This window comes from Erinaceus europaeus, chromosome 15, assembly GCF_950295315.1.
Source record: "Erinaceus europaeus chromosome 15, mEriEur2.1, whole genome shotgun sequence".
NCBI classification, from domain to species: domain Eukaryota; kingdom Metazoa; phylum Chordata; class Mammalia; order Eulipotyphla; family Erinaceidae; genus Erinaceus; species Erinaceus europaeus.
Window position 1 is genome coordinate 1,572,581 of NC_080176.1, and position 71,149 is coordinate 1,643,729.

At 49.2% G+C, this 71,149-nt stretch overlaps 2 long non-coding RNA genes across 2 annotated transcripts; both read left to right on the forward strand.

Moving 5' to 3' along the window:
- Positions 1 to 11,200: 11,200 nt before the first annotated feature.
- Positions 11,201 to 38,067, forward strand: LOC132532960 (uncharacterized). Its single transcript, XR_009544863.1, has 3 exons — positions 11,201 to 11,367; positions 29,598 to 29,744; positions 37,966 to 38,067. It is a non-coding gene; the product is annotated as an uncharacterized LOC132532960 (long non-coding RNA).
- Positions 38,068 to 46,232: 8,165 nt separating this feature from the next.
- On the forward strand, positions 46,233 to 49,463 carry LOC132532961 (uncharacterized). The gene is made up of 2 exons (XR_009544864.1): positions 46,233 to 46,660; positions 48,677 to 49,463. It is a non-coding gene; the product is annotated as an uncharacterized LOC132532961 (long non-coding RNA).
- The last annotated feature ends 21,686 nt before the right edge of the window (positions 49,464 to 71,149 follow it).

Here is a 71,149-nt window from a genome sequence, read left to right on the forward strand (position 1 = left end):
AATCTTTCACATGTGTTTCTCCTGCCCGGCCCCTTTGCAGTCAATTTCTCCCCCCCCCCCTCTCTCTCACACACACACACACACACACATTATAGCTTGATAACAAAACAACTACATTGCCCAACACTTGTGTGAGCATTTTTTTTTTTTTTGCATGTCACCTTACCAAGAGCAGGGCAAATATATAGACAGAAGCGATGCAATCATACAAACGTACACATCCCCACTCATGCCCAGCTGCCTCTATCCTTTGATTGGAAGCTCCCTACAGGAGCAGCAAGCCATCTGTCCTGCCACCAAACAGCCCACCCTGAGCAGCCTCGGGGTGGGATCCACTCAGCTGTCTGGAAACCATCCCTGTCGTAAGTGCTTTAGTTGGGGCCTGGTGACGGTCAGCCGTGCTTCTCCTCCCTCTCTGAGGTTCCTGGGCTCCTGCTGCAGAGACAGTCTCTCTGCCTGCAGTGTGGGCAGCTAAGGGGCTTCCAGGATGGATGGAAAAGGCAGAGGACTCACACATTCCGTGTGGCTGCGCTTCCACATTCACCCACTGAATCCGCACTGGGCTCCCCAGTGCAATTAGGGCCTGGCCCAGGGAGCAAAGACCACACACGGCTGTTTTGCCTCCCAGCAGAGGGAACCTGGGTCTGCAACCCTAAGGAACACTCCGTCCTTCTGATGGGGGATGACTGGTTTTCTCTGTCTCTGTCTCCGGGCTTCTCACGCTCTGAGGCGAATTGTCTTTTTGTAGGAGGGGCCTTCCCTGTGTCTTCAGACTGCAGGCAGCTGCACCACTCTCCTGACCCTAGACCAGCTCCCTGCCCTGTTCTGACCAGAACACAAAGTGAATGGAGAAGTGGCTCAACTGGGCAGGGCCTCAGCACCCCTGCAGCAGGGAAATAGCCACGTGCCTTATTGCAAAGGACTTATCATCATCATCATCATCATCATCATCATCATCATTATTATTATTATTATTATTATTAGTGATTTAATAATAGTTGACAAGATTGTGGGATATGAGGAGTACAATTCCTCACAATTCCCACCACGAGAGTCCCCTGTCCCATCCCCTCCATTGGAAGCTTCCCTGTTCTTTATCCCTCTGGGAGTCTGGACCCAAGATCTTTATGGGGAGCAGAAGGTGGGAGTTCTGGCTTCTGTCATTGCTTCTCCACTGGACATGGGTATTGGCAGGTGGATCCACACCCCCAGCCTGTTTCTATGCTGAGAAAGTTGTGATACGTATACACAATGGAATACTACTTAGCTACTCAGGGCCCTCTTGGATGGAGCTTGAAGGACTTATGTTAAGTGAAATAACCCAGAAAGAGGGTGAGTGTGGGATGATCCCACTCATAAACGGAAGTTAAGAAAAAGCTCAGAAAGGGAAAGGCAAAATGGAATCGGACTGAGTTTGGAGGACTGCACCAAAGTAAAAACTCTAGGGGGAAGGAGGGGAGGGGAGGTAGAGAGGTGGGGGTAGGGACACAGAACTTTTGTGGCAGGAATGGGGTTAATATGGACACCTATTAGCTTATAGTCTTATAAATCACTATTTAATCAATATCAAGGGGGAAGACAGATTGAATGTCTCAAGCTTTTTAATGCATAATTTCAGCTCTGAGTGTATATTCCTTCAACCTAAGCATTTAAGGTTTCAAATTAGTAACTTGATTGAATTTTAACACTGGGTTCAGATTGTTAGTACATTTGTAATAATAACTTTTTTTGAAGTATTAAATCATCTATAATCTTAGACCAGGGAGACCAAGCAACTGATCTTGTCAGTATATAAGAAATAATTATTTGTGGGGGCCAGGCTGTAGTAGCTGGTTAAGCACAAATGGTGTGAAGCCCAAGGACCCACAAGAGGATCCCAGTTCGAGCCCCCGGCTCCCCACCTGCAGGGGGGTCGCTACACAGGTGGTGAAGCAAGTCTGCATGTGACTATTTTTCTCTCCTCCTCTGTATCTTCCCCTCCTCTCTCGATTTCTCTCTGTCCTATCCAACAACTAGACAGCAATGGCAACAGTATAAGGATCCCGGTTCGAACCCCGGCTCCCCACCTGCAGGGGAGTCGCTTCACAAGCGGTGAAGCAGGTCTGCAGGTGTCTATCTTTCTCTCCTCCTCTCTGTCTTCCCCTCCTCTCTCCATTTCTCTCTGTCCTATCCAACAAGGACAACAGCAATAATAATAACTACAACAATAAAACAACAAGGGCAACAAAAGGGAATAAATAAAAAAAAAAAAGCAATGGCAACAGTAACAACAACAACAAAGACAACAAAATGGGAAAAATGGCCTCCAGGAGCAGTGGGTTCTTAGCGCAGGCTCCCAGCCCTAGCGAAAACCCTTGAGGCAAAAATAAATAAATAAATAAAAAGACATAGTTCTTTTCTTTTCTTTTTTTTAATATTTATTTATTTATTTTACCTTTTGTTGCCCTTGTTGTTTTTTATTGTTGTAGTTATTATTGTCATCGTTGTTGGATAGGACATAGAGAAATGGAGACAGGAGGGGAAGACAGAGGGGGAGAGAAAGATAGACACCTGCAGACCTGCTTCACCACCTGTGAAGCGACTCCCCTGCAGGTGGGGAGCCGGGGGCTCGAACTGGGATCCTTATGCTGGTCCTTGTGCTTCACGCCACATGTGCTTAAGCTGCTGCGCTGCCGCCCGACACCCAGTTACTTTCATATAGCTTTCAATGACAAAAACTCATGGTGAGTTCTTGAATGGTACAGTATGTCCTAACCATGAGATTTGCAAAGGGTTCTTGGTGGGGTTGTTCCTGTTTCAAACCACCTTCCCGAGGGCCTGGGGCCGGAGGGCAGGGACCCCGTGTGTCTGCCTCCTAGCCCAGCCTTCAGAGCCCTGCCTGTCAAGTGTCTTGTTTTTACAAACAGAAGCAAATTCCAAAGTCGATCAAGTCCTCTAGATTCGAGGCTGGATGTAAGTGGCAGGCCTTCTCCACTGATGCCAGTCTCAGACCCCCTTCCTGTGTCCCGCCCTGAGCCATCACGTCTGTTATTTCCTGGGTGCACCCCCACCCCAATTCCCTGTATCTGCCCAGACGTAGCCTCCTTCCCCAGCCTGCACCCTTCACTGCCGTGCCCAGAAAGCTTTCTCCGAGAACCTCCCTGAAGCCTACTTGTCCAGAGCACGCTTGCCACACTCTGCGTCTGGATTCCTGTGAGAGTCCTGGTCACAGCCCCATCTCGACGACCTCTCCTGTATTCCAGGCTAACCCCCATGCACACAAGGACAAGGGCTGCATCTGCTTCATTTCTGTTTTTTTTTTTTTTTCCTCTTGCACTTAGCACCCATCATTCCCCTACAACTGACACTGGAAAGCATTTGCTGAGTGGAATTGGTTGTGCAAAGAGGCTCTTCCCTGAAAAGACACTGACGAACAAGAGCAGTGGCAGCTCTGCCCTGGTGAGTGCGGTGTGCTCAAAAGCCACCCACTTGGATCAGAACCCTGGCCAGGCGTTCTCCAGATGCTCAGCCATGGCTCCCTGGTGCCTGCAGGCTCCCAGAGCAGACCAAGTGATGGGGTGGTGGAGGGGAGAAAGGGAGGCACGGCTTGAGCCCTGGCAGGGCCATGTGTGAAAGGGGGAAAATGTGGACACATGAGGGGGTGTGTGCACATGTGGATTCCGTGCTTTACAGGGCTTGAAGTCCCGATGCCTGCCCCCCCACAAAAAAAAGTCCTTCGTGCTAGCTAGACCGTAGAGAAGGTGAGGGGACCGGCATTCTCGGTGACTCGAGGAGCAGGGAGTGAGGACGGGGAGGTGGGAGCTGTCCAGTCAACCCCTGGACCTGTGCAAATGTCCAACGGCGTCTTGGCCTAGCTGCCCTTCTCCCCGCTGTCTTGGCCTGCTCCTTTCTGCCTTGGTGCCTGCTGTGGTTACGATTGCCAAAGAAATTGAGCCCAAGGGGGCCAGGCGGTGGCGCACCTGATTAAGCACACACATTATAATGTGCAAAGACCTGGGTTCAAGCCACCAGTCCCCACCTGCAGGGGGAAAGCTTCACCAGTAGTGAAGCAGGGCTGCAGGTGTCTGTCTGCCTCTGTCTCTCCATCTCCTCTCTCAATTATCTGTCTCTATCAAATAATAAAATCCACAAAGATATTTAAAACAAGAAAGTGAGCCCATTCTCAGTACTTTAGACATATTGTCGTCTTTTTATTATTGTTTGATCAGGGCACTGCTCAGCTCTGGCTATGGGTGTTTCCGGGGATTGAACCTGAGTCCTCTCACATGAAAGTCCAGGGAGCTTCCACTGTACTGTGTCTGCAGCCCAGCTCAAATGTGTGGCCTCAAACGCAGCAGGAAGTATCCTGGTGTGTGTGTTTCAGGCCAAGGGGGCAGCATTCCTCTCAGGTTGCTTAAGCTGTGTCATGGTTGCTCTGTCCTCCCTGCACTAGTTCTCTCTTTCTCTTTCTCTCTCTCTTCTAACTTTATTTATTCAATTTGATAGGACCAAATTGAGAGGGAAGGGGGAGAGACAGAGAGAGAGAGACGCCCGCAGTACTGTTTGGCCACCTGTGAAGGCTCTGAGTGCCTCTCTTTCAGGCCACAGGTCCTCTCCCCACTTGGATGGAACACAAGATGCCTCCCCGCAGACCTCTACTCAGAGCTGGGTCCCCCACTTCTGCTGGCTGCTGCCCACCCGAGTGCTGCCCAGAGAGATAGAGCCCAGGGCTGTGGGCTCCAGTGCTTCTTAGAGCTTCTTTCCTCGGCCTTTGGGGGCAGCTGTCTGCAGAGCTTCCCAGAGGGAAACCTTTCTGCTAATTCAGCACGCAAGTAAGGTGGGCATGTGTGCGTGTGTGTGTGTGTGTGTGTGTGTGTGTGTGTGTGTGCACGTGTGCGCTGGCATGATGCCTGTTTGGGAATTAACCCTCTTGTCCCTAAAGGTTATGAAATGCATCAGAGAAAGAGAGAGGGGAAGAAGGGAAAGGAAAAGGAAGGATGGAGGAAGGAGGAAGGAAGAAGGAAGAAAGGGGGAAGGTTAGCCAGGGAGACGGGCAGGAGGAACCTCCTTTTCAGCATCTCTCCTGCCTACAAGAGCCTCTGGGATGCTTGTCCATCTTAGCAAGTCAGTGCTGCTCCCAACGCCCTGTCCTCAGAGGAGCATGGCTGCTCTGTAGGTGGGACATGGGACATAGGAGCTGAGTCTGGCTAAGGACACCAAGATAGCAAGCTGTCATCCTGGTCCCTGAAGGGCCCAGTCTGAGCGACTGAGGACTGAGGGGACCTATCCTGACACTCTACTTAATACCCATTAAAAAAAAATTTGACTTTTACTTTTTCTGAGTTTGTAAAATTATTATTTTATTGGATAGAGACAGCCAGAAACCGAGAGGGAAGGGGGAGATAGAGAGCAAGAGAGACAGAGAGACACCTGCAGCCCTGCTTCACCGCTCGCAAAGCTTCCCCCCTGCAGGTGGGGACCTGGGACTCAATCCCGGGTCCTTGTGATTTGTAACATGTGCAGTCAACCAGGTGTGTCCCCAGCCAACCCCGGATTTTGCTTTCAACAGAGAATTATTAGAGAATTCCCAGTCTAACCCCCATGGAATGTGTCACCATCTTTGCACAATTCCAGTTCCCGTGTGAGCCCCATCTCACTGAAGGAGGCTTTGGTGCTGATCCCTCCCTCCGCTTCCCTCTTTCTCCCTTTCCTGCTCCCTCTCCCTCTCCCTCTCTCTGCTTCTCTGCCTTTCATGCATATATCTTTTTTTAAAAAGCCCCCTCCAAATATATATTTATATCTCACCATCAAATACCTCCTGTGCAGGTAATGATCCTTCAGCTCCACATTTAATTTGCTCTTTGGTAGCTGGAAACAGAGCTCAGCTAGCAGAGTGCAGGACTTGCATACCTGAGGTTCCCAGTTTGATTCTCAGCACCATATATACCGGGTGGTATTCTAGCTTCCTCTCTCTCTCTTTCTGGTGAAATTAATTAATTTTTATTTTACCTCCAAGGTTATTGCTAGGGCTCAGTGCCTGCATTACAAATCCATTGCTCCTGGCAACCATTAAAAAAAAATTATTAGTTAGGGCAGAGAGAAATGGAGAGAGGAGGGGAGACAGAGAGGGGGAGAGAAAGACAGTCACCTGCAGACCTGCTTCACCGCCTGTGAAGCAACTCCCCTGCAGGTGGGGAGCCGGGGCTTGAACCGGGATCTTTGTGTGAGTCCTTACACTTTGTACTATGTGTGCTTAACCTGGTGTGCTACCGTCCGGCTCCCAAATCAATTCATCTTTAAAAAAATAATTTCTCCTTTGGAATTGCAAAACTGGAAGATTAGGAGAGAGTTAATGAAATGAAAGGGAAAAAAAATGGCAATGAATGTCAAATTCAAAGTTGCCAAAGGGTGGAGAGAGAGTGTTCCTTTAATCTGGTGTAAGTTAAGAAGATGCTTATGGAATCCAAAATCAACCTCGCTCCAGAGCAACTGGATGCCAGTTGAGACATTTGTGTCCCTGGATGGTGAGGTCAGCCATCTTTCCCGGGTCCCCTCAGGTCCTCTCCGTGTTCTCTGCAGGCCTGAGTGCTGGCTGGTGGGCGCTGCCTGGGCTCCGAGAGCTACTCATCACCGCTGTGGCTGATGCTGTTTCTGGAGCCCACTCCAAAGGCGCTTCATGACAGGTGCTGCTTTCTGCCTCACGGCAGGGCAGTGCCCTCACTGTCGCCTCCCAGCTGCCACCATCAAGGACAGGGGTGGGGGGCGATTCCCCACTCTCTCACCTCCCTGTGAAGCCTTCCGGTCCCCTTCCTGACTCATTCCAGGCAGAGATGGGGCTCTCGGGGTATTGTCCTGAGCCACATCCGGCAGACAGATTCCTTGGGAATTCCCTGCCCTTTCTGGAAAACTTCTAGAAGGATAGGTGCGAAGGGGGAGCCCTGTGTGGGTGAAGGTGGCTCCTCAGTGAGGTGGAAGCAGAAGGGAGTGGGAAAGACAGAAGGGAGTGGGAAAGGCAGGTAGAAGGGAGTGGGAAAGGCAGAGGACAGTGGCCGAGAGAGCACTTCTGACTGTGGATGTGTGAACTGGACTGACTGATGGCACGTGGAAGAAAGAAACAACCAGAAAGAGAGCCTCTGGCCTCCCACAGGGCCCGTGTCAGCCCCAGACAAGGCAGATCCACTTCTCTGTGCAGAGTCATTCAGGGGTTTCAGTGGTGTGGTCCCACCGTGCGTCCTGTGGGATGGAGAAGAGTCACTTTAACAGACTCCTCCACAGACCTGCTCCCGCACACGCTGCCCCAGAGGCCCAGATGGCGTGTGCTGGTTAACTCTGCAGCTTTGTCGTTCACGACAATGGCTTAGGCCTAAGAAGAGTGAGCAGAACACCACAGAGAATCCACGCTTTTTTTTTTTTTTCACCATTAACAGTTTTTATCTTCCTCCACCTGGCTTATTTCACTTAACAGTATGTCTCCCAGGCCTATCCATTGTGGTCGCAAATGGCAGGGTTTTGTTCTCCCTACCTCAGCTACTGCCGCTTCCAGCTTTAAAAAAGAGAGAGAGAGACAGGAAGGAAGGAAGAGAAAAACAAAGAGAGAAAGGTACTATAGCTAGACCCAGAATACTCCGCTTCCAGGAATGCCCCCACGTGAAGTGAACAGTTATGATCTCACAAAAATCTCTTACTGAAATTTTCTGTATAAATGTCCAGCTCTGAACAGAATCTTTCACGGAGAGAAGGGATGACACACTGAAGCCCTTCATCCAGGGGAAGGCTTCAACAAGGACACTCAGCGGGTGAATATACCTAGTCGCACAGAACCCCCACATCTAGCGAGAGAACTCACCAGTGCCCATTATTCCACGACAGTAGACATGTCCGGAAGGAGGTCTCTCCTGAGACGTTGGCTGCTATGTCCCCACTCATTGGGAGCAGTGTCCTTCTGCCTCCTCTGCTGAGTCCTCGCCCCAGAGTGGCACCAAGGCCACTCTGCTGTGGCTGAGACTGGCGTGTCTGCCCCCTTGGCGCACCCATCGATTTGGGCATCTTTCCGTCTTTCTTCTGATTTTCCTTTTAAAAAGTGGTTGGGGAGGGGGCTTTCGGTAATGAGGTCTTCTCCATGTTTCCACTTCATGATCTTGACTGGATCAAACACTTGGGGATTATGCTTAGAGCTCGGATCACAGGGAGCCAAAATGAGTTAGAGATAATTCCAGGGAACGTGTGGGCCACCGTCACGCAAGGTGTGATGGCCCTGTGGCAGCCTGGCAGAGAGAAAGTTACAGGCAGTCCTGCCTTAATGCAAAAAAAAAAGAAATAGAGAAGACGGGGCAGGGGCGGAGGTTCATTGTGGAAGCTCAAGACGCTTGTGATTTATTGAATGAGACACTGGTGAAAAGAAATGGTCCGAGAAAACCTCTCCCTGTTCCACATGAAATTACACTGAACACGGTAAAGTCAATCCCTGTTCCGAGGAGAGAAGACTTGGACTCAACACTTAGACTTAGGGGCTCAAAGAATAAATACAAAGTGTATCTGGGGGAGGGGAGCGGCACACCCTGTGTAGTACACGCCTCCTTATACAAGAGCCTGGTTTAAGCCCCTGCTCCCCACCTGCAGGGGGGGGTGCCTCACGAGTGGTGAAGCAGGCCTGATGCTACCTTTCTCTTTCCCTCTCTTTTATATTTTGTTGACTTACTGCATATAGAGAGAAACTGACAGTGAAGGGGCGAGATAGAGAGGAAAAGAGACAGAGAGACGCACAGCACTGACTCTTCCTTGTGAAGCTTCCTTCTTGCAGCTGGGGACAGGGGTTTTGAACCCAGATCCTTGCACTCAACAAAGTCCATCACCACCATGTCCTCTTGCTCCTTCTCTATCTCCTCCTCCCCTCTCAATTTCTCTCTGTTCTATCAAATAAAGCAGGAAGAAGAAAGGAAAAAAAAAAAAGGACAGAGTATCTATCTGGGTTCTAGAGTCTGCTCCATGCATAGAAAGAGGTAGGTAGACTCAGTATCTGGAAGAAAGGAAGGGAACAAAGATTCTGTTGGTGTACAAAATGGAATGAACACACAGCTAAAGGCTCCTTCCCGTTGTTGTGCTCTGAAGTTTCCAAGCGCAGAGAACAGCTGGGAGGCCGGCACGGAGAGTATCCTCATTACCTGGAGCCCCAGGCATCAAACTGTGGCCACATCTGGTCTTTGCTGGCCTGGTGGAGAGTGAGCTGCAAGCTCGTTCCTAAATTCCTCCGCACATACTCCTCAACATCAGGACATTCTTCTACCCAACTTAAATAGGCTCTTAAAGTCAGGGCCCATCAATCCCTCTGATCATAAAACCAAAGGAAACATATCCATTTCTCTGTCTGTGAATTGCCTTTGGTCTAGAATGACTTTGGGCAAAATCCATCTTGGCTTGGGTTTTGTCATCTCACTGGATCTATTCAGTGTGATTTATCCCACAGAGGAGACAGAATGGAGAGCCAACACTGCCATCTCCACCCTTGGAGGAGTTGCAGAATGAGGTCCCCCTGAGTGGGTTCAGATGCAGCCTTCATGCCCAAAACCCCCCTGAGCACAGAGCACAGTTCTTGGCCGAGACAGCAGAACGCTGGTGAGGTCTTCAAGGTTGAGCTTGCTCTGCTGATTTATTTAGTTTTGTTTTGCTTTCTTCACTTTTTTTTTTTTTTTAATTTGTGAGTAATAGTGGGTTAGAAGATTGTAAGACGGGAGTCGGGTGGTGGCGCAGCGGGTTAAACGCACGTGGCACAAAGCGCAAGGACCGGCGTAAGGATCCTGGTTCAAGCCCCCGGCTCTCCACCTGCAGGGGAGTCACTTCACAGGTGGTGAAGCAGGTCTGCAGGTGTCTGTCTTTCTCTCCCCCTCTCTGTCTTCCCCTCCTCTCTCCATTTCTCTCTGTCCTACCCAATAACAACGACATCAATAATCACAACAATGTTAAACAACAAGGGCAACAAAAGGGAAAATAAAAATAACTAAATATTTAAACAAAATTAAAAAAAAGAAGATTGTAAGATGACACGGTCTGGTTCCCCACCACACCCACTGCCAAAGCTGTATGTCGAAACCCTCCCACCTCCCAAAGAGAACTGCCAGGCTCTCACAAAGTCTGAGAAACCGCTGGCTTGCTTTTGCTTTGATTCCTCATATGATTGTCTCTCCTCTCTTTTCTGATTTTTCTAAGCAGTGTCTCCAGTTCCATCCATTTTGTCCCAATGAACTTGTTTTAAACGTGCCCAGATACACCCAAGTTCTTCCAAAGGGGTGACTGATGAGAGAGTCACAGACCTACGTGCTAGTGTCCAGCAGTGGGAGGGAATGACCCAGTCAACCTCAGGAACTGGGCATCTGGGCTCACTGACCCCAGCCAGCCATGGCGGGAGATGGATCTTCCTGCCGCAGATTGCAGGGAGGGAAGCAGTCAGTTAAAACAATGCAAAACTGAGACTCTCCTTTGCCTTCCTGAGAAACCCCACCTCCCACATCACATCAGAATATCACTTGGCATCACCTCAAACTTCCCAAGCCAGGCTGAGAGAACTCTCCTAAACTCTCCTAAACTCACAGCTGATTCATGAACTGGTCTTGGATGTTATCATCACTGACCCTCTTGTTTATTCATTCCTCCACTTGTTCAGCAGAAAAACCCGCCCACCCCCCATTATGTCCCTGGCTGTGTTGGTGACTCACCACCACCATCATCATTCCAGCTCATTGACAGAAGAAACATCCACCAGTGTTGGCATTATTCTGAGTGGTTTGTGCAGAAGTCCCCCCTTCCCGTCATTCCCCAACGGGAACCTCTTCCAAGCTGCCCACTCACAGGTCCGCCTTTCACAGGCCTGGGAATTAAGGTCAGAGAGTGAGATTCAGTCTCTGAGCTCAGGCTGAATCAAGATTGCCAAGGTTTGCCCTCTATCTAAGGAGGAAAACAAAAAAAAGAAACCTTGCATAACTCAATAGTCCCTGCATTTTCAGGACAGAAACTTCCACTCTGGGCTGTGGCCAAAATAAACTCCCTGTAAGTGGAATTCAGAGCCGGCTGGTCAAGTCTGTCCAGCAAAGATGCCTGCATCAAGGCATGCTTTAATTAAGGCTACTGCCCTCCCTTCCTCCCCTCCCTCCCTCCTTCCTCTTTCTTTTCCTTTCCTTTTTTTTTTTTTTTTTTTTTCAGAACACTCCTAAGTTCTACTGGCGATCAAACATGGACCTTTTGGTCACAAGTCCCTTGTGTGTCCCCAGGCTCCTGTCTGAAATATGTTTGTGAACCCGGGGCCATGGGGCATACAGCTTTCAAGGGTGAGGCCCTTGGTTTGAGTCCCAGCACTGTGTGAAAACAAAAAAAGTCAAAAGAAGTCGACAAAAACAAGTAAACATCATTACTGGTGGGTCAATATTTTGCTCTCTCTCCCCTTGGTCTTGCTCTCTTTCTCTCAGTAAACAAACTAATACATAAATCTGGGATTTGTGTGTGGAGTAAAACAGTATTGAATTTCAATGACATCCAGTCTGGTTCAACCAGGCTTGGTCATTATTTTAATACTGAGAATAATACAGTCAAGGGCTCACATGAATGTCCAGGTGGGGTGAGAGGTGATCTTTGAACTTAACTAGCTGTTGATGTAAGCAATTAACAGGATCACAGACGCAATGATAGAGGGAAATGAGTTTAGGAGAATCTCGGCTACGGGGGCCAGGCGGCGGTGCACCTGGTGGGCATACACAGCGCCAAGTGTGAGGAAGGAAGGATCTGGGTTCGAGCCCCTACTCCCCACCTGCAAGGAGTCCACTTCACAAGTGGTAAAGCAGGACTTCAGGTCTTTCTCTCCATCTCCCTCTTCTCTCAATTTCTCTCTGTCCTATCCAATAAGATAGATAGGACAGAGGAGCCATGGATTTATAGTGCCATCACTGAACCCCAGTGATAATCCTGGTGGCAAGAAACTATTTAAAAAAAAAAGAAAAAAAAAAAGAAGAATAGAAAGAAAGAAGGTCTCTGATAATTCTCAGGAAAGGAAGCTTGAAAGACACCCCCTATCCCCAGTGTGGAGACTCCTCTAGCTCATTTGATTCCCGGGGCATGTTTGGGAAAAATAAACGCATTTCGGTCACATCACAGATCCATAGACCTCGGGGAAACATGAAGAGAGTCATCAGATCCTGGTGTGAGCCCCTCCCGCCAGCCCTGCCCCCACCTCCCTTCTGGTGACCGCGGGTCCAGCACGTGTTCCTGTCTCCCTCACTGCTTGGCTCCCGTGGGCCTCCTCCATAGGCTGCGTCTCAGGAAGTCAGGACTCATAAAAACTGCAGCAAAGGTGGGCGCGAGGAATCACATCATTGCAAGACTGGCCAGCTCCTCTTGGGGCGCGAGCGCTTCCACACTGCGATCATCATCTCTGGCATTATGCTATTCCACTGCAGAATACTGTGCCCAGTATGGTTCCGTAGCCCCCATGTCCACTTGGTCGATTCCAAATTATATTCCTCCATGAGGATAATTTCTGGAACCATCCGTTCCACCCCGGTTCCATGGCTGCCAGTTCTTAGCAACATCGCCCCGCCAGATATTTGTCGGGATGCGGCATCATCTAAGTTCATTTCCCACGTCTACGCTCGACCGGACCTGCCAATATACGCAGATATCTTCGCCCACCCTGTCCAACGCTTGACGTCTCGTCACCCAATCTGGTCCCCTACGCCTACACTGAACTTCTCTGTTCCAGTCTCTTGGAAACAGAGTTGGCAGTCAGCTGAGGTCAAGAACAAACACCTCATCACAGACCCCTGCAAGCGTCCACCCGGCTTTGACCTAGCACGTTATGATCGGGCCCTCCTCAATCGCTATCGAACAGGCCATGGCCGGTGCGCCGCTATGTTCCATCGCTGGGGAGCCAGAGACGACCCGAACTGCCCCTGCGGCTCCAGACAGACTATGACCCACATAGTCAACGACTGCCACCTCTCCAGATTCAAAGGAGGTCTCGAAACTTTACATCAGGCTCAACCTGACGCTGTTGACTGGCTGCGGAAGAAGGGCAAACGCTAGAAGAAGAAGAAAAAGGACTCATGAAAAAGGACTCAAGAAAAAGACTCGTCTTGCGGTCTGTCTTGAGGAGGGCCTGTGACCACTCCCTCCAGGTGTGGCTGCCAGAAGCAGCTTTCCCGGTGGGCTCACAGGGCAGATCAGTGTGAGGTCCCTCCGGCCAGGCCTGAGGCCAGGTGGGCAGGTGGGCAGGTGGGCAGGTGGGCCTGAGCGAGACCTCAGCTCTGCCCTCTCTCCCCCTTCCCCCTCCCTCAGCTCCTTTGGCTTCTGGCTGCAGTGTCTTCCCCTGACAGCAGGCCCTCCCTGGGCAGCTCACCGTAGGGCTTTCTGGAAGGCTAAAGGGGCAGCCTGGAGGGGCTGCAGCCCTAGCGCACTGAGCTTGCAGGCAGAAGGTCCTGAGTTTGGTTCCCGGAAGTGCCTGTCCCAGGGTGATGCTCTGATTCTCTCTCTCATGCATGAAATAAACGGGTTTGGCTGAGAGCCCCTGCAGCCGCTGCTCCTGAGGCCACCACCTCACTTCCAGCTGGCTTCCCTCCTCCTGAAACCAGAAAATGCAGGGAAAGAAGACACCAGAGGGGCTCTGCTGGCTCTTCAAGCATGCGGCAGTGGAGGGCAGGAAGGAGAGGGGAGAGAGGGAGGGAGGGAGGAGGCAGGTGGTGGTACACTGGGTTAGGTGCACAAGGATCTGGGTTCGAACCCCTGGTTCCCTACCTGCTGGGAGGGACACTTCATAAGCAGTGAAGCTGTTCTCCAGGCATCTCTCTTTCTCTCTCCTTCCCCTCTCAGTTTCCCTCTGTCCTATCCAATAAAACAGAAGAAATGGCCACCAGGAACAGTGAATCTGTAGTGCCAGCGCTAAGTGATAACTCTGGAGAAGAGAGAGAGAGAGAGAGAGCTAGAAGGGAAGGAGGCAGATGAAGCTACCCTTCCCCACCAGCAGCTAAATTATAGCCATTAGCATTTTGTGGAGGCAGGTAGTTTTTTTTTGTTTGTTTGTTTGTTTTTCATTTTGTGCCCAGCTTGTCATGAATGGCAGCTCTGTCAACATAAGGGCCCATGGTAGGTGTCAGGGGGAAGCAGAGCTCTGGAGCTCAGGACTCCACAGAAGCTGACTTTTTGCTCAGTAGCTTTGAGGAGGGGCTGAGGATGCCAGAGTCCTCCAGGAGGGTCAAGAGCCTTGTCTGCCTCTGGAGAATTCCTCTGGAGGATGGTGCCTAGGGAACCTGGATAAAGACGGAGATGGGGAGTCAGGCGGTAGCGCAGCGGGTTAAGCACACGTGATGCAAAGCGCAAGGACTGGCCTGAGGATCCCGGTTTGAGCCCCCGGCTCCCCACCTGCAGGGGAGTCACTTCACAGGTGATGAAGCAGGTCTGCTGGTGTCTTTCTCTCCCCCCTCTCTGTCTTCCCCTCCTCTCTCCATTTCTCTCTGTCCTAGCCAACAATAACGACATCAATAACCACAACAATGTTAAACAAGGACAACAAAAGGGAAAATAAATCAATTAGCTTTAAAAGAAAACCTCACATTAAAAAAAAAGACAGAGGTGAGTGAAAGGGGTCCCCTGCGACCCCACATCAGCCAGACAGCTTTACAGAGAGAGGGAAGCTGGAGTTTCTACAGCTCTGAAGATTTGGAAAGTGACATTTTCTCCTCTGGTGCAGCCTGTGGTTTGAACAGACGCTGGAACGCAGAGACAATAGCCGTCAGGCGCGGCAGACACATCTGAGAGCTGAGCCCAGCCCCGGGAAAAGCTGGCCTCTCCCCCTCCGCTCCCACCACATGACAAGGACCTCTGTCTTTGTGTCACCCTTGACGATGGGGGGGTTCAGCTCCACCCACAGAGACCCCCTCACACTCCCTGATAGTCCCATGACCTTTATCTCTGGAGAGGGGTTTTGTGCCACGAAGGATGTAAAATATGGTCCAGCGACTGTCCTCGGGCACAGCAGATTAAAGCACTCGGTGATTGTCACAGAGGGAAAAAAGGCTGCTGATGGGTAGAGCCGTCCACTGGCTCAGTGTTGGATGCCCTGGCCCTGCACCAGCCTCTGGGGAGCTGGGGAGAGGAGAGCTGCTGCATCTGTCAGAGCTCCAGGCACTCCCCACCCCATGCAGACACTACTCCCTCTCTTCCTGCTAAGGAAGAAAAACCAGCTCGTATGAGGCAGGTCTTTTCAAAAGCTTTATTTATTTGGCATAGAGATAGAAAATGAGATTGTTCAAACCAAGAATTCAGGAGTGGAGAGAATATGGTCCAAACTGGAGTTGAACTGAACCAAAGTAAAAGACTCCTGGGGGGGTGGGTCAGGTCCTGGAACATGGCGGAGTAAGACCTAGTGGGCGGTTAGTGTTACGTGGAAACTGAGACATGTTACACCTGTACCAACTGCTGTATTTTACTGTCAACTGTAAACCATGAATCCCCCAATAAAGAAAAAAAAAGGGTGGTCCGGGAGGTGGTGCAATGGATGATGTGCTAGACTCTGAAGCATGAGGTCCTGAATTCAATCAGGGCAGCACATGTACCAGAGTGATGTCTGGTTCTTTCTCTCTCCTCCTATCCCTCTCATTAATAAATTAAAAAAATATATTTAAAAAAAGAAAAAGGGGAAAATGTATGGTCCAAAGACTCTATCCTTGCCATTTTATTTTTATTTATTGATTCCATTTTGTTAAAGCCCTTGTTGTTTTATTGTTGTAGTTATTATTGTTGTCATCGGTGTTGGATAGGACAGAGAGGGAAATAGAGAGAGGAAGGAAAGACAGAGAGGGGAAGAGAAAGACAGACACCTGCAGGTGATGAGCCGGGGGCTTGAACCGGGATCCTTACGCCAGTCCTTGCTCTTTGTGCCACGTGTGCTTAACCCACTGTGTTAGCACCCAACTCGCTAAACTTGCCATTTTAATACGTTACGAATACTGGCTGATCCAAGCATCGTGGCTACAGGGCAAAATCAGATGTTCATCTTCAGCATTGTCAGGATGAGTCCTGACAGGACACAGAACATGAAAGCCAGAGAAGTGGGGGGGGGGTGGCAAGAGATGGCACTGTTCTTTGTTTCTGTGTTTTAATTCTGAATGGGATTCTTCTCAGAAAATATACGCATGCTGAAAATCTGTGCTTTTTCTTGAAGGTGTGTTTCTGCATAGAACGTCTTTGGTGTGATATCTGCCTAGAGTTCGTGATGTCTGGTCAGGATGGTGAGGCATAGAATTGAGTGGATGCACAGATCTACTAAGGGCAGATGTCTAGTGTGTTTAAAACAGGCAGGCATATCTTTTGTAAAATCAATAAGGCACCAGTAGAATGCATGACTTGCTATGCCTGGCTCCTAGGTTCAAACCCCAGTGCCACAGGGGGAGATCATGGACGGTGGAGCATTACTATGGCATCTCACCTCTCTATTTTCTCTATCTATCTTTCAAAAATAAAATAAAATGAAGAAAGGAAGGAAGGAAGAATAGGAGGGGGCTGGCAGTGGCACACCTGGTAAGTGCACATAATACTATGAACAAGAACTGGGGTTCTAGCTTCTGAGCCCTGCCTGCAGGGAGGATGCTTCATGAGTGCCGAAGCAGGGCTTCAGGCATCTTCCTTTCTCTCTCCCTCTATCACCTGCTCCCCCTCTCAATTTCTCTCTGTCCTACTGAATGAAATAATACACATGAATATATATGAATTATGAATAGAAATCAGATGGGGAAGGATGTTCAACAGAATTACTCATGCTCTAGGCCCCAGTCTTCATTTCCAGCACCATGTTAAAAATAACAATAGGGGAGTCGGGCTGTAGCGCAGCGGGTTAAGCGCAGGTGGCGCAAAGCACAAGGACCGGCATAAGGATCCCAGTTCGAACCCCGGCTTCCCACCTGCAGGGGAGTCGCTTCACAGGCAGTGAAGCAGGTCTGCAGGTGTCTGTCTTTCTCTCCCCCTCTCTGTCTTCCCCTCCTCTCTCCATTTCTCTCTGTCCTATCCAACAACGACGACAACAAAAATAATAACTACAACAATAAAACAACAAGGGCAACAAAAGGGAATAAATAAATAAAATTAAAAAAATAACAATAATGAGGGGTTGGGCGGTAGCGCAGTGGGTTAAGCTCAGGTGGTGCAAAGCGCAGGGACCGGCATAAGGATCCCGGTTCAAGCCCCCAGCTCCCCACCTGCAGGGGAGTCGCTTCGCAAGCAGTGAAGCAGGTCTGCAGGTGTCTGTCTTTCTCTCTCCCTCTCTGTCTTCCCCTCCTCTCTCCATTTCTCTCTGTCCTATCCAACAATGACGACATCAACAAAAAAAACAATAACTACAATAAAAACAAGGACAACAAAAAGGAAATAAATAAATATTTAAAACATAACAATAATGGGAGCCAGGTGGTGGCACACCTGGTTGAGTGCACACATTACAGGGCACAAGGACCCAGGTTCAAGTCCCTGGTCTCCACCTGCAGAGGGGAAGCTTCATGAGTGGTGAAGCAGGGCTGCAGCTCTCTCTCTCTTTCTCCTCCTGCCTCTCAATTTCTCTGTCTCTATTCAATAATAAATAAATTAATTAAAAATAATAATGATGATGTGATGCAATCCTAAATGATCTGTCAGGGACGGGTCTGCACACACAGCCCATTTTGATACAAATGCTGTTTCCGCGGCTGCAAGTTCTCTTCTCTGAGGATTCCAGGTGACTGTGCTTAGCCCCTCCTGCCTCCTGAGGCCTCAGTGAAAACACTGTTCTGGAGGCAACAATTAGAGTGTTTTTCCTGTGTGTTTAACACAGGAGGTAGGAAAGACTGAATCACTTATGCTGAACGAATGAATGAATGAATGAATGAATGAAGGATCCCCACTTCTTCGGGGAATGCGGCAGGATAAACCAAGTCTCCTGTGGGAACTTAGACCACCACCGTGGCTCTGGCCCCTTGAATCTTAAGTAACTGAAGAACGGGGAAATCTGTGACCTTTTCTGAATGAGAGCCGGGATGTGGCTGAGACCAAGCCGACCGTCAGCAGTTGTACAGCTGATCCTCAAGGTTTGTCTGAACATGACTCCGTCGTGTTTGAATCTGGCTTAATTAAGTGAAATGTCTCGTGTGAGGATTCAAATCCCCGTGTAGATTAAACGAGTCTATTTAGGATCCTCTAAGACTCTGAAGTCTTCCTTGTACTGGAGCAGATACCCACACCACAGGGGAATCAAGAGAAAAGTTCAGAGAGGGAGAGAGAGAGAGAGAGAGAGAGAGAGGTAAGCTGTGTGGGACCTCACAGATTATCAGGACAGCCTCACATTTTATGGACAGAACTGATGCAATGTCATGTGGAGGGCCGTCCCTGGCTCCTCCCTCCCCGTTCCAAAGTGGGGGGCTGCACCCCAGAAACGTGGAGGGAGTGTGGGCTGCGGCCAGGAAGTGCTCAGGGCTGAGCTCCAGCTCTCCTCCAAGCAGCAGGCCCCTGGGTCCAGTCTACTTCCCTTTTGGGCTCAAGTCCATTCCTTTGGAAATAACAGACTTGGGTTAGACACATGCTCGACCGAATGATCAGGGAGGTGGGAAATTAGCAAAGCAAAAGGGGCCGAGAGTCGGTGTACCCAGCTGAGCGTACATGGTACTAAGCGCAAGGACCTGAGCAAGGATCCAGGTTCAAGTCCCTGGCTCCCCACCTGCGGCAAGCTTCATGAGTGGTGAAGCAAGCCTGCAGGTGTCTCTCTTTCTCTCTCCCTCTCTATCTCTCTCTCCTCAATATTTCTCTGTCCCATCCAATAAAATGGTGGGGAATGGCCAACAGGGTGGATTTGTAGTGCTGGCACTGAGCCCCCATGATAGCCCTGGAGAAGAGAAAGAAAGAAAGAGAAATAAAGAGAGAAAGAGAGAGAGAGAAAGGAAGGAGAGAGGGAAGGAAGGAAGGAAGGAAGGAGAGAGAGAGGGAGGGAGGGAGGGAAGGAAGGAAGGGAGGATGGAAGGAGGGGAGAGGAAGGAAGGAGGAAAAACAACAAAGCAATACAGTCCATTTCCTTAAAGGACAGTGGAGATCTCTGGGGTGGATCAGGGCAGAGACTACTGACCATGGACCACTTGTTTCCTCCATGTTTAAACAAAGCCCCTTGTGGCAGGACCAGCCCCTCAGCGCCACCATAAGCCAGAGCTGAGCAGGCTCAGTGGGGACGCAGCACCTCTCACGAAGCTTCCCTCCTGCCAGTGAAGACTGGGGACTTGAACCTGGGTCCTTGTGCACGGTAGCATGTATGTTGTACCAGATATGCCATGGCCAGCCCCTTCAATGCAGGATTTTGAGGAGCTTTATGGCCGTTGCCCAGGGACATGGTGATGGGAGAAGAACAAACACTGGGGTGAGAGGAGCTGGGACACTCCAGAGATGAGGTTGTAGCCGGAGTGTCACCCCGGCAGCAGTGATGGGAGCTGAGCAGTGTCTCACCCCGTTGGCCCTGGATGAGTTTGTTCCCAGTCCCTATTCTTGGCTTTCTAATAACTGAGGACTCTCCAGTTGGGCCTGTCTTTCCAGCCTCACCCACCCCAACCAGATGAACCCTTAGCTTCGTTTTATTTTTGCAACACTATTTATTAAAAAATAAATAAATAACCCCAACAAACAAGTAAAATCATAAGGCTAAAACATGGCAGAAGGTCTGTAGAGTAACAGTTGTTCTAAAATTGTGACCCCTCCTCCCCTTGAGTTGGCTGATGGAAGAGAGCATGAATCTTTGAGGTCGACGTCTGAATATTGGATCAGCTGCGTATTATCCACAGTACAAAGCACAAGGACCCACGATGGACCTGGGTTCGAGCCCCGGCTCCCCACCTGCAGGGGGGAAGCTTCCCAAGTGGTGAAGCAGGTGTCTCTCTCTCCCTTTCTGTCTCCTCCTCTCTCAATTTCTCTCTGTCCTGTCCAATAACATGGAAAAAAATGGCCTCTGGGAGCAGTGGATTCCTAATTTCACACCGAGCCCCAGCAATCATCCTGGAGGCAAAATAAAACATGATAAAAACCAAAATAAAATCAATGAAATTAAATATGCTGATTAGAAGGGGTCTAAATGTCACTAAAACATTCAGAACTGGTTTAGGTGAGAAGTCATAAGGGCCAAGATGCCTCGGCATGTTAATAGCTCAGAGGTTGGAATGAGCAGATGTCCGGCATTTTCTGTTCCGCCCACACTTTTCCGTGGCGGGTTAATCACAGAAGCTGCCTGTGTAACTGTCCCAGTTTAGAGTGTGGTGGTGGTGACGCTCAGTAGTATTTTTATTTGTATTTTTATTTGCTGGCTTAATGCCTATCTTCCCCGTCTTGCTGTTCAGCACTTTAGAAGCACAGGCATTGTGGACGTATTCCTTAAAACTTTTCCGATAGAAAACACTTGACACCTATTTTGTTAAATCAATTAATGGGATGAAAGTGTACCTGGGAGCTCTCTAGAAGGGACCACGAATAAATTCTCCTGCTATGAAATCGTAGCGCTATTTTTCTCCGAGTGGGTAATGTGATGTCATTGTGGAATTCTCTGCGAAGTGTCCACAGAGAGCCGTTTCCAAGCCTTTAGTTACACTTTCTGGGGAAGGAGAGTGACGCCTCCTCGCTGGTGACTGCAGATGGTGTCTTCCATGGGAAAGGTGTCTCTGTCCTCCTCCCCCCTGCTAGGCCATTTGCTACAATTAAGTACGGCAGCAGAACGTCCCACAGGCTGCTTTATGTTGTGTTTAAAAAGTTAATTAAATTGCCAAGTTGTTAAGTTGTTAAATTTAAAGTTAAAAAAAATCTATTAGCAAGTTTCCTCCTGATTAAAGTCGTGAGACCCATGTGTTTGATTTCCAACTTGGTCCTCTCCAGCAATAAACATTAAAAATGAAACAATTCCATTTTATGACCAAACCCTCTACAGTGCCTTGTGCATGTGCATTAGGAAGGGAAACAGCAGTCAGATGACAATTCATCTCCCCACAAAACTTCCAAAGGACACGTTTCTCTTGGCAAAAGGGGGGTAGGACACACTAAAACTAAGCATCTGTCCAAAGCCAGTGTGCGCCATTTTGGATTCTGTAATTTGGTCTTGTGAAACAGCAGAAAATAAGAGTCTCTTCCAGTTCTTAGGCTGCCAGACCTCTGGCGAGAAGGGGCCTGGCGGTGGTCCACCTAGAGTCCTGGCATTCATCTGGCCATAGACCAGCTGGGTCTCTGTCTTCTCACTGGCTCATTGAGATTAGAATACACAATTCACAGAACTGTAGAGAGTTTATCAAATAATGACAGGACACAGAAGATAGCATAATGGCTTTGCAAAAAGACTTCCATGCCTGTGGTTGTGAAGGCCCAGGTTCAATCTCCAGCACCTCCTTAAACAGAGCTGAATAGGGCTCTAGTCTCTTACTCTCTCATTAAAATAGAATATCTTGGATGGACCTTGAAAAATTCATGTTAAGTGAAATAAGTCAGAAACAGAAGGATGAATATGGGATGATCTCACTCTCAGGCAGAAGTTGAAAAACAAGATCAGAAAAAAAAAAAAAACCAAGTAGAACCTGAACTGGAATTGGCGTATTGTACCAAAGTAAAATACGGGTCCAAGAAGGATGACAGAGGACCTAGTGGGGGTTGTATTGTTATATGGGAAACTGGGGAATGTTATGCATGTACAAACTATTGTATTTACTGTTTTAAAAAAATTAAAAATCCCAACAAACAAGTAAAATCATAAGGCTAAAACATGGCAGAAGGTCTGTAGAGTAACAGTTGTTCTAAAATTGTGACCCCTCCCCCCCTTGAGTTGGCTGATGGAAGAGAGCATGAATCTTTGAGGTCGACATCTGAATATTGGATCAGCTGCGTATTATCCACAGTACAAAGCACAAGGACCCACGATGGACCTGGGTTCGAGCCCCGGCTCCCCACCTGCAGGGGGGAAGCTTCCCAAGTGGTGAAGCAGGTGTCTGTCTCCCTTTCTGTCTCCTCCTCTCTCAGTTTCTCTCTGTCCTGTCCAATAACATGGAAAAAATAAATAAAATAAAATATATTCAAAAGGAATAATAGCAGATGATAGCCATCACTGAAGAAAAAGCAGCTCTGTCGTGAGCGACTATACAGCTTAGGCTTTCATAGAGTCCAACCTCTTGGTGTCCAAGTCCAGCGCCAACGTGATCAACAGTGTGGACATGGACATGTTATTCTGCTTCTCAGCCACAGGTGTCAGGGCCAGTGAACTGGGTCTGTTCATAGCATGCAACACCCAGAGTTCATGTGAAAGTTAGATGGCGTCAGACTTAACAATACCTGCAGACTAGTGTGGCCACAAGGTAGGCTGTTTAATCAGTGGGGATTGTTAGTTCTTCTGGTTATGCAGGAAGAGGATCCTGATCTGTAGAGAGATGAAGAGGTGGATGCAGAGAGAGAGATAACGGAGGGAATGGTTGGATGAATGGAGGTAGTTAGGTAGAAATAATTGATCAATAAGTGGGTGTAGATGGTTCTGTGTGGGGGATGTGACTGTCGATGAATGTTCTGTGTAGACATTGCTGTGTAACTGTATTCTCTACGATGATAAGCCTGCATATCTGCACTGAGAATATAGCTGTACCATTTTTTTAAATATTTATTTTATTTACTTATTCCCTTTTGCTGCCCTTGATGTTTCATTGTTGTAGTTCTTATTGTTGTTGTTATTGATGTCATCATTGTTAGATAGGATAGAAAGAAATGGAGAGAAGAGGGGAAGACAGAGAGGGAGAGAGAAAGACAGACACCTGCAGACCTGCTTCACCGCTTGTGAAGCGACTCCCCTGCAGGTGGGGAGCCGGGGACTCGAACCGGGATCCTTACGCTGGTCCTTGTGCTTTGCGCCACCTGCGCTTAACCCGCTGCACTACCACCCGAGTCCCAGTCATACTGTTTTATAGACATGCCTATACATCTACAGAGAGAATAGGATCGCATTTCCCATACAGATGCATCACACTTTATATTGACTCATAGAATACATGCAAGACCCAATTTCCAGGGAAACAGGACACTGCCCTTGAGTCTTCAGAGACAATGTAATCTGAGACACCACCTCACAACTTCAGGAAGGGCTCACATCAGCAAACAGGTGTCTCGAGGTTGTGGGAAGAGGAACTCTACCATATTGCTGGTGGGAAAGCACACTGGGGCAGCCCCCGGGGAAGGCTGTGTGGACAGTCCTTAGACAAGTAAAATAGAATTTCCTTATGGCCCAGCAATACACTGGAGCATTTATCCAGTGGACGCTCAAACACTAATTCACAGCTGCATTACTCACAATAGCCAGAGAGTGGAAGCAGACTAAATATCCGTCATCCGATGACTGGCTGAAAGAACTTATAGGTTATAGACTCTATGGAATGCTACTCTGCCATCAAAAAGATGATACTGTCCTTTGGGATAAAATGAATGTAACTGGAGGTTACAATGCTTAGTGAAATAAGAGATGAAAGACAGCTATCAGATGGTTTCACTTATATGTGGAGTTTAGAGAACTGACACACAGGGACTTAAAAAAAAAAAAAAACAAACACACAAACAAAAAACCAGAAGCAAGCAAGCTGTTTCTAAGACTCTGGTGGTTATCTATGGGAGGCAGGCAGGTGAGGACACAGAATTGGGTGGTGGGTGTGGAGCTCTGCACTGTCATCTTACAGTCTTACAACATGCCGTGAATAACAAATACAGAAATTCAAAGAGAGATATAAAGAGCGAGAGAAGGGGGTCTGGCGGTAGCACAGCGGGTTAAGCGCACGTGGCGCAAAGCGCAAGGACTGGCAGAAGGATCCTGGATCGAGCCCCCGGCTCCCCACCAGCAGGGGAGTCGCTTCACAGGCGGTGAAGCAGGTCTGCAGGTGTCTGTCTTTCTCTCCCCGTCTCTGTCTTCCCCTCCTCTCTCCATTTCTCTCTGCCCTGTCCAACGACATCAACATCAATAACTACTACAATAAAACAACAAGGGCAACAAAAGGGAATAAATAAATAAATATTTGAAAAAAAACAAACAGAGAGAGAGAGAGAGAGTAAGGGAACCACAGTGAAAAAAACTGAATCTCCAAGTTGGGTGAGTTCTTAGAACTCACCCCCCACCCCCCGCCCAAGTGCAGCATGAATCTCCTCAGGCTCCTGATGGCTTGTCTCGGGGATGTGACAGGGACTCTCTGTTTTCTGACAGGCGTGCTGGTGTGGGACAGCTCTAATTCTGAGCAATCTTGCTCTCTATTGATCTCAAGTCTGTCTCCCTTCTATGCTGGGGGCAGGGTGATGTCTGCTCAGTCTTCTCCAGAATAACTCTTGAAGGACTAGAAGCCAACCATCTCACATCCCTGAGCGGCCCTGCCTCAGGGATGAAAAGCCTCCTCCATCCTTAGCAAACACACACTCCACTTGAGTTCCCTCCATGTCCCAGCCACTCTGCCAAGCCGAGCTTTCTCTAAAGGCCGCCACGTGGCCCCTCTCCAGGCCTGCTGTGCTCTCCCGGACAGTCCTGGTCTCCCCAGCCCACCTGATACCAGCAGGGTCCTGACAGGTAGGCCCATAGGATGCACAAAAATAAGGTAGACTTCCGCCCTCAAAATGAATAAAGTAGCATTTCTTTCTCTTTTTTTAAAAAAACTGTTAGTAATTTAATTTTTAAAAAATTTTAAAAAATCATTTGTATTTATTTGATAGTGACAGCCAGAAATTAAGAGGGAAGGGGAAATTCAGAGAGGGAGAGAGACAGAGAGACACCTGCAGCCCTGCTTCACCACTTGTGAAGCTTTCTCCCTGCAGGTGGGGACTGGGGGCCTCAAACCCAGGTCCTTGCACACTGTAACATGTGCCCTCAGCCAGGTGTGCCACCACCCGGCCCTATGATTTAATACTGATTTACAAAATTACCAGGTAACGGGTATAATTTTCTGCACCGTTCCCACCACCGAGTTCTGAATCCCCAGTCTCTCCACGGGAAGGTACAACACTTCTTCCAAGATTTCAGAAAAGGGTTTCATTAGGGACAGAGAACTCTGGTGGTGGGAACGGTGTGGAGTTACACCCCTGTTGACATGTAATTTTGTGTATATATTAACAGTAATAAAATTTAAAAAAAGATTTGGGGGAAGCATCGCTTGTGCAAATGAACAAGAACAAAACACAAGCATCGATGGCTTATGCCTTGATAAACTGAGGTCCATGGCCCTCCCCCTCCTCACATCTGTCCGGACAGAGTCTCATGAACTCTTGGGGTTCCGTGGGGAAGGGCTCGCTCCATCCTTGGGATGGGACATTTCTCTGCCTGGTGGCCTTTCTTCTGTAGAATCTCTCCTTCCTGCACCTCGCGGAAGCCAGGTTTGCGAGATGCACACATTCTCCCAAATGCCACTGGGGCATGCTGAGGGCCGGGAGCAAAATCCTCCAGGGGTAGGGGTACACCAGGACGCCTCTTCCCTGGACCAGGGTTTCACTGTGGCAGTGACGCTGAGGATGACTAGTGGCTCCAGAGCCCGTTAGAGAGCCCCTAAGCCTTTACGTTTTCTTGTTTGCTTCCTAATAACAACAGCCTGGCATCTGATCTAAGAAACTGGGGCAGAGAAATGTTCCCCACTTCTCAGTGGAAGCAAAGGGTTATCACAGAGGTCCCTGTGTCCCTTAACCATGAGAACTACCCTCCTCGGGGGCCAACTGGTGATGCACCCACTTAAGTGCACAAGGATCCAGGTTCAAGTCCCCAGTCCCCATCTGCAGAGGGGAAGCTCCATGAGCGGTGGAGCAGGGCTGTGGTTGTCTGTCTCTTTCCTTCTCTATCTTCCCTTCCCCTCTTTGTTTCTCTCTCCCTTATCCGCAAAATAAATTTGAAAACTAAATTAAAAAATGAAAGATCCACCCTAGTTGGGACTCAGGAGGAGTATAACACCTTGGCTCTGAGACCAGGCATGAGAACAGATGCTGGGACAACACTCTGGTCACCTCTCATTAAGATACGTAAAGAAATATTTTTTTATTGGATGGAGACAGAGAGAATTTGAGAGAGAGGAGGGAGGCAGAGAAGGAGAGAAACAGAGAGAGATGCCTGTAGCCCAGCCTCACCACTTGTGAAGCTTTCCCCTGCCGGTGGGGTCCTGGGGTTTGAACCTGGATCTTTGCGCTTTGTAATGTGTGCACTCAACCACCACCCATCCCCTCTTGTTGGGCTGGGGAGATAGCATAATGGTTCTGCAAAAGGCTTTCATGCCTGGGACTCAGGCTCCAGGTTCAATCCCCAGCACCATCATAAGCCAGAGCTGAGCAGTGCTCTGGATTCTCTTTCTCTCTCTCTCTCCCTCTCTCTCTCTCTCTCTCTCTCTCTCTCTAAAATAAAATGAAAAGACGCCCTGGATTTAGACCTCTGCTGTGTCCTCACTAGCTGAGTGACTTTGAAGCAAGTCCCTTTGTCCTTCCAAGCTTACAGTGTCTTGCCTCCCAGTAGGGAGATCTGTCTCTCTACTTGTTTTGCAAAAGCTCTAGGGTTAGACCCCAGGCAGCACCAGCTGCCAGACCAGAGCAGAGTGACGCCCTGATCAAACCAGGGCGTGAGCAGCCCGAGGAAGGCACTCACAGCTGGCATCCACCCTCTTGCTCAGAGTTAGACACAGAGGCAGCTGCCCGGCACCTGGATGTTTCTGTCATCCTCTCTGAATGCCTGTCCTTCATCTGTGCCGCAGTTTCAGAGGCCAGGCTTTATCCAAGTCACACCGAGACTCCGGAGCAATGGGAGTTTAACTTCTTTTCTGAGAGTTGAGGATGGCTCTTAAAAACAAAGGACTCACTCTTCTTTGCTCTCTCTCTTTACTTGTGCTTCTTTGATTATGATTTTATTATCTCTATTTATTGTATAGAAACAGCCAGAAATGGAGAGAGAAGGGAGAGACAGACAGAGAGATACCTGCAGCCCTGCTTCACCACTCGTGGAGCTTCCCCCCTGAAGGTGGGGACTGGGGGACTGGAACCCAGGCCCTTGTGCACGGTGACGTGTGCTCTCAGTCAGCTGTGCCACCACCCGGCTCCTCATTTTCCTCCTCCTCCTCCCTCCTCCTCCTTCCTCCTCTTCCTCCTTCTTCCTCCTTCTTCCTCTTCCTCTTTCTTCCTCCTTCTTCCTCTTCCTCCTTCTTCCTCTTCCTCTTCTTCCTCCCCTCCCTCTTCTTTCACCTAAAGTGGAATATTTCGTTGCTGGTGCACCCCTGATGTCATCTTTAATATTTAAGCCCCCCTTCAGAGGTCTGCTGGCCTCTTAGATTCATGATGTCTGTCGGAGCCGTGATACACCTGCAGGCAGCTATGACCGTGATTACTGCCCAGGAGAGGACGTCCCTGGGCTTCCTTGATGGGGGGGAGTGGATACTGCCTTTGAAAGATGCAGGGGTGGGGGGGGATGGACAGCTCACACCCTGTGCTGTAAGATTCTTTGGTTGACTTTCTGTTTTCCAACACGGCAAATCCTGGCCCTACCAGCAACATTTCCAGGGAGATCTTCCTGTTCTTCTCTCTCTCTCTCTCTCTCTTTCTTTCATTCTTTTATTGCCACCAAGGCTATCAATGGTGCTCAGTGCTTGCAAGACAAGTCCACCACTTCCAGCGGCCATCCCCCCCCCCAATTTTCTTTTTGTTAGATAGGACAGAGAGAAATTGAGAGGAGAAGGAGAGGGAGAGAGAGAGAGAGAGAGAGAGAGAGAGAGAGGCATCTGCAGACCTGCTTCACCGCTTGTGAGCCTCCTCCTCCCTACAGATGCAGGGACTGGAGTACGGGACTGAACTTGAACTCAAACTCAAACCTGGGAACCTTACACATGACAACATGTGAGCTAAACAGGGTGCACTAACGCCTGGTCCCTGGAAATATTCCTTTCCTCTCCTTTTTAAAAAAAAGATTTAGTTTATTTATTAATGAGAAAAATAAGAGGAAAGAGAACCAGATATCACTCTGGTACATGTGCTGCTGGGGATAGAACTCAGGCCCTCATGCTTGAGAGTTTAATGCTTAATCCACTGTGCCACCTCCTGGAGCTCTATTTGTTCCTAGCTGAGATAGTGATTGGGTCGTTCTGCACAGGAGAGACTGGGGAGCAGAGTCAGACTCCAACATTGGGGGAGGGAGAAAGCTGCCTCTAGGTTGCGTGCTCTTTTAGAAGTCATTTTATTTTGTTTTGTTGTATTTTATTTTATTTTGTTTTGTTGTATTTTATTTCATTTTGTTTTATTATTTTGAGTGATCCCAGGGACTTCGGCATACTTGATTCCGTGGCTGCAGGTCTACTGTCTTGTTTCTGTTTTCCTTCAGAGGCAGAGGGAAACAGAGAGAGAGAGAGAGAGAGAGAGAGAGAGAGAGAGGGAGAGGGAGAGAGAGAGAGAGACCCACCTGGTGCTAGGCCATTCCCAGGTGGTTCCAGGGCGTCCTGCATAGACCGGGGTGCTTTACTGAGCGAACTACCTTCTGGCTTCAGAAACTCCTCTTTGAAGGCTGGGAGGTGACACTCCTGGCAGCCTGCAGTGAGTCAGGACCAGGAGACTGGGGGCGCCTCACCCAGAGGTGACGTCCCCTCGGCCCGTGGCCAAGCAACGCAGCCAGTGTGGCAGACGCCCTCCAGGTCCATCGCAGCTGGCCGGGGGACACCGGACTCAGCTCACAGCCTCCTCTGGGCTCCTATTCCTTGCAGATCGCTTTGAGCCCTCCAGCGGATGGATGTACAAGCCCTCCGGCTTGCTGCCATGGAGGCGGGCAGTGGATAAAGCACTGCTCCCTCAAGTATGAGTTCCTGAGTTTGATTCCTGGCACCGTCTATGCTGAGATGGGCTCTAGTTTCCTCTCCCTCTCTTTCTCATCAACCAGTCATCAATCTTTGTAAATACGTTAAAAAGAAAAAAAGACATTCCTTTCCTCCCTGAACTCAGGGCACCTTGCTTTTCAAAGCGCCAAGGAAAACTGAGTGGCTGACAGTCCTGCTTGAAGTTAACAACACCTCCCCATATTCTAGGCACCAGGAAGGCAAAAACCCTCCGGTTCCTTCTTCCGAGAGCCCATTAATAGAAAGCTTTAAGAAGACAGTTTCTTAGCGCTGGAAATATTAAGCTGTTATTATGGCAAATGAGCTTATTTTTACTTTCAAATGAAAACATAAATAAGTAATAAGTAAATATTAGCAGTTTCAGTCCCGTAATGAATAAGGACAGAATTTGGAGCCGAGAGAGAGAGAGAGAGAGAGAGAGGGGGAACACCCATTCGAGAGGCTGGGAAATTAACATTTGTTGACATTTGACTGTTTTTAGCTTTAATGTAAACTGGAGGCAATTAAGTTCTGATCAACACATTTCCCTGGTAAATATTTCTCAGCTCTCAAGATGTCTCGCAAGGTGGTGCATTAGCAGCCCCAAACACGGAGAGGTTTACCTGATCTCTGCCACAGGAAAAATAGAACATCAAACCCCATGAATAATTCAGTGTTTCTCTCCTGTACTGTGCAGCCACGTTATGACTGTACCGTTCCCCATTCAGGGTGATTTTCAGGGTTTGTTATTGTTTGTGTGTGTGTGTTTGTTTTCTTAAGGGTTGGTCCCTGGGAATATCATCTATGAATCCCTACTCAGAAGTGCATGGATAACTCCACACCCCAGTGAAATAAAGACAAAAGCAAAAAGCTTGAATATTCAAACTTGCAGTCAGCACCTTGGTGATGGATCCTTTCAAACTCCAAGTCAGTTTTCCCTTTCTCATATAACATTACAATTTATGGTGTAACCAGCTTGTGTACTGACTATAAACCCTCCATCAATGCCACCATAAAGGGTTTATGGTCCATAAATAGAGGAAAAGGCTGCCCAGCCTCTGTGTTTTGCTGACGACACAGCACTTCAGATGTGTCAGCCTGGCTGTTCGTTTTACACGCCAGGAGAGGCACGGAGAGATGGGCGGATGTGCTATCCGGCCCCTCTGAATGCAGAGACAGGTCAGGGCTATGGGGAAAGATTCACTAGGGGATGCTGGCCGGGGGAGGCGAGGGGACCGGCCTCTTCTCACGACATCATTTATCCATAGGTGAAAAGAAAAGTCTTGGAACACAATAAATAGAAGCTCAGTTGCCAGGCTCCAGAGTCCCTGCTCCCTGTCCATCTGTCTGTCTGCAGAGAGCTTGGGCATCTAGCCCGCGGGAGAAAGGCACCCTGCCACAGTCTGCAGACCTGGTGTACGTGTATGGTGCGGCCTCCTTGGGGCAGGGCTTTCCCCATCTGGAAAGTAGACCTGGTGATGGTGCCAGCTGGAATATTTTTAGTAGTTCTTTCTTTTTTTATTATACTTTTTTTTTTAGTGATTTCATATTGGTTTACAAAATTACAAGGTAACAGGGGTACAATTCCACATAGTTCCCACCACCAGGGCTCCGAATCCCTGTCCCTCAACTAAAGATGGCGGTGCTTCTCCCAAGGTCACAGATACGGGCTGACTATTATTTCTATATTTTTTTCTATGGTCCTGCCTTCTCTTCCTTTCTGTTTTTAGTTATTGATGTTTTTATTTATTTACTAGGTAAAGACAGAGAGAAATTGAGAAGGGAGGGAGAGGCAGAGAAGGAGAGAGATTCCTGCAGCCCTGCTTCACCACTTACAAAGTTTTTCCCCTGCAGGTGGGGACCGGGGCCTGAACCCAGGCCCTTGCTCACTGTGGTGTGAGCACTTCCCCAGGTGCATCACTGCCTGGCTCCTCCTTCTCTCCCTTTCTAAGTCACACCTACACCTGTTATTACTTCCAAACGTCCTTACTTTTTGCCTCTTCTCTCTCTGGGTCCAGATGGAATTGGAGTTCAGAGCCCTCTGGTCATCTTCCCCTGACATATCTCCCCCTCAGGGGGTATGGGACAAAGTTCTCTTTGAAGAACAGAAGGTGGGAGTTCTGGCTTCTGTCATTGCTTCTCTGGCCACCTTGAATTTTATTACTTCTGTTTTCATCATTCTGCAGGAACTTTTTCTAAAAAAATGAGAGAGAAAAACAGAGGGAGAGAGAGAAAGACCAAAGCTTTGCTCAACTCTGGCTGATGGTGGTGCTGGGGATGGAACCCGGGACCTCAGAGCCTCAGGCATGAGAGCCCTTTGCAGAAACAGTATATTGTCTCCCTGGCCCTCAGCAGTGACTATCACTGGTGATGGTGGCTGTGACCGCGGCGATGGTGATGGTGTTGGTGGTGAGATGGAGGTATTAGAGGGCTGAGTCTCAGGAATAGAATGGCCTGGGCACACACAGCTGTGACACCTCACACACGTGTCTCATTTAGGCCAGTTACCTGTGAGGACAGTCACACTGTGAACAACTGAACGGGTTACTAACTAGCTTGAGTTGTGAACTCAACACCCAAAGTCTACAGTCCTCAGTCTTTCAAAGACATTTACATGTATATTTTTCCCACCAGGGCTGCTGCTGGGACTTAGAGTCTGCATGACAAATCTACCACTCCTGGCAGCTCTCCTGGTGTTTCTTTTTTTATAAAAATTTTATTTATAAAAAGTAAACATTGACAAAACCATAGCATAAGAGGGGTACAACTCCACACAATTCCCACCACCAGAACTCTGTATCCCATCCCTTCCCCTGACAGCTTTCCTATTCTTTATCCCTCTGGGAGTATGGACCCAGGGTCATTGTGGGATGCAGAAGATGGGAGGTCTGGCTTCTGTCATTGCTTCCCCGCTGAACATGGGTGTTGACATGTTCAGTAGATCCCTACTCCCAGTCTGCCTCTCTCTTTCCCTAGTGAGGTGGGGCTCTGGGGAGGCGGAGCTCCAGGACACACTTTTGGGGTCGTCTGCCACTTTTCTTTTTTGTTTGACAGAAATAAATTGAGAGAGGAGAAGGAGAGAGAAAGAGAGACACCTGTAGACCTGCTTCACTGCTTGTGAAGCATCTCCATTGCAGGTGGGGGCCAGGGGCTTGAACCTGTATCCTTGTGCATGTTGACCTGTGTGCTCAACCAGATGTGCCACTTCCCCCTGCCCCTCCCATTTCTTTTCTTTTCTTTTCTTTTTTTTGAGAGACAGCAAAGCCTGGCTCAATCACACACAGCTCTGGAGGTAGGACCCAGGGCCTTCCCCACTCCAGGCACAAGCTCTAACCACTGAACCACCTCCCTCCCCAACAGTGGTCTTCCCCTGCTTGCATTACAGAGCCTCCAACCACCCCCAGAATCTTCCTAAGATTGTTCTAGAAGCCCCAGAGAGAGGCCTTTCTCCTTCCCATTCCTTCCTGTTTTACCCTGCTGCCCACACAGCCAGGCACTCTGAGTGTCTTATCCTGGTGCTGATGCCGTCTTCTCTCTGACAACTGCAGGGACCCCAGTGTCACCCCTGCAGCCAGGTCTCTGAGGCTCCAAAGCCAAGCTGTCCTGCGTCCATGTGCAAAGCTGGCGTCTGGCCCTAAGGCCAAGGGAAGTGCTGGTGTGGTCTCCCGGGCCCCCCGTTAATCCTGCTTGCGTGTCTCAGCCTCACAATTCCTTCTCCTGACAGCTTCACTGCTTCATAGTCCTCAGCGCACACAAGGAAGCAGCCGGGTCAAGGCCAGCCTTCCGTCAGACTCAGCCGCCTGGGCAGGAGTGAGCAGGGGTGGGGGGGGGTGGGCAGAGACTGCCCTTCTGTGGCCCAGGGTAGTGAGTGAGACCCTCTCCAGCTCTGCAGGGATCTCCATTCTGGAGGGACTATCCCAGAATTAATTGGATTAAGACCGGGGTGGGGGTGGGGGTGGGGGGTGTTCTGGCAAATGGAGAGGCCCAATGGAATGTGTGCCCTGGCTCCCCGGGATGCCCACGGAGGGAGCAAGAAGGTTTAAATTATGGACTCCTTGGAATATCTTCATCCTGCACCTGATGACTGGGGGGCCCAGGTGAGGCCTGGGGGATTTCTGGCCCAGAGCTGCCTGATCTCCAGCTAAGCAGGGCCATTATCTCCGGCTCCCCAGGAGAAAGACAAGAGAACTAATTTGATTAACAGCAGATTAACCTCCTAACACAGCCATCCTGGGTCTTACACCTGTCACTTTAGGATGACAATTTATATTTATTCAAAAAGCCATGAGACAGTAAATTAAACATTGCCCTAATTAGAGAAGTGTCTAATATTATAGTGGGGGAGGCATTTGGTCTAATTTTCAACACCCTCCCCCAGCCAAACAACAGCAACTCTCCAGTGCGAAAGAAGCCCAGGTTGCTGGGGCCACACCTCTGTGCTGGGGTGAGGCAGGATTCAGGATGCAGCTCGGAGGGCGCAGTCCTTGGGGGCTTTGGAGATTCGCCTTCTAGTGACTGCAGACCCTCCGACACAGTTTGAGGACACGGGAGAGGGAGATCGTCCTGGAACGGGGGTTTGGAGGGGGCCGAACCGTGGCACACCAGGTCAAGCATACATAGTACTAAATGCAAGGACCTGAGCAAAGATCCGGGTTCGAGCCCCCGGTCCCCACCTGCGGGGAGGGGCTCATGTCACAAGTGGTGAAGCAGGTCAGCAGGTGTCTGTCTCTTTTCCTCTCTATTTGCCCTTCCTCTCTCAATTTCTCTCTGTCCAAGCCAATAAAATGGAGAAAATGGCTGCCAGGAGCAGTGGATTCCTAGTGCTGGCACCAAGCCCCAGAGATAACACTGGAGGTGATTTAAAAAAATAAAAGAAAGAAAGAAAGAAAGTAAAGAAGGAAGAAAGAAATAAAGGAAGGAAGGAAGGAAGGAAGGAGAAAGAGGGTTTTGAGATGAGATAGACGGGAGGCCCCTGAGAAGAAAGGAGCAAAGAGGAGGAAGCACGGTGTGCAGGACTCTCACAGGCGGGCATCTCACCCCTGGGAACACAGACTCCTTGGCCCTCGGCCCCGGCAGAGCCCAGTGGTCGAGAAGTTTGAGGCTTAAGCCCGAGAGCTCATTCAGAGACAGCCGGGGTGACACTCCAAGAAGCACACATTTGATTAAAACAACATACTGGGGCCAAGTGCTGATGCAGTCGGTTGAGCACAGAGATGACAGTGAGCAAGGACCCAGGTTCAAGCCCCTGGTCCCCACCTGCAGAAGGGGAAGCTTCACAAGTGGTGAAGCAGGTCTGCAGGTGCTTCTCTCTCTCTCTCTCCCTCTCTCCCTCTCTGTGTGTGTGTGTCTCTCTCATATCTCCTTCTCCACCTCTCAATTCCTCTCTGTATCTAAGAAATGAATCAATATTTTTTTTAGTTATGAAAATAAAATACAATATCGAACTATAACCTGGTAAAGCCGCCAAGTCTCTTGATGGGCCTGCAGCCCATCTGTCCGTGGAAACAGCACTTGAGTCAATGTATGGAACAGAATTGGCTATTGATCCTTGACGCATAGTGCTCAGTACCCCCGAGAGGCTAGGTCTTTGATTTCTGGCACTAAATGTCATGTCTGCCCACCTTTCAACTCCGGGCAGGTTGATACAGGTGGAAAACATGGCTTCCGGTTGTTCAGACCTGTCTCTGGGAAGGCACTCCCGCACCTCCTTTTCCTGTCTGTCTGCCACACCTTGTTTTCTGGAGGCCCCTGGGACTCTGTTCTCAGAAACACCTGTTGGCATGCTCTCTGTCTGTATGGGGGGCGGGCTCTTGGGAATAAGTCCTTCTCTGCCTTTTATTTACATCAGATTTTCCCCTCTTTATTGGGGTGGATTAGTGTCTTATAGTCGACAGTAAAACTCAGTCATCGGCACATGTGTAACATGTTTCAGTTTTCCGCATAGCATGCTAACCCCTCACCTGGGTCTCCCTCCAGGATCTGAACCCTCCTCCCCCTACCTCAGAGCCCTTTGCTTTGTGCAGTACACCAAACCCAGTCCAGGTTCTGCTTTGTGTTTTTTTTTTCTTTCTTTTTTTTTTTTTTTTATTTAAGAAAGGATTAATTAACAAAACCATAGGGTAGGAGGGGTACAACTCCACACAATTCCCACCGCCCAATCTCCATATCCCACCCCCTCCCCTGATAGCTTTCCCATTCTCTATCCCTCTGGGAGCATGGACCCAGGGTCATTGAGGGTTGCAGAAGGTAGAAGGTCTGGCTTCTGTAATTGCTTCCCCGCTGAACATGGGCGTTGACTGGTCGGTCCATACTCCCAGTCTGCCTCTCTCTTTCCCTAGTAGGGTGGGTCTCTGGGGAAGCTGAGCTCCAGGACATATTGGTGGGGTCTTCAATCCAGGGAAGCCTGGCCAGCATCCTGATGACACCTGGAACCTGGTGACTGAAAAGAGAGTTAACATACAAAGCCAAACAAATTGTTGAGCAATCATGGACCCAAAGCTTGGAAAAGTGGAGAGGAAGTATTAGGGAGGGTACTCACTGCAAACTCTAGTGTACTTCTGCTTTCTTACTTTGGTGCCATACTCCAAACTCAGTCAATTTCTGCTTTGCGTTTCTACTTCTTTTTTTTTTTTTTTTTTACATGCATAACATTCCCCAGATTCCCATTTAACAATACAACCCCCACTATTTCATTCATCATTTTTCATGGACCTGTATTCTCCCCACCCACCCACTCACCCCAGAGTCTTTTATTTTGGTGTAATACTCCAATTCCATTTCAAGTTCAACTTGTGTTTTCTTTTCTAATCTTGTTTTTCAACTTCGGCCTGAGAGTGAGATCATCCCATATTCATCCTTCTGTTTCTGACTTATTTCACTCAACATGATTTTTTCAAGGTCCATCCAAGATCGGCTGAACACGGTGAAGTCACCATTTTTTACAGCTGAGTAGTATTCCATTGTGTATATAGACCACAACTTGCTCAGCCACTCATCTGTTGTTGGACACCTGGGTTGCTTCCAGGTTTTGGCTATTACAAATTGTGCTGCCAAGAACATATGTGTACACAGATCTTTTTGGATGGATGTGTTGGGTTCCTTAGGATATATCCCCAGGAGGGGAATTGTAGGGTCATAGGGTAGGTCCATTTCCAGCCTTCTGAGAGTTCTCCAGACTGTTCTCCACAGAGGTTGGACCCATTGACATTCCCACCAGCAGTGCAGGAGGGTTCCTTTGACCCCACACCCTCTCCAGCATTTGCTGCTGTTACCTATTCTGATGTGTGACATTCTCACAGGAGTGAAGTGATATCTCATTGTTGTCTTGATTTGCATTTCTCTGACAATCAGAGACTTGGAGCATTTTTTCATGTGTTTCTCAGCCTTTTGGATCTCTTCTGTGGTGAATATTCTGTCCAAGTCCTCCCCCCATTTTTGGATGGGGTTATTTGTTGTCTTGTTGTTGAGTCTGGAAAGCTCTTTATATATGTTGGTTATTAAACTCTTATCTGATGTATGGCATGTAAAGATCTTCTCCCATTCTACAAATTTAATGCTGTCCCCATCAAGATCCCAAGCACATTTTTTAGGAGAATAGAAAAAATGCTACAAATGTTTATCTGGAACCAGAAAAGACCTAGAATTGCCAAAACAATCTTGAGAAAAAAGAACAGAACCGGAGGCATCACACTGCCAGATCTCAAACTGTATTATAGGGCCATTGTCATCAAAACTGCTTGGTACTGGAACATGAACAGACACACTGACCAGTGGAATAGAATTGAGAGCCCGGAAATGAGGCCCCACACCTATGGACATCTAATCTTTGACAAAGGGGCCCAGACTATTATATGGGGGAAGCAGAGTCTCTTCAACAAATGGTGTTGGAAACAATGGGTTGAAACATGCAGAAGAATGAAACTGAATCACTGTATTTCACCAAATACAAAAGTAAATTCCAAGTGGATCAAGGACTTGGATGTTAGACCAGAAACTATCAGATACTTAGAGGAAAATATTGGAAGAACTTTTTTCCGCATAAATTTTAAAGACATTTTCAATGAAACGAATCCAATTACAAGGAAGACTAAGGCAAGTATAAACCTATGGGACTACATCAAATTAAAAAGCTTCTTCACAGCAAAAGAAACCACTACCCAAATCAAGAGACCCCTCACAGAATGCTTTGTGTTTTTTTAAAGTTCTTTCCTTTTTATTTTAATAATTTTTAAAATGTTTATTCCCTTTTGTTGCCCTTGTTGTTTATCGTTGTTGTTGTTATTGCTGTCATTGTTGTTGAATAGGACAGAGAGAAATGGAGAGAGGAGGGGAAGACAGAGAGGAGGAGAGAAAGACAGACACCTGCAGATGTGTTTCATCGCCTGTGAAGCGACTCCCCTGCAGGTGGGGAGCCAGGGGCTCAAACCGGGATCCTTACGCCGGTCCTTGCACTTGGCCCCATGTGCGCTTAACCCGCTGCACTACCACCCAGCTCCCTTCTCTTCTGTTCTTATTTCTCAACTTCTGTCTGTGAGTGGGATCATCCCACCTTCCTCCTTCTCTTTGTGGCTTGTTTAGATCAGATTTTGTTGTTGCTGCTGTTTATTTCTGGAACTTCAGAGAGAGAGAGAGAGAGAGGGAGAGAGCGCTGCACGAAAGTCTCCCTTAATGTGATGGGATCCGGGCTCGAACCCAGATCATGTCCATGTAGCAAGTGTATTATCCAAGTAAGCTGCCTTGCCCAGGTTGATTTTCACAGCCCACATCTGGTCTAACTGCAGGTACCCTCCACCCCTCTGCCTCCTCCAAACTCTTCCTCTCCTCTTGCATCCCTGGAGCCACAGCCACTCCAATATCAATCCCATCCCCTACGTCTCTAGGAAACCAGGGAACAATATTTAGTTGAATTCCATATATAAAGTTTTTGTTTGTTTGTTTTACCAGAATGGAATAAAAGGGCCAAGTGACAGAGAGCAGATCGTCTCTTTGCATCTTTTCATCATCTAATTTGGCTCTGACCCTTGACCAAATAGATTTTCCAGTAACTAGATTCTGGTCTTGTTAAACTCAAGTGGAAACAGATGACTTCCTCACCAGCCTTAAGAGCTCTAAACCAACCAAAAAGCCTCCCTTTCTTCTCCTTCCTCAGATCTGCCCAGACCCACAAGCGCCAGCCTTAGCCTGCTGTCTCCATGTTTACACCATAGTACCCAAGATGGCGGACACCGTGGACTGTGAGTCAGAACAGAGACAAGATGGCGGACACCGTGGACTGTGACTAGAACAGAGACAAGATGGCGGACACCGTGGACTGTGAGTCAGAACAGAGACAAGATGGCGGACACCGTGGACTGTGACTCAGAACAGAGACAAGATGGCGGACACCGTGGACTGTGAGTCAGAACAGAGACAAGATGGCGGACACCGTGGACTGTGACTTAGAACAGAGACAAGATGGCGGACACCGTGGACTGTGACTCAGAACAGAGACAAGATGGCGGACACCGTGGACTGTGACTCAGAACAGAGACAAGATGGCGGGCACCGTGGACTGTGAGTCAGAACAGAGACAAGATGGCGGACACCGTGGACTGTGAGTCAGAATAGAGACAAGGTGGTTGCCATGAGGCCAGTGATGTGAGCCAATGTCCACCTGCCTTCTTTCCTGTAAAAAAAACCTCTTTTTTATTTGAAGATTGACGTTATTCACTTTGTGTGGCATTCACACTTTGTGTGGTTGCAAGTTGAAAGGACCAGAGCACCAGGATGGCGCATTGCTGGCAGGGATTCAGGCTTGTACTCCACCGTCAAGCTACCTCTCCCCCTGTGTAAAGCACAGGGGCTAAATCAGACTACCTGAATTATGAATTGGCCACTGAGGCGGGAGGAGATAGACGGAAAGGGGCTTGACTGAGATGTTTTACCAGTGCAAAAGCCCTGAGACTCAAGGCAGACTTACTTTCTGCCCATCTTCCCTTCTTCAGGCCCAGTATACCTGAACTTTCTACACAAACCCTTATTCTTCACCTGCTTCTCCTTAGCTACACCTGGCCTTCTATCCCTCCTGGAGCTTAGTGTCTGGTCTGTTCTCATATCCCAAAATCACGTCTTTAGCTGTTGCCTTTTTCTAAAGAGATCTCCCTGACTTACCCAAACCTGGAGTGTTCTGCGGAGTCCTTCTTGGCTTGACCCAAGAACGCTCTCAGGCTAGCTGGTGACTGTGCCAGATACTCTGTTAACCATTCCGTCTGATGTTATCTCACTGAACCTCTCCACAGCACTAGCAGTCATGCCCTGCCATCCACTGGAGAAGGCACGGGTCTGGGGAAGTGACGTGGCCCCCGGAGGCAGATGCAGAGCCAAGTTCAAGATGTGGAATCTGCCTTATTCCAGAGTCTGTGTTGCGTTGACTCTAATACAGCAGCACCATCCATATCTGGATCCCCGGGAGGCCTGGCGGGAACTCACCAGCTTAGAAATCAGAAGAGAGAGCAAGATCAGTGCAGTTCCTGCTAGGACTGGGATGGCCTCCAGAGATGGTGTGCAAATGTGAAACTGATGAGAATGGGAACTACTGGGGTCCCAGCTGATTAGGCAGTGGGGCTTCTTCCTGGAAAGCCATTCATCAGTGTAAAATGCACCCAGGCCGGAGCTCGGGACTCAATACTAATGGAACTGAGGCGCCAGTGTTGACAGCTGCACACTGTGTGCAGAGAGAGTGACTGTCCCCTGGTCACAGGGGAGTGTGGCTCCTTACAGTTTTAACTTCCTGGGTGCTGTTTTCTGAAATTGGTCCCCCCCCCTTGTTGCCACCCCTCTCCTTTCAAGCACTCCAGCCTTCCCCCACCCAAAGGGAAGATGGATGGTGCCGGAGAGCAGATGGGGGTGTGATTCCAGACGTGGCCAGCTGAATTTTCTCCTGCTGGTTCTCCCTAGCTGGACACAGTGAGAGACAGGAAGGGACAGGAACAGATTTCTGCTCAACTTCTACCCTGCATGAAGTGAAGTCTAAATGCAAAGCATCTATTTAAAGTGAAATACATAAAGGAAACAAGTGCCCTGGCCAAGGAAATGTGGACATCGAACGGTGGATGGAATCCACACTGCACGGCAGCTTGGAATAGCAGGATGGAGTGGAGGAAGAATGATGGACGAAGGAAGGAGAGAATGTGTGGATGGATGGATATGTGAATGCATTTATGGCTGACTGGATGGGTGGATGGATGGGAAAGGGAGGATGGATGGATGGATGGATGGATGGATGGATGGGAAAGGGAGGATGGGTGGATGGATGGATGGATGGATGGATGGGAGAATGGATTGATGAATGAAGAGAGAACTTTAGAGGGTGTATGATAATGTGGCCAGAATGGAGGGGAGAGCTCTTCCTGATCTTCTATGAAGTTCTCTAAAGGAGAAGGAAGCAGATCAAGTGAGAATTAGAGGCTGCTTGGAGATTCCCAGTCCAGAGCCCACACTTCCTCACCTTCCCTGCCTCTACCCCTCACTCCTGGGAGTGGAAACTCAGGCAGGGCTGGGAGCTGAGGCCACTGTGAACTGTGTGTTACTTCCTGGGGTTCAGAGAGGCAGCCACCCTCACAGGGTTGACTTCAGTTGCCATTAGCAGTGTGGGAAGAGGACTCCCTCAGCTGGGCAGGTAGGCAGGAAGCCTGAATGAAACTCACCAGGTTGCTGTGGTCCCCAGGAGCACAGAGATGAGGGGGCATGAATGGATGCCCAGGCCTTAGAGTCAGAAGTTGGGAACTAGTCATCCATCTCCACGTGGGGAATACTTTTACATCCTGTCTTTAAACAGGCAAGACAGAACAACACTACTGCCTAGGTCCACTCACTGGGGCTGCTGGGGATCGGACCTGAGACCTGACACAGGCAGGCCCTGCCCACCGGGAACAGCCTAAGAAAAAAACAAAACCACTGCATTGGAGATTCCCTCCCTTCAAGTGATCTGGACTGAGTATTTGTTCACAAGGCAGTTTGGAGGCTTTTCATAAAAATTAAGTTCTATGATTAACAAGAGAAGGATCTGAGGGGCTGGGTGGTAGTGCACCTGGTTGAGCACACACGTTACCATGCTCAAAGACCCAGGTTCAAGCCCCCAGTCCCCACCTGCAGGAGGAAAGCTTCACAAATGGTGAAGCAGGGCTGCAGATGTCTCTCTGTCTTTCTGTCACCCCCTTACCTCTTAATTTCTGGCTGTCTCTATGCAATAAATAAATAAAGATGGGAAAAAGAGAGGGAGAGGGAGAAAGGGAGGGAGGGAGAGAGGGACAGAGGGACAGAGAGAGAGAGAGAGAAGCTCTGCCCATTTCCCGCTGGGTCCACTAGCCTGCTGTTTTCTTTCAGATGAAGGACCATCTGTCCTTGGAGGGACCTGGATGGATGGGCCAGTGAACGCACACCTGGCTGAAATGTGTCCTGTCACAAAGCAGCTTGGGGACAGGGGCAGGTAGACGCCATCTGTTCTGAAGACTTGCCATCCCCCTACTCCCACCCCCTGCCATCCATCCTGGGGGAACAGCAGGGTTTTTTTTTGTTTTTCTTCTGTCATCTTTCCACTTCTACAGTCACAGACAAATGGACCAGGGCCACGGTTTAGACATCAGGATTTTTCTCCTCGGATCTTTGCTTCTCACTCTTGTGTATGGGGAGGGTAAATAATGTCAGAACCTAATAAAAATGTTTCCAGTCCCCCGAAGCTAAGAAAGCATTTGAATGTAGTGAGTGATGTTATAACACCTTCTTCATCAGGGCTGTGTGCTTCTCAGACACGGAGCTGACTACAGACAGGGAGCCACCGTGCTCCCTGGAGTAACCTCCTCGGAGAAGGTCCGCAGGGGCTGGCTGGGAATGGGGGCCTCCCTTCTCTTTGCAGCCAGGGGTTCAGGCCTGAGGGGGTCCAGCTGGCTCTCTTGGCAGTGGAGTTTACCCTCAGGCTGGTTAATGGAATCCATGGTCACCCACAACCATAGCTGGCCGCCTCTTCCAGACCCTTTGTCCGAGTGGCCTCTGTGCCCTGGGTTCCTCTCTTCGCCTCCTCTGCCTGCAGACTCATCTGAGATGTGCTCTCCTGGAGAACGCATTCTCTGAGCCCTCAGCCTGAGCGATGCCACCTTTATATTTATTTAATTTCTTTTATTATTTTATTTTTTTAATGCTTTAAAAAAATTTATTTATTTATTCCCTTTTGTTGCCCTTGTTGTTTTATTGTTGTAGTTAGTCTTGTTGTTGTCGTTGTTGTATAGGACAGAGAGACATGGAGAGAGGAGGGGAAGACAGAGAGGGGGAGAGAAAGACAGACACCTGCAGACCTGCTTCACCGCTTGTGAAGTGGCTCCCCTGCAGGTGGGGAGCCGGGGGCTCGAACCGGGATCCTTAACACCGGTCCTTGTGCTTTGCGCCACACGTGCTTAACCCGCTGCACTACCGGAATACTGACACCCCCCCCCCCAGGTGACAATAAAAAAGAAAAGAAAAGTTTCTAACTTAAACCCATTGTTTTTCCACTAGGTTCAGTCTCCTGCTGTGGCTGTTCTCAGAATGTGGAACATCAACACGGACAGACGAGGCCCAGGAGGGGTGCAGGGAACTGGACTCTCATGCACGAGGTCTAGAGTTCAATCCCTGGCATCTCTTGTGCCAGAATGAACCTCTGATTCTCTTCCCCTCCTCTCACAAATGAATAAATAAATAAATACATCGGAAAGAGGATGAGGGTTTTTTTTTTTTTAAGATTTATTTATTTATGAGAGAGGTAGAAGGAGAGGAAAGAAAGAAAGAACCAGACATCACTTCAGTACATGTGCTGGCAGGGGGATTGAACTCAGGGCCTCATGCTTGAAAGTCCAAAGCCTCATCACCTGCGCCAATCACCTCCCGGACCACAAGAGGACGAGTCTTGCGTTCAGCATGCTGACTGCAGGGCCAGGCCATTAAGACGAGTTGGAAGCAGGAGCCAAAATGCAGAACACGAGTGTGTACATGTGGTGCAGGTGTTTCTTCGGTGAGGTGGATGAGGAGGGGGAATGAGGCAATGCAGGAGATGTTTAGAGCTGGGGTTTGGGGCACATTTGCCAGGCTAGCATCGCGGGCAAGAGAGAGGGGGGGAGGGGGAGGGGGAGGGGGAGGGGGAGGGGGAGAGGGAAGAGGGAGAGGGAGAGGGAGAGGAGAGGGAGAGGGAGAGGGAGAGGGAGAGGGAGAGGGAGAGGGAGAGGGAGAGGAGAGGGAGAGGGAGAGGAGAGGGAGAGGGAGAGGGAGAGGAGAGGGAGAGGGAGAGGGAGAGGAGAGGAGAGGGAGAGGGAGAGGGAGAGGGAGAGGGAGAGGGAGAGGGAGAGGGAGAGGGAGAGGGAGAGGAGAGGAGAGGGAGAGGGAGAGGGAGAGGGAGAGGGAGAGGGAGAGGGAGAGGGAGAAGGAGAGAGATGGCCCAGGAACCAAGCTCATGGCGGTGGCAATACAAATCTTTATTCATGCGGGAGCCCCAGAGTTGGGCGTGAGTGCCGCGGGTTAAGCCACGTGGAGCCAAAAACCGCAGTGGTCAGCGTCCGCCTCCCCCCCGCACACCTGCCCTCCTCTAGGTTGGGACGTGGAAGAGAGGAAGAGAGAGAAACCAGAAACAGAAGTGACTTTTATAGGATAAAACCAGAAGCAGCAAGTCGGAAACGGAAATGGCTAGGAAAAGGGGATGGAGAAAGGAAAAAGGCCCTCTGGAAAACTTCCCTAGCAACTGTTGCGATGGTTTGAACTGGTGGGCTTAATGTTACCCTGCAGGCAGGGCGGGTCTCGAGGTAGAAAGAAGATAGATCAAAGGAATGGATGAGGAATCTTTCAGGCAAAGCAATGATTATGTAAATAGGCCCTAGTGTCAGCCATGGAGGATGGAGCAGGGGCTGCCCCACACACATTCATGGTGCTGTCGGTCTTGCCCTCTGCGTCAGCACCAAGCCTCAGGCTGGGTGGATGAAAGCCCTCATTAGGACCCTGGGATGGAGACTAATTTCTTCTTTTGCTATTTAGAGCTTAGCCCAAAGTTCTATTGACAAAGTGACTCCAGTGTAATGAGAATAATAAACACGAAAAAGATAATGAGCTCAGAATATCCCTCCTCCCATCCCCAACAAAGCTAATTGTCTGCTGGATTCTTGCAAATTGTTCATGAATTCCTAGAGATGAGGAATCAGGTTGCCGAGTGCAGTGCTGTGTCTGTAGGTGGGTCCACCCAGCACCTGATATTTCACAGGTGAGCACACCTGACACCTGCCAAGTCACCAGGCACATGCACTGTCCAGGTGAGTCCTGACTGGCCTGAGTTTGTGTGGGACCCAGGTCCAAGCCCAGTGAACTTGGATGTGATATTTCTCCCTCTCTCCCTTTGCCTCTGTTTCTTTTAGAAAACCTTGGTCCAGAATGGTGAAGTCACCCCTTCCCTCAATTCTTCCCCCCCCCCCAATTTTTTAAAAATGACAAATTATTTCTTTTTTATAATTTATTTTAATTTTTATTTATTAGATAGAGACAGAAAGACATTGAGAAGGGAGGGGAGGTAAGGAGAGAGAGAGAGAGAGACAGAGGGACACCTGCAGCCCTGCTTCACCACTCGGGAAGCTTTCCCCCTGCAGGTGGGGACTAGGGGCTTGAACCCGGGTCCTTGCACATTTCAACATGTGCCAGCTTGACTGGGTTTTTTTTTTTTTGCCTTTTAACTGATAGTTTTTCATACAGAAGACACAGCCACATTTTTTTCTTCTTTATTTAAAGATTTATTATTTTTTATAATGGGAGATACAGAGAAAGGGATTGTGAGAGAAGAGCGTCAGTCTTTGTTGGCACAGGATAACGGCCAGGAACGGGACCTTCCACTGAACATTTTGTTTCCATTCTAATTCTGATGCTGGGCTCCCTGAAAACACAAAGGCCCATCACCATGCCTAAAACATTCATTCTGAATTACATTCTCAAGTTTTGCCTTCTAACATGTATCCTGTGAATACTTCAGAAACTCTTTTGATGAAAAAGAAAGGCGATCTGAAGAATGCAGGTCTTGGCGATTGTCCTTTGCTACTGATCTAGGTAATGCCAAAATCTGAGCAGACGACAGCAGCGTAAGTCACTCTAGGAGAGAGAACTGCGTGGGAATGACACAGGCTAAGGGCCTGTGTGAGGGTGAGCCCTGGCACCGGCCACTGGCGCACCTGGCTGAGCACACTTGTTACAATTCACAAGGACCCGGGTTCAAGCCCCCAGTCCCCACCTGCAGGGGGAAAGCTTCGTGAGTGGTAAAGCAGTGCTGCAGGTGTCTTTCTGCCTTGTCCTTCCCCCTTGACTTCTCTGTCTCTATTAATTAAATAAATAAGGTATTTTTAAAAAGAAGAATGAGCCCTGATAGCTTAACGAGGGCAGGAAACACATTGCTTGCCATGACCTGGCCCATCATTCTCACATTTACAGGAAAGCAGATTCTTCCCCCCCCACACACACACACACCCCTCTTGGGGTCTCCTGAGGCTCAGTGCCAGCACTATGAGTCCACTGCTCCTGGCAGCCATTTGTTCCCAATTTATTGGATTGAACAGAGAGAACTTGAGAGGGGAGGGGGAGGCGAGAAGAAGGGAGACAGAGAGACACCTGCAGATCTGCTTCACCACTTGTGAAGCGACCCTTCTGCAGGTGGGGAGCCTGGGACTAGAACCTGGATCCTTGCACTTCCTATTATGTACGCTTAACCCACTGCGCTACCACCAGGCCCCTGGAAAGAAGATTCCTTAACAATGAATCAGTCGATTTACTTTATATAGGAGAATGAGAGCAGAGCAGTGCTGGGGATTGAACCTGGGGCCTCAGGCTTGCAGGTCCTGTTCTCCAACGCTCAAGTGTTTCTCCTGCAAGGGGGGCCGAGGGCACCCGCCTTCTCTGTTGCTTTGCCCTGAGCCTTCACTGCTTCACCATCCTGTTTTTCTTTCTCACTGTCTGTGCAGTTTTGCAGCTCTCAGGCGACCTGTCAGGCTTTTACTGCAGACAGAGAGAGATGGAGAGAGACTACATTACAGTACCGCTCCACCATCCAGGACGCTTCCTTCCCCATGCCAACCTGAGCTCTAGCCCTGGCACTGTCTGTGCCAGACTGGCTTGCCCTCTCTCTGTCCCCCCTACTCTCTCAGCTTCTCTTTGTCTCTACCCAAAATAAGTATAGAAAAGTATTATAAAAAAATCAAAAACAAGGTTATAGAGGCTTAAATTTTCTGTTCAATGTCCTATCTCCTTTCTCCCTTCTTTTTTTTTTTTTTGGTTCTTTGAAAGAGAAAATTTCCAGAACATCACTCTGGCTCCTGCAGCACCAGAGATCAAATTCAAGACCTCCCGCTTGTCAGTCCAATGGCCTAGTGGAGAGAATCACCCCCAAACCTCATTCCCATTTCCCCAGCAGAGGTTGACTTTATTTACTTTCTATGAGATAGAGTTTTGAATGAGAGAGAGAGAGAGCAGAGCACCCTTCCAGCACGTGTTGGCACCACCAGCCCCAGCGCCTCCACCCACCGCGGGAGCCGTGTCCCTGGCCACTCCGTGCCCCATTTTCATGGCACATCCTAATTAAAAATGAATGTTAGAATGTAGAAGATAAAAGGCATAGTGACTCTGCCTCCTAATTAATCTGTGGTGTGTGCAGCTTTGCTTTCAAGTTGTGTGGTGACGGGGATGAGGTTTGGTCTATATGAGACGCTCTCCACGGGGACCTTGGGAGAGGCACAGCCGTGTCACCAGGAGAAGCGCCTTTCTGTGTGACTTCTCCCTGCCTGGTGTGAGACAGAATCCCAGCAAGAATCTACAGAGAGGTGAGCAGACACCCACTCCTAAGTAGGGGCAGGGGAGAGACAGACAGAGAAAGAGAGAGACAGACAGAGAAAGAGAGAGACAGAGAAAGATAGGAAGAACTGGCGAGAAGGAAAGAGAAGGAGAGGGAGATAGGAAGAGGGAAAGAGGGAGATAGGGAGAGAGAGGGATAGGGAGAGGTATGGAGAGGGAAAGAGGGAGAGGAAGAGGGATATCAGAAGATAGAGGGACAGGGAGAGACAGAGAGACACACAGAGACAGAGAGAGAGAGAGAGAGAGAGGAGGAAAGAGAGGGGCAGAGAGACAGACAGAGAGATGGGGAACTAGACTGGGGGATCCCTCTCAGCCTTCAAGGTGGGAACTTGGCTCCTTAAAGGACAAGTAACTTGACAGCAGTAGAGTTCAGCTCCCAGGACATTTCACCAGCACGAGGTGTCATATTGATCTGAACTTCCATTAAAATGGCCCTGGTTGTTCTTAGAGGAGAAAATTAAAAAGTCACAACATGAGCCTGCTGTTTAGTTAGGAGCTGTCTGTCCCTCTGGATGTGCTGTAGGGAGCAGCCCTGGGGTCCAGCTACTCACTGGCCTTGCACATTGAGGCCCTCGACCTGCCATGAAGTCTCCCCTTCCTTGTCCCTCTCCCTCTGCCTCTCCCATCCTGCTGGGGCTCCGTTGGTAGCACTATGAATCCACTGATCCTGGTGGCTTTCTTTTTTCTTTTTGCATTTTTATTGGACAGGATGGAGAGAGACTGAGAGAGGAGGAGGGAGACAGAGAGAAAGAGATACCCACGGCCCTGCTTCACCACTCTTAAAACTTTCCTCCTAACCTGCCAGTGGATTCCAAGCTTGACGGCTCAAAGGCCAAGGGCAGGTGACCGGTGCAGTTCACATCTGTGAGCAAAGCCGGCAGAAAAGTCCACAGGGCAAAGCGTGAGATACCTCGAGCAGTCCTAGTGTGTGACCGTGGCGTCAGGAGCACCGAGCTCGACGTCTGTGTCCCAACACAGCCCAGGGCTTAGTCTCCCAGCAGCTGTACTGGGAACCTGCATTAGCTTCCTGGCAGGGTCACCTGAGGAAGCAGAAAGACCACCAGAAATGTCATCTATTGTTTCCTGCCCCAACTGCCTTGAAGGCAACAGCTTTCTTTTAAAAATCATATTTATTTTTCTTTCTCTTTTATTCAATAGGACAGAAATTGAGGAGCGAGGGAGAGAGAAAGGTAGACACCTGCATCCCTGCTTCACCACTCATGGAACTTCCCCCTCTCATGCCCCTAGTAAGTGGGGATGGGGGCTCGAACCCAGGCCTTTGAGCATGGTAATGTGTGTACTTAACTAGGTGTGTCACTGCCCCAACCTTGACGGCTTCTTCTTCTATTGGGAAAAGTCCACTCAGAGTTTCAGAGTGGTGAAACATCAGCAGTGACAACAGAAAAAAATTCATTTCATGTGAGAGACAGAGACAGACAGTGCCAGGCGGCACACCCAGTCAGATGCATCCAGCACTAAAGCCAAAAGCCATGCGAGGAGCCCAGGTTGAACTCTGCATCCCCACTGGGTGGGCGGGCGCTTCACAAGTGAAGCAGGTCTGCTGGTGTCTCTCTTTCTCCCTCTCTATCTTCCCCTCCTCTCTCAATTTCTCTCTGTCCTGTCCAATAAAAGGGAAAAAAATGGCCACCAGGAGCAGTGGATTCATATTTATGGCACCGAGCCCCAGTGATAACCCTGGAGATGAGACAGAGAGAGAGAGAGAGAGAGAGAGAGAGAGAGGGAGAAAGGAAGAGAGAGAAAAGAAGAGAGAGAGAAAGAAAGAGAGAGAGAGAGAAAGAGAGAGAGAGAGAAAGAAAGAGAGAGAGAGAAAGAGAGAGAGCAAGAGAAAGAGAGAGCCTTAGGGCTGCTCCACTTTTCATGAAGATCCCCTTGCAGGGGGTCCCACATGGTGTTTCCAGAACCAGGTGCTCCTGCTAGGCGTAGTGAGCATTCTGCCAGCTGAATGCCCTCATTTTTTCATGCAGAAGCCGTTTTGCAGATTTTCAGGTGGCTTAAAGGCCTGAAGAGTCACACCAGCCCTCCTTCCTGCTTACCACCCGCTGGAGGCAGAGCCCTGACTCCCAGCCGCCAGCCACCAGCCCCCAGCACACACACTGCTATCCACCTTCTTCTCAACAAAGTGACGGGCAGGCCCACTGGAGTGAGTGAACTTGATCTTACAGTTGTGGGTTCCAGTTGTGGGTTCTCTCTTTCTGCCAAAGCTGGGGGGCAGGGGTGAATGCTGAGTTCTAAGTGGCTGGAGGAGGCCAGCTTGGAGCCAGAGGTCCTGGGCCAGGCCGGCTGAAGAGACTTGCCAGGGGACAGGACCATCCCCTGGGACGGCAGAAGCCTGGAGGGCCTGGGCTCGCTGAGCAGGAGCAGAAAGCCCGGCTCCCAACTAATGAGAGATTCTCCACAAGCAGCAGAAGCAGTACCGCAGCCCTAATAGAATTTCAATGAGCTCAATGCCTCTTTCCGCCCAAGTTCAGCCACTCAGGGAAGAGACAATTACCTTGTGAAAATGGAACACTCTCTCTATATTATCCCTTCATTAAAATATTCAAATCAAGGTAACAACACCGGTTCCAAGCTCATTTATAAAGAAAAATAACATTAATGCATTTTAACACTAATGCATTTAGCTCTGAGCACTCACTTCCCAGAGATGTTAAAATGTGAAGTTTGTAAAATGCTCAGCGATGTTGAACTTGGATTGCAACCTAATGCTTGAATTGCTACATTTAACATTAAAAGCATGTTATTAATCTTCAATTTAGGGGAGAATAATTTTCACTCACTGTGCAAGGGGGGGGAGCCTAGTTATGATGGGATTTCATTCAGATCAAATTTGCTTTAATTGCAATTCTATTAAATTAGAAACAGACATTTTATCCCGATATGATTCTTTGATGTCTTTAGTTTTAATGCTAATAAAAGCATTATCGCCACAGGTGTGAACTACATTATGTAGAATAATTATGGCTTAAATTAAAGATGTGTCAAGCTCCTGGAAAAGTAATTTGGAAAACACAGGCAGATAAAACAGGTGAAACTCAGGAGGTAGTGTGGCTTCCCACATTTGTGCCAACACCACTTTCTCATTACATTTGTACAGACAGCAATATTACCATCAAGAATCAAACCTCCAAGACGTGGTTCAACAACATGCTGCCAAGAAATCGAGTGGAACACTTTGCAGACAGAGAAAGAAAGACATTGTAGCAGAACGCCTAATACAAATGAAAAAAATAATAAACTAAAGATTGGTAGCCATGCAGACAAGTGAGGGAAACACAGTGTCGAATTAGTATGTAGAGTGTGAGTGCACCGTGTTGATTGAATATGCACAGAAAAGTCTGGGAGGGAGTCACAACCAACACTTAATTAGTTGTTATTAATCTTTAAGTGTGGGATGACTGGGGGATTCTTCCTGGAATGTTTTGAGTCTGTACTTTATAATCGTTTTTATAATGAGCGATAATATTTTGTATTAGGGGAATCATACAAAAGAAATGTTTAGTCTGACGGCGCTTGTCAACATCAGAGGCTGTGCTGTGTCTGTCAGATCTTTTAACAAATAAACGCTGAGGCAAGTTCCAGCAGATAAGACCTTGTAGGGAATGAATGAAGAAAGAATGAACATATAAATTCTCAGCAGTTGGAATTCACTCTGTAGCCAACAGGAAGGCCACCAGAAATTACAGCTTTTCCTGGAAAGGCCCCTTTAATCTCTCAATTAATGTCGGGCTGAGCTTCACTGACAGGAGACAGACGACCCAGGGACTCATGGTTGAGCTGTAGGCAGTATCTCTTTATTCATGCGGAATGCAGCACAATCTAAGCCGAGCTAAACTAAACTAAAACTAAAACTAAAACTCACAATGCTGTCTTTATATATGCTTGCCGAGTAGGGTGGGAACAGGATATGACATAGAGAGGGTGGAGAGAAAAATGACTGGTGAAATCAGGGTGTGACAAGGAGAGAGGGCAGAGCAAAAAGACATCGTGAACCAGTGGGGATTAAACCAATGCCCTGCAGTGGTTATGTAAATAGAATGCAGTGGTTATGTAAATAGAATGCAGTGGTTATGTAAATAGAATGCAGTGGTTATGTAAATAGAATGCAGTGGTTATGTAAATAGAATGCAGTGGTTATGTAAATAGAATGCAGTGGTTATGTAAATAGAATGCAGTGGTTATGTAAATAGAATGCAGTGGCTATGTAAATAGAATGCAGTGGCTATGTAAATAGAATGCAGTGGCTATGTAAATAGAATGCAGTGGCTATGTAAATAGAATACAGTGGCTATGTAAATAGAATGCAGTGGCTATGTAAATAGAATGCAGTGGTTATGTAAATAGAATACAGTGGTTATGTAAATAGAATGCAGTGGTTATGTAAATAGAATACAGTGGTTATGTAAATAGAATGCAGTGGTTATGTAAATAGAATGCAGTGGTTATGTAAATAGAATACAGTGGTTATGTAAATAGAATACAGTGGTTATGTAAATAGAATGCAGTGTTAAGCAGGGGGGATTAAACCAAATGAAACAGAAGGGGTTTTTAGAAGCAGAATTAGAAGCATACCAACAAATTAGTGATTTAATATTGGTTTACAAAATGACAAGCCAACAGGGGCACAACTCTGCACCGTTCCCATCACCAGAGTTTTGGGTCCTCACTCCCTCCACTGGAAGCTACAGCAGTTCCCCAAGGCTGCAGATACGGGCTCGCTATTATTTCTACAACTCTGTCTATATTTGCCTTTTTTTTTTTCCCTAGGGCCCCATCTTCTCTTCCTGTCCAAGTCACATCTACACCTGTTATACATCCAAATGTCCCTCCCTTTTTCCTCCTCTCTCCAGGTCCTGAAGGAGTTGGAGTTCAGAGTCCTCTGGTCTTTTTCCTCTCTCAAATCTCCACATCTGTCTTTTGCTGCAACATGTCAGAGAGAGGTGACCCATCTTGCCAGTTCTGCTCTTTTTCCAAAATGAAAATAATTTAGAGAACCCCCCCAAATAAAATTAGTAAATAAATAAAATAAATGGGAGAAAGGCAAGTGCCCCTGTGTTCACACGGAAGTAGTCTGGCCTAGAAAAGGCAGAGTAGACTTTAACTTTGGGATTCTTTCGGGGAATAGTTAATTAATTTCGACACCCACTGAGTGTCAGGAATCAGTACATATGCTGTTGGGCAGGCAGAGATAAATAGGAGGCTTGTTTTCTAGCCTCGGGGTGGCTCGGAGTGGATGGAGGGACACAGCCTTTGAAGGCCCCAACTCCGCTGGTGGCTGGTGGGGACAGAGAATGGCTCCACTCGCTTCCTTCCAAGACGAGAAAAATAACGACCCACTGAGTTTTGCAAAAACTAAACCAGACACTCTAAAAAATAAAGCTGACACAGAGCAAGCATTCAGAAAGGAAGAAAGGCAGCAACGTGAAAGAGAGAGCTATGAAAGCCACAGCAGAATCAGACCGAAAGGCAAAGACGCGTTGCCCCGATCTAGGCTGGAGCACAGGCGTTGCTGGGTCCCGCTGTGCTGATGCCCCTGAGCTTTGTCAAGGGCTCCGGGGGGAGTTACTAGCCCCACTGGTGTTCAGCCGGGGCTGGAGCCATAAGAGAACCTTTAACAAGGGTTGGGGCAGAGGGAGTGCTCCTGGATAAGCACACATAGTACTAAGCGCAAGGCCCTGTGGCAGGATCTGGGTTCGAGGCCTCCTGCTTCCCACCTGCTTGATCCCAGGTCCTTGCACATGGTAACGTGTGTTCTTGACCAGGTGTGCTTCTGCCCCCCCCCCCCTTTAAAGGGAGCGCTTTCACCTGGCATCACAGGGCCACAGCATTTGAATCTAGCTTCACAGCAGGCTGATACTGCTAACCACTTAGCCTCCTCCCCCGGGCTTAGCAGAACTGCCCCCTACTCTTTCTGTGAATCTGAAGCACGTGAGGAGCAGACAGCTGGGGCAGTGAGGGTCACACACAGTCTCACTCTGGGTTCAAACCCTGACACCACAAAACACCGTGAACTGCACGAGGTGGGTGGGGGGAGCTCCGTGGATGAAGGAACAGTGCTTTGTGTCTCTCCCTCTCAAAAGATAATTATGCAAAGAGATAAAAATAATAATAAAGACATGTCCATTCCCAGACAGCTCTTGCCCACACAGCAACAAGGACCCCCAGGTGTCCCTGTGTCTTTCCTGCAACGGGGCTGCTTTCTGGCCTCCTCCCTGGGGCCCCAACAAGTCACAGGGTTTGATCTGGATGCCAGATAGCTACAGAGCACAGTGTTGGGGTTTGGGCATTGTGTACCCCGTTACGCACACATAGTGCTAAGTGCAAGGACATGCACCAGGATCTGGGTTCAGCTCCTGGCTCCTCACCTGAGTGAGTGCTGAGGCAGGTCTGCAAGTGTCTCTCTCTCTATCTCCTCCTCCTCTCCAGTTTCGGTCCTATTCAATAAAATGGGGAGAAAATGGTCACAGGAGCAGTGGATTTGAAGTGCAGGTACCCAGCCCCAGCTGGTGAAAACAAGAAAAGAAAGAAAGAAAGAAACAGTTGTCTGCATGGCCCTGGGAGGGAGATCCAAAAGCCACTGTCCCTGGCTCCCTCCCCACCCTCTAGCAAAGCCTGTGGAGAGAGGGGAAAGAAGGCCTTTTCATTAACCGCAGATCAAGTGCCTTTTGCTAGCAGTCCCTGGTCTCAGGGCTGGTCTTTCAGAGGCTGCATGCAGAGCCCAGGGCCTGTCGAGATTCTCTTGGGCATTTCTCACCATCGGGAATGTCTGGCACTTAAGATCATGCTAATCCTGGTGTCCAGAAGGCGGCGGCTTCACGCCCCGAACACCGCAGATGTCAGAGCCAGAAGCCCACGCAGAAACCAGCCAGCGGGCTCTCACGGCTCCTTAAGCAAAGGAATTTTCCCAGTTCCAGGAGGGGCAGCAGCTGACAGCTCTTTCCCTGGGTTCATTGCCTCCGGATCAGAAGCGGGGAGACAGCTCCATGCCTGAGTCAAATTAGACCCGACTCAGATGGTATTTGCTTCCATGGCAGCAAACCAACCGTCTGCATTACAGAGTTCACTGCCCAGGGCCCAGAGCCGGGGAAGAGCCTGGAACCAAAACCTGGAATCGCTTCCTTCCCAGCCCAGCCCGCCCCTCCCGGCCAGGCCTCTCAGCAGCCCAGCACTGCAGACACCAGCAGGCTGGGGCCAGGCTACAGAGCCAGGGCAGAGAAGGACAGACACCTCCCTTTCTTCTCAGCCCAGCTGCAGTTCATAGTGACATTGCCTGCAACCCCTCTGTCAGAGGGCAGCTGGGGGAAAGCACCCCCCCTCCCCTCTCCCTGCAGGCAACCAGGAGCAGGCCCAGGTCAGGCCCAGAAGCCCAGTGTGTCTGCATGTCCTGCCCCAGCTCTCTCCCTCCCTGACTGCAAAGGCCACTACATGCAGATGGAGGCAGAGGAGACCCTGGAGAAGATAGAGGCTGAAGCTCATCCCTGAGGGTCCTGCCTTCCCCAGAAGGGACCAGAGAGCTGAGGTCTTTCTCTTTCTCTTTCTCTCTCCATCCCCTGAGGGTCCTGCCTTCCCCAGAAGGGACTACAAAGCTTGGGAGACCAGGGGCTGGAGTCTCTCTCTCTCTCTCTCTCTCTCTCCTCTCTCTCTCTCTCCCTCCATCCTCTGAGGGTCCTGCCTTCCTTAAAAGGGACTAGAAAGCTGGGGGACCAGGGGCTGGGCTCTCTTTCTCTCTCTCTCCATCCCCCGAGGGTCCTGCCTTCCCCAGAAGGGACTAGAAAGCTGGGGGACTTGGGGTCTGCATCCTTCCCCCTCCTTCCCTTTCATCTGCATGCCTACTTAGCTTGTTGTAATTTTTTCTCCTTTTCTGTCCTTACTTTCTCCCAATCAATTCTCATTTTCTCCCTGAAACATACTAGCTGCCTTTGCAATTCCTCCATGAAGGAGTCAGTCCAGAGCCCACAGGAGGGACTGGGAGCAGCCCCTGTGAGCTATTCCCTCCCTCTCAGCAGCTCTGTTTCCCTGGATGGAGTTGCTGAGGGGCTTGTCCCATTGATATGGGTTTGAGAAGCTGGGGAAATGCCACTCAGAGCCTCTGGGACTTAGTTTTCTGGTCTGGGGCTGGCTTGCATGCTGCCACACAAACCCCTCACTCTGGGATTACACAAGCCACTTATACAATGTCATATATTAAATATAAAGCTTTTTTGTGCTTTTGGGGGACAAAATCAGAGAGAACCCCATGGGACAAACTCCTGGTCCTCTGCTCAAAGATGCCCCTGGTCCTTGAGAGTTAGCCACATTCTGGGTCCCTGTCAAGGCCTTGGCCATTTTCCCTGTGCAGGGGGGGGGGGGGATCTGAACTCACCTGAGTGTTGTTAAAATTCGGAAGCTCCTACTGGCCAGGCTAGCTTCACGGGAGGGTAACAGAGACGTGGAGACAACGGCTGGGCAGGGAAGCTGTATTTCTTTATTCAGGAACAACGATTCATAAACTAAGACAAACTAATCACCAAACAGAACTCTGCTGTCTCTTTGCGGCAGCGCAAGCACTCTCTCACTCTCAAACTCTGCAACCCTCCAACTCTGGAACTCTGGAACTCTGGCGGGGTTCCTTGGGGCGGGGCCAAGCGGGCCCGCAAAACTAACTGGACTGATCCAATTCTCTTGGCGGGGGAGAACTACCCAATGTAAAGCATACAACACCCGAGGGACCCGGAAGCTGGGTTTTATGGTCCACACAGAGACATCTATCTATCTGTCTTTCTGTCTGCATATCTATCTATCTATCTATCTATCTATCTATCTATCTATCTATCTACCAGTCATCTATTTATCATCATCATCTGTCTGTGTACCTATCATCTACCTATCTATCTATCTATCTATCTATCTATCATTCATCTATTCATCTATCATCTGTCTGTGTACCTATCATCTACCTATCTATCTATCTATCTATCTATCTATCTATCTATCATTCATCTATTCATCTATCATCTGTCTGTGTATCTATCATCTATCTACCTACCTATCATCTATCTCTTTATCTGTCTGTCTGTTATCTATCTAACTGTCTAATTCATTTACTTGCTTATTTTTGCCCAGGGTAGCTCTCTGGAGGCAGCTCACAGCTGGCCCGCTGAGGCACACTGCAGCCAGGCAGCCACAAGCAATGAGGCGCCAAGCACAGTACCTGCTGGGCCAGGCTGAGGCTGCGGCACGGACTCACCTGGGGGGCAGGACAGGGAGAGGGCACAGGTGTGAGGCTTACGGCCTGAGCTGCGGCACAGAAAGTGCCCGGAGGGTACCACCCAGGAAATGGGAGTGGTGACAGGTGTGGATCGGCAAGATGAAGTCAGGGCTCCGGTGTTCTGAGCTGGGCCTGTGAGCGTGGGCTCTCTGTGCCTACACCTCTTTTCTTGCTCTCTGCTGGGTGAGCCTCCCTGGGGGCTTTCCTCTCTCTCTCTCCCTCTGTCTCTCGTCTCTCTCTCGGCCTAACATGAATGTTCTCAATGTTCTTGAATGAAATTTAAAATTCCTGGAAATCATGATTTCTCTTCAATTCTTTGTTGAGATTATGCCTGACAGACATTTTGGTTTTGCCTCCAGGGTCATCGCTGGGGCTGTGGTGAATTGGCTCCTGGAGGCCATCTTTCCCCCTGTTGTTGACCTTGTTGTTTATCCTTGTTGTTGTTGGATAGGACAGAGAGAAATGGAGAGAGGAGGGGAAGACAGAGAGGGGGAGAGAAAGACAGACACCTGCAGACCTGCTTCACCGCCTGTGAAGCGACTCCCCTGCAGGTGGGGAGCCGGGGGCTCGAACTGGGATCTTTAGGCTGCTCCTTGCGCTTTGCACCACGTCCAGTTAACCCCCAGGCGGTTAACCTGCCTGGCCCCCACCTGATGGACTTTTAACTGTTGGGGAAACAAAACAGTCGGTCAAACAGTGGTTACAGAGACATCCATCATCAGCACGGCTTCCCAGCACGGTTTCCCTGACACCTGGGTCAGTGGCCCTGGGGCTAAGTGCTCGCACAAGCCCACCCCTCTCTCTCAGTGATATACAGAGATACAGAGATACACACACACACAGAAGAGAGACACAACCTCCCTGCTTCTGTGCTTCCTGCTGCTGTGACCCAGCACTCAAACCCAGGTCCCGGAGATCGGGAACACCTGAGTTGTGCCGTCGTGAGCAAATTCAGGGGCTTCCGGTGCACGTGCCCAGGACTGCCTGGACAGAAGGGACCACGCTCCACGCCACCCCACATGATAATATTGAAACTGAGTTCCAGGAAGACTGGGCTTAGACTGACTCACGACTGGGGCGTGTGTGTGAGTGTGTGTGTGTGTGTGTGTGTGTATGTGTGTGTGGGGGGGAGCAGACAGGAACCCCGACACCGGGCTGGACTTGGCTCCAGCAATGGCTGTGTGAGTCTGGAAACACCTCTGGGACTCCAGCAGATGCACAGACTAAGCGAGCTATTTCTCCAACCCTGATTCAACCTTCTGACTCCGGCCTTGTCATCACTTGTTGCCTTGCCGGTCCTGTTGCTTGTACACATGCAGATAATGGTCCTGAGATAATGGTCATACTTCCCACACCAAAAGCAATCTGACTCTTCCAGGAACTTCTGCTTTCTTCTAGAAGGTTTGTCTCTGCCTCTGACGTGTCTTATTGCTGTTCCTGCTTCTCCACAAGCATTTGGAAAGAACAGAGAGCTCTTTTGTTCCCATCCCATTCGCTCCCACCCTCCCAAGAGGTGCTCAAGAAAAAGGAGGGGTGGCTTTGGGTGGCTTAAGGTCCTGCAAGCTACAAAGACATACTGTTTTTCTTTTCTTTTTTTTCTTTTTTAACAAGATCTAAGTTAAGGCAGAACAGTGGCGTTTTCAGAAAGCTACCATGTTGACACTCCCCTTTAGACATGTGTTTGTGTTATTCCCGAAACTCAAACATTCAAGTGAGAAAAAGCACCCCATGTTTGATCTTTTTTAAATACTAAAATGAAAACAAAAAAAAAAAAACACCTTAATTGAAGAAGCAACGAGAAGCCCTCTTGATCTCTATCAAAACACAAGCAATTATGAAGACAATCTCCCAATAACCCCAGAGCATGTAGCATGTCTCCTAGGGCTGGGAGAATAAAACTAAATATTTACCGCATGCCAAACAAAATTAAGATCTATCTGGAACCAAAGGGAAAAAGAGAAAGCTACTTCTGTGAGCTGAAATCCCTCGGCTGTAAAAGAGAAACAGGGCCTTTTGAAAGGAAAACGTTTTAACTGTGTTTACAAGGGTCATTTCAATGTTTTTGAAACTCTGCTTCTAAATAATGCATGTTACTTGAGTGGAAAAAAAAAAGCAGAAAAGCAGTGTCTTCTTGCAAAAGCCTCACAGAACCCAGGTGACAGCAGCTCAAAGGCTGGGCAGAGAGGATTGCGTCTTGCTGAGAAGCAGGGCCTGGGGTCTTGTGTCTGATTTGTACCAGTTCCTGTCTCAGCAGGAAGCTGGCCTGCAGGGAGGAGGCAGGAGAGTTGTGGATCCAGGAGAGGGATGGTTGGGGAGAGCCGCACTGGGGGGACCCTACCTGCCCCTGGGTCAGGGGTCACACTACCATGCTCCAGGACCCTGTTTTAGCCACCGCCCCACCACATGGCAGCAGTCAGCTCTTGTGTTCTCTCTGTCACTTCCAATCTCTTTTTAATTAGTGATTTAATATTGATTTTTCAAAACTACAAGAAACCAGGGCTACAACTCTGCACTGTGCCTACCACTTGAGTTCTGGATCCCGAATCCCTCCGTTGGAAGCTACAGCAGTTCTCCCAAGGCTGCAGAGATGGGCTCGCTACTATTTCTATGACTCTCTGTCTGTATTTGGATATACTTGTCTTTTTTGTAAAGGTCCCCTCTTCTCTTCCTCTCCAAGCCCCCCCCCTCTCTCTCTCACAGACACACAGACACACACACACACACACACACACACACACACACACACACACACACTCACACACACTCACACACACACACACACACACACACACACACACACACACACACACACTCACACACACTCACACACACACACACACACACACACACACACACACACACTCACACACACTCACACACACACACACACACACTCACACACCTACTACTACATCCAAATGTCCCTCCCTTTTTCCTCTTCTCTCTCCTTGGGTCCTCACTTTCTTTCTCTGCCTCTCATACTCTAAAGAAAAGGGGAAAAACCGGCTGCCAGGAGTCAAGGAGTTACACAGGCACCGGAATCCCAGCTATAACCCTGGTGGCAAATTTAGAAAAAAAAAAAAAAACACAGAAAACTTGGCTTTGGGGCCAGGCAGTGATAAAGTCAGTGGAGCGCACATGCTCCCAAGCACAAGGACACCTGCAGAGGCGGTGGAGCAGAGCTACCGGTGTCTCTTTGTGGCCGCCGGTGCCCTAGGCACAAAACCCTTCTGAGTTCCTCCCCCTTGGTCAGAGCCCATGGTGGCCCTGCTCTGGCAGGAGGGAAATCTGTAGCTGGAAGGACTGAGAGACAAATGCTCGGTGTGAGACACAGAGAAGTCGGGTGAGACTGCACGTGGGATATTTGATCTCTTTATTCTTGAGAACGTGTCATCTTGCACTCCAGCTGCCAGGATGCTCAGGTGTGTGTGGGGGCGGGGGCACGGTGCACCTGTTCCTGGCTGGGGGAACCAGCAGGCTACAGCCCTTCCCGGGGCCAGGGGCTTCAAGTCGGCCAGGAGGTGGTGCAGTGGGTAAAGTGTCAGACCCTCAAGCGTCAAGTCCCGAGTTCAATGCCTGGTGTCAAATGTGCTACAGACGTGTTCTGGGTCTCTCCCTCCGTTTCCTCCTTTCTCTTGTGAAAATATATAAATAACTCTTACAAAGGCTGGCATGATAGTGCTCTGAATTTCTCAGGCTCTACTCTGATCAGGCACCCAAGAGTGTGTGGCTGTCACTAAGTTCAACAAAGGGAGGGAGGGAGGGAGAGAGAGAGAGAGAGGCATTGAGTTTTCATAGGGCCAGCAGCTCTGGCTGATGGTGGTGCTGAGGACTGAACCTAGGACTTTGGAACCTCAGGCAGGAGAGTCTACAGAACCATTATGCTCTCTCACCCAACCTGTCATTTTATTTATTTACTTTTAAAAAAAACAATTTTTATTATTATTTATTTTCCCTTTTGTTGCCCTTGTTTTTTTTTATTGTTGTAGTTATTATTGTTATTGTTGTTGGCTAGGACAGAGGGAAATGGAGAGAGATGGGGAAGACAGAGAGGGGGAGAGAAAGACAGACACCTGCAGACCTGCTTCACCGCCTGTGAAGCGACTCCCCTGCAGGTGGGGAGCCAGGGGCTCGAACCGGGATCCTTATGCCAGTCCTTGCGCTTTGCGCCACATATGCTTAACCCGCTACACTACCGCCCGACCCCCATACTTTTTAAAAAAAGATTTAGTTATTAACATGAGAGACAAAAGAACCAGAGTATCACTCTGGCACATGCAACACTGAGGCTTGAACTCAGGACCTGGTGCTTTTAAGTCCAGTTTTTTGGGTTGTTTTTTAGCTGCTGCACCAGAAGAAGGCTGTAGCTGGAGGAACATGGCTCCAGGCCTCCGGGTGCTTCCTTCCCTCAGGCCACCTGACTCCCGACCGCCCCTCCCCAAATATGGAGTGACAGTCAACTTTAAAGAGGGAAACAGTGCCACCCTTCCTGTGCAAAGGTCCTGTGGCTACATCTACACACACACACACACACACACCAGCTTGAGTGCCTGTGACTGAGATCCCAGGGTTCTCAATCAGTCCCCGCCGCATCTTGAGGTCCTGGGTCTAGGCCCAGAAGCCAGAAATACAACAGCTCCCAGAGGCCATGATGGCTCCAGGCAGCTGCAAGGCCGCAGATGAGCCCTGCAGGGCTGCCTGTGGGGTCTGCCTCTCTGCCTCTCTGCCTCTCCACTCGACCTGGAACCTGGAACTTGAACAGGATGATAAACAGGGCCCCAGAGAAGGCTGGCCAAAGCTCCCAAGTGCCTCCTGCCCATCAGCCCACTCTTTTTTCTTTTCCCTACCCTCCACCTTTTGACCCCAATTTCTGGCTCTGAATGGCCCTGTGTTTGCATCTGGGCTTTCTTTTGTTCTTCTTATTGCTGGCTAATTGAATTAGGGCTAAAAACACTACCTTCAGGCTCCTCCATTTATAGACTCCAGTAAATAGGATTCTAGGACCAGGAAGGTGTGAGTGGTTTTTTGTTTGTTTCCATTTGTTGTTTTTTTTTTTTTTTTTTCATCAGGCAGGTGGACTCTAGAATCTAGGCTTCTATTTTTGTTTCTGTTAATTTATTATTATTTTGTTAATGTCACACATATGGACCTTATGGGCTCTGATGATGGAATTTCAGTCTAAGTAAGAATCACTTTAAAGCTGTCCTGTTCAGGCACCTGAGCTGACCCTCTCCCCCTCCCCTCTCCCCACCCTCCACCCTTCAGGGCTGGGGCTGTGTTCATATGGAGGCTGGGGGTGGGGTGGGGTCTGCAGGCTGGAATTTGGCACCATCTTCAAAAAGACCCCTCCTCCCAGAGAGGTTTTATGCCTGGGCTCTGGCTGCCCCAGGCTTCTGGCAACAGAGTGGATGTCCCTGGGGTTCAGGGTGGGGGCAGTATGCATATTATGCATGAAAGTTGGGCAGGGGAGACAGCATAATGGTTATGCAAATACCTTTCATGCCTGAGGCTCCAAGGTCTCAGGTCCAATCTCCAGCACCACCTGCTCAGGTCCAAACTGGATGCTGGTCATTTCCCCTTTTTGCTTAGCTGCCTCTGTGTGAGTCCTGCCTCCCAGTGTTCCCGGATGGACCACTCACCTGTTACTGCAAAGGGTTCAAGCCCTGGACAAGATCCCCGGGCCTGGACGCAGCTGAATTCCCAGCAAGATCCCTGGTCCATCCAACATCACATCCCTTTGGTTAAGATGTGGCAGGAATTTCTTTTTTAAAAAGTATTTTTTAGGGACAGTGGTGGTGCACTTGGTTGAGCGCACATGTTACAAGGCGCAAGGTCCTGTGTTCAAACACCTGGTCCCTGTATGCAGGAGGAAAGCTGGAGTGTGAAGCAGGGCTGCAGGTGCCTCTCTATCTTCCCCTTCCTCTCAATTTCTGGCTGTCTGTATCCAATACATAAAGATAATATATTTTTAAAAAGTGTTTTTTGAGAGAGAACTAGAGTGGGGGAGATATCATACTGGTTCTGTGAAAAGACTCTTCTACTTGAGGCTCCGAGGTCCCAGGTTCAATCCCCAGCGCCACCATCAGCCACAGCTGAGCAGAGCTCTGGTTCATGGGAGACCTGGGATTGAACCTGGGTCCTCAGGCATACAGTTCCTGTGCTCTACCGCTGAGCCAGCCCCCAGGCCCCTGGGGTTTCAGTGTGTTCACTATGGGTTTGGTTGGTATGAATTAGCTGCTCAGTCAACATCAGGAGTGAACCAGAAAGGGTAAGCAAATGAGACTTTGGCTGAAGCAGCTTCCTTACTGGAATGTTCTATTTATTTATTTATGACAGAGAGGCACATGGAGATAGGCCGGAACCCCGCTCAACTCTGGGGATGGTGGTGCTGGGGATTGAACCTGGGACCTCAGAGCCTCAGGCAGGAGGGACTTTTTCTTTGTAATATTTATGTATTTATATAGATAGGCAGATAGACAGACTGACCAACCAGAGCTCTGCTCAGCTCTGTTGATGGTGGTGCTGGGGACTGAACCTGGGACCTCAAAGCCTCAGGCAGGAGAGCCTTTTTCTTTGTTAATATTTATGTATTTATATAGATAGACAGATAGACAGACTCTGACCCACCAGAGCTCTGCTCAGCTCTGGCTGATGGTGGTGCTGGAGATTGAACCTGGGACCTCAGAGCCTCAGGCAGGAGAGTGTGTTTGTCACCATTATGCCTTCCCCTGAGTCCCTTAGCATTGTCCTGGCCAGAGCATTTCTGCTTCAAAGCAGCATCAGGTGAATCAGTGAGCAGCGGGGCCTGCAGGGTCCTGGCGGAGGTCTGGGCAGAGGTGGGGTACAGGGCTGTGGGCAGAGCTTGGACTCTGCTGGGAGGGAAGTCTCAGACCCTGTCCAGCCTGACCTGCAGACACTCCTCCTGCACTCGCTCACACCTGTCCTGGCCTGGGTGTGCTGAGTGGGTCCTCCACCGAGCTAGCAGCTGGGAACCTGGCCAGGGGTTTCTGGAAAACACACCTGGGGTGTTGTTCTCACTCTGGTCCCGGGTCCCTCCTTGCTTCTTCCTCCTGGGCCTTCTGTTATGGAACAGCAGCTCTCTGCACAGAGAGGAGTCCAAGGGGGGATCAAGTGCCCTCCCAGCTCTGGGGAGCAGCCCCATGGCCTCTGCGTGGCCTTTGGCTGAAGCCTCACTGAGCTGTGGGGACGGCCTGCTTCCTCATGCTGATCTTAAAGCATCCTCTTCCGGCTTTCTCCACGAGAAATGTATGTTTTCTGGGAGGTTAATCAGAAGAAGAAAAACACACAGCCAAACACAACAACAACAAAACCAGAGAGCGCTTTCAGTGGTGATTAGTTACAGAAGAGGAGGCACTGCGTCCGCCTGCCGGGTGCGCAATTTGGGTTTTTCACAACAGACCAGACGGAGAAGGGAGGCTGGGTAGACAGCACATGCTCTAGTGTGCGAGGGCCTGTGTTCAAGCCCATGGTGTGTGTGTGTGTGTGTGTGTGTGAGAGTGTGTGTGTGAGTGTGTGTGAGTGTGTGTGAGTGTGTGTGTGTGAGTGTGTGTGAGTGTGTGTGTGTGAGTGTGTGAGTGAGTGTGTGTGTGAGTGTGTGTGAGTGTGTGTGAGTGTGTGTGTGTGAGTGTGTGTGAGTGTGTGTGTGTGAGTGTGTGAGTGTGTGTGTGAGTGTGTGTGAGTGTGTGTGTGAGTGTGTGTGAGTGTGTGTGAGTGTGTGTGTGTGAGTGTGTGTGAGTGTGTGTGTGAGTGTGTGTGTGTGAGTGTGTGAGTGAGTGTGTGTGTGAGTGTGTGTGTGTGAGTGTGTGAGTGTGTGTGTGAGTGTGTGTGAGTGTGTGTGAGTGTGTGTGAGTGTGTGTGAGTGTGTGTGAGTGTGTGTGAGTGTGTGTGTGAGAGTATGTGTGTGAGTGTGTGTGTGAGTGTGTGTTGTGTGTGAGTGTGTGAGTGTGTGTCGTGTGTTGTGTGTGTTGTGTGTGAGTGTGTGTGTGAGTGTGTGTTGTGTGTGAGTGTGTGTGTGTGTTGTGTGTGTTGTGTGTGAGTGTGTGTGAGTGTGTGTGAGTGTGTGAGTGTGTGTGTGAGTGTGTGTTGTGTGTGAGTGTGTGAGTGTGTGTCGTGTGTTGTGTGTGTTGTGTGTGAGTGTGTGTGTGTGAGTGTGTGTTGTGTGTGAGTGTGTGTGTGTGTTGTGTGTGTTGTGTGTGAGTGTGTGTGAGTGTGTGAGTGTGTGTGTGAGTGTGTGTTGTGTGTGAGTGTGTGAGTGTGTGTCGTGTGTTGTGTGTGTTGTGTGTGAGTGTGTGTGTGTGAGTGTGTGTTGTGTGTGAGTGTGTGTGTGTGTTGTGTGTGTTGTGTGTGTTGTGTGTGAGTGTGTGTGAGTTTTGGTTAATGGAGCAGGGGAACAGGGCTGCCCCAGTGTCTCCCTTCCCCCATCCCACCCTTCCCTCTAGATTTCTGTTTCTATCCAAAATAAGTAAATGGAATAGGGCCAGGAGGTGCCACACCTGGTCAAGCGTGCGTTACCACGTGCAAGGACCCGGCTTCAAGCCCCCGGCCCCCACCCGCAAGGGAGAAGCTTCATGAGTGGGGGAGCAGGACTATAGGTGTCTCTCTGTCTCTGTCCCTCTCTCTCTCCCTTGCCCCTCTCAATTTCTCCTATCAAAGTAGAAAAAAGGCCACCAGGAACAGTGGATTCATCCTGCAGGCAGCCCAGTGATAACCCTGGTGGCAATTAAAAATAACTAAAGAAGATTTTCTAAAAATTTATTCCTTTTTGTTGCCCTTGTTTATTGTTGTAGTTATTATTGTTGCCATCGTTGTTGGATAGGACAGAGAGAAACGGAGAGAGGAGGGGAAGACAGAGAGGGGGAGAGAAAGACAGACACCTGCAGACACTGTGAAGCGACTCCCCTGCAGGTGGGGAGCCCGAGGCTCGAACTGGATCCTTATGCCGGTCCCTGTGCTTTGTGTCACATGTGCTTAACCAGCTGTGCTACAGCCCGACTCCCTAAAGGAAATTTAAAAAAAAAAAAAACTGGTTTAGAAGGCTGATATAAACACACAAGAGGGGAAAGTGTGATAGTTCACTGTGAGGGCACGGGCCTTGCTGTGGGTGGGCTCAGGCTAGGCTTGAGTCCCAGCGCCCATGCAAGGTGCTTGCGGGAAACCCCAGTGCTGTGTTGTCCCCTCTCCCCACTCCAGATGAAGAACTACCAGGAACAGTGACGCCATGCAGGCGTGAGGTCACAGATCTGTTTTTTTTTTTAATTACTTTATTATCTTTATTTATTATTGGATAGAGACAGCCCGAAATTGAGAGGGAAGGAGGTGATAGAGAGGGAGAGAGACAGACACCTGCAGCCCTGCTTCACCACTTGTGAAGCTTTCTCCCTGCAGGTGGGGACCGGGGGCTTGAACCCGGGGCCTTGTGTGCTTTTTTGTGTACTGTGTTCTTTTAACAAGGTGCGCCACTGCCTGCCCCCCCCCATTTTATTTTGGTGGGTGCAGAAGGTGGGACTTCTGACTTGTGTAATTGTTTCTCTGTGGGACATGGGTGTTGGCGGGCGGCTTTTCCATTTTTCTTTGAGGCGAAGGGCGGTGACACATTTCTAACCTCCAGGCTGATGCCCCTCAGGCCAGCTGTCTACAGTGCCTCCCAGTTCCAGAGATGGGAGCAGGGCCCTGCTGCTGGCAGCTGCAGAAATACTCGGCTCAGCTGGGAGGGGCCGTTTTGTTTTACTCGGCTCAGCTGGGAAGGGGCCGGTTTGTTTTACTCGGCTCAGCTGGGAAGGGGCTGGTTTGTTTTTTTGTTCGGTTCTCTTCAGAATCATGTAACCAGGCAGGATCAGAAAAGCCCCTGGCCCAAGATGGAGAACTTTCAGTCATTCAGATCCTTCCATTTATTTATACTTCCTTCTTTTCCTCCCTCCCTCCCTCCCTCCCTCCCTCCCTCCCTCCCTCCCTCCCTCCCTCCCTCCCTTCCTTCCTTCCTTCCTTCCTTCCTTCCTTCCTTCCTTCCTTCCTTCCTTCCTTCCTTCCTTCCTATAAGGCTGCCTGCCTGTGTTTTTGCAAATGCATCACATCACGTTCCTCTGGGCCAGTAGCACAATTCATAAGTCTGCCTGGAGTTTGTGTGACAGTGTGAGAGCCAGCATCCTGTCCCAGACTCCATCTTGCCCTACACACACACACACACACACACACACACACACACACACACACACACACACACACACACACACACACACTCACACACCCTCCTGAGGCCATAGCCAGAGCCAACCAGAGGCCTGTCACATGGGAGCTCCTGGCAAAGGGGCACCTGTCAGCCAGACCCCCCTTGGTGGTTCAGTCTGGAAGTTTTGAGACTGCAAGGGGTTCCCAGAACTCATTCCTCTTGGGGCTGTGGGGGTGGGGGATCCGTTTCTGGTGAACAGAGGGCCTCAGGATCGGACTCTGAAGTTCAGTGGCTGTGCAATGGGGGACCCTTCTCCCCTTGGTCCCTGGACACCCCCAGTCTCCGTCCGAGAAAGGCGCTTTGTTGAGGCCCAAGGCCGCTACCACCCAGCACCTGTGGCCTCTTAATTGTTAATCGCCCTCCAGGCAGCAAACAAGTGATCCCGGGGCAGGGCAGGTGGGGCAACGGGAGTCCAGGGCTGTGGGGGAGTGGCTGCTGAGGCCCAGGGACGGGCCTGTGACCCCGGAAGTAGGGGGAACCCGGACTTGCAGAGTGCGGGGAGCTGCTCTCCTGGGGACAGAGTTGCTGAACTAGGCAAGGCACCCTTGGTTCGGAAGAAGCCAAAGGCTCACAGACTGGGTAAGCTCCCGGGGTGTACAAGGCCTCAAGCCCTCTGTCCCTGCCACCTGGGACTCGGCCCTTTGGGACCTTTGTGTCCTGGGTGGTGATGAGGCTGAGGTTTGAGGCCTCTGCTAGGCTTCTCTGTGAGGGGTCTGCAGAGCTGCGTTTATTCTCGAACTGGAGCTACAGGGAGCTCGGCTCAGACCTGTCTCAAAGCTGCCAGGCCCTCCCTGCCCATGGAATGAGGGGTCGATGACTAAAAAGAGTGTTTTTTTTTTAAGTATCTTATTTTTATTTTAACCAGAATCCTGTTCAGCTCTGGCTGATCGTGGTGCCGGGAACTGAACATGGGACCTCAAAAGTTCGGGTCTAGTTGTATTTTTTTTGTTTGCTTGCTTTTGCATTAATCTTGAGCTATTTCCCCAGTCCAAGAGTGATTTCTTATTTTTTCAGAAGATTTTTTTTTTCTATCTGTATTTGAAAGGATAAAGAAATTGAGGGGGGGTGAGAGTGGTGGAGAGAGAGAGAGAGAGAGAGACCTGCAGACCTGCTTCATCGCTTGTGAAGCTTTCCCCCTGCAGGTGGGGAATGGGGGCTCGAACCCTGGTCCTCATGCATGGTAATGTGTGTGCTCAATCAGGTGTGCCACTTCCCGTCCCCTTGAACGATTTATTTTTGTATTCAATACTCTTTGGTGTATACGGATTTTAGGAGACGGGGACGCTGAGTAAGATCTTAAGCTAAATATCTATTTTGCCATTGGAGTTGCTGTGTCCTGCAGCTGGGGGTGGGGTGGGGAGGTGGCAGAGAATGGAATTCCCAGCTGGTGAATTGTGTGTGTTTCTGTGAAGGCTTATCTTGTTCATTTGATTGACTTTGGCTTTGGACCTTAATCGAATATTTCTTGAGAGATGCAAATTTAAGAAGCAGCTTGCCAGGTCAGGATGAAGTGAAGCACAAAGACGTTATTTGCAAATGAGTGTGGCTGACTTCTGGAAGGGAAAAGGCCCCTAGGTCTAGAGGCTTCATGTTTATTGTGTCTCCAAGGGCGTTTGAGTCACAGGTTCAAAATATTTCTGTGATATATGATTTATGTTTGTGTTTGGTCAATTAGAGCTAAGTCAATACTTAAGGGTTTAACTTAAAACATACATGTTTTTAAAATGATAATATTGGTGAAAAGCTGTTTCATTAAATGCCTCTGTGTAGTGGGCAGAGATGATCTCAAGATGTCTAAACTGAGTAATATACTGGGAAAAGTATTTAACATTTTTAAAAAATATTTATTTATTCATTTTCCCTTTTTGTTGCCCTTGTTGTTTTATTGTTGTTATTGATGTCTTTGTTGTTGGATAGGACAGAGAGAAATGGAGAGAGAGAGGGGGAAAGAAAGACAGACACCTGCAGACCTGCTTCACTGCCTGTGAAGCGAATCCCCTGCAGGTGGGGAACCGGGGCTCGAACCGGGATCCTTATGCTGGTCCTTGTGCTTTGGGCCACCTGCGCTTATCCACTGTGCTACCGCCCGACTCCCTGGGGAAAAGTATTTTAAACACTTGAACGGTGAGATTAGATATGGGTGTAGAATGTGAGGCTACCACGGGAAATGTTCTTCCAATGTCTTAGAAAAAGAGAGCTAAAACTTTTTCTTCCTGCTTTTTGAAATAGTTCAATGAGTAGAGCTCAGAAGGGACCAACACTCCAGAGGGCAGACTAAAGCTTTGCTTTCATATACTAAGGGGGGCAGGGGGGAATTGAAAGCAAGAGTGATTTGAACACACGCTGCTAGGAAAAGTCAAGCCGGTTCTGTCGTGTCTGTGTAGCTTGTCGAGGAGGAAGGACATGAATTGTATGAAACTAGGTGCAGAGATGAGAGGGGACCAAAGGGTGAGCTTCTGAGGAAGGGAAGAAGAATGTGAGCGGCTGGGACAGGGGAGCGGGATCAAGGATAGACAGAAGGACTAAGTGGAAGAACGGGTTGAGTTTGTGATTGCTCCGTGGTGGTTGGAACGTCAACTGGAAGAGACACGGTACTTTGTGATAATCACCCATCTGCTGGGAACGAGCTGCGTTGCGAGGCACATTTGGTCTTGGGACTGGCGTGTGATCAGAATGCTGGGCTTTCTGGACAGCACCTGCTCGGAGCCAAAAGTCATCTTGAGTATTAATTAGCACAGAAATTCCCAGTCCTGCAGGACCTGAATCCATCCACAACCCTAACTGGTCTGTTGTGATTTTTTTTTTTTTTAAATCTTTTGCAAGGTGGCTTCTGCTGTAGGTTTGCTCAGCAAAAAAAGACTGAGTCTGAATGTTCTTGTAACCTTTTTAATTTTTTTAAAATTTAATATCTTTATTGGATAGAGACAGTCAGAAATTAAGAGGGAAAAGGTGAAAAGGTGAGATAGAGAGAAAGACAGATACCTGCAGCTCTGCTTCACCAGTTACAAAGCTTTCCTCCTGCAGGTGGGGACTGGGGACTGGAACACCAGTCCTTGCTCCTTGTAACTTGTGTGCTCAACCGGGGGTGTGCTCCCACCTGGCCGAGTTTCTCACAAGCTTTAAAGGTTTCTCACAAGCTTTGAAGTGCCTTTTCCAGTGCTTAAGGGCATGTGAAGTGTTTGCTTGCTTGCTTGCTTGCTTGTTTTTTGCCTCCAGGGTTATTCCTGGGGCTCTGTGCGTTCACTATAAATCCACTGCTCCTGGTGGCCACCCCCCCTCCCCCTTGTTAGTTGTTGGTGTTGTTGCTGTTGGACAGGACAGAGAGAAATTGAAAGACAGGATAGAGAGACAGATGCCTGCAGACCTGTTTTGAGGTTTGTGAATCGACCCCCCTACAAGTGGGGAGGCAGGGGTTTGAACCAGGAGCCGAGGGCTTCCTATTATGTGTGCTTAACCCCTGTGCTACCCCCGGCCCCTGTGTTTATAGCTTCTTTGTGAACTTGTTGGCTGCACAACGAGCTTCTCTGCGACAGTCCAGCCAGAGTACCTGGCAGAGCTCATGGCTATCAGACCCAAGGATAGTGACTGATCCTCCTCCTCCTCCTCCTTCTTCTTGTGTTCCTTTTCTTCACCCCCTTCTCTTTCTCCTTTTTAAATTGCCACTGCGACTCAATGCCTACATGGCAAATGATCAGTCCTGGTGGCCTTTACTTTTTAAAATTTTTTTTGGTAATACAATCCGAAATTGAGGAAGTTAGAGAGAGGATGAAAACATCTGTAGCGCTGTTTCATCGCCCATGAAGCTTCCTCCCTGCAGGTGGAGGGCCGGGAGCTTGAACCCAGGTCCTTGCACATGGTCATGTGTGCACTCTACTGGGAGTGTCACTGCCTGGTTACCTTGCGAGTTTCTTTAAAAGAAAGTTTTTACTGGGAGTCAGGCTGTAGCACAGCGGGTTAAGCGCACGTGGCGCAAAGCTCTAGGACGGCATAAGGTCCTGGTTCGAGCCCCCGGCTCTCCACCTGCAGGGGATTCGCTTCACAGGTGGTGAAGCAGGTCTGCAGGTGTCTGTCTTTCTCTCCCCGTCTTCCCCTCCTCTCTTAATTTCTCTCTGTCCTATCCAACAACAATGACAGCAATAACAACAACAACGATAAACAACAAGGGCAACAAAGGGGAAAATAAATAAATAAATATAAAAAAGTTTTTATTCATTTTTATTTGATAGTGTCAGAGATTGAGAGGGGAGGATAGAAACAGAGTGAGGGAGAGAGACAGAGACACCTGCAGCCCTGCTTCACCACTCGGGAAGCTTTCCCCCTGCAGGGGGGGACCTGGAGCTCGAACCCGGGTCCTTGTGCGTGGTCACAGTCACAGAAGGTGCACCACCACTTGTCCTGCTCTGCTGGTTTCTAAAGGGAATTCTCTCCCCCTTTGTGCTGCCTCAAGCAAACTGCCCTCTGTTTCAGAGTTCACCACCAGACAGACCCTCAGTGGGAAAAAGGTTCCCTTTGCTTCTTCTAGGGTTTCCGGACCCCCAGGTGAGCGGCTGTCTCTGAGCACACAGCCAGGAGGCTTCTAGAATAACCCACACGCACAAAAGCCCGTTGCTTGTGACCTCACAGATAACCCCATTTGATAGTCGGTACCTGTGTACTGGTATGCCTGGCCTGGGAGGTAGTTCTGTGGATCAGGTGTTGGACTCGCAGGTGGGAGGCCCTCGGTTCAATCCCAGACAATCTGAAAAAAATCATCCTTCTAGAATCCTTCCTTCCCAGACCCACTTCCCTTCCTTATCAATTCTACACTGGACCTGGGACCCGGGACCAGCTCACTGCTCTGTCATGGGCTTCCCCAGGTTTATGCCTGACACCTGACACCTGGAAGGAATTTTTGCTGCTGAAGGTCAAAGATCTCTCTCTCTTTCTCTCTCTCTCTCCCCCTCCCTC